This window comes from Varanus komodoensis, unplaced genomic scaffold (genome assembly GCF_004798865.1).
Source record: "Varanus komodoensis strain SLA01 unplaced genomic scaffold, ASM479886v1 scaffold3, whole genome shotgun sequence".
Taxonomy (NCBI): Eukaryota; Metazoa; Chordata; class Lepidosauria; order Squamata; family Varanidae; genus Varanus; species Varanus komodoensis.
In genome coordinates this window covers 33,671,011-33,743,099 of record NW_025335761.1, presented here as the reverse complement: position 1 = coordinate 33,743,099, position 72,089 = coordinate 33,671,011, and the positions used below count along the sequence as shown (strand labels likewise).

The 72,089-nt window shown below is 41.9% G+C and overlaps 1 protein-coding gene across 1 annotated transcript; it reads right to left on the bottom strand.

Moving 5' to 3' along the window:
- Positions 1 to 24,769: 24,769 nt before the first annotated feature.
- TTC6 (tetratricopeptide repeat domain 6) lies at positions 24,770 to 69,586 on the bottom strand. The gene is made up of 13 exons (XM_044435776.1): positions 69,529 to 69,586; positions 67,890 to 68,053; positions 58,847 to 58,981; positions 54,808 to 54,957; positions 52,696 to 52,836; positions 48,013 to 48,126; positions 40,168 to 40,287; positions 39,661 to 39,734; positions 37,819 to 38,029; positions 28,293 to 28,445; positions 28,016 to 28,186; positions 25,607 to 25,832; positions 24,770 to 24,906 (listed from the first exon to the last, which is right to left on the bottom strand). Exons 1-13 carry the CDS (start codon positions 69,584 to 69,586, stop codon positions 24,770 to 24,772), a joined length of 1,854 nt encoding a protein of 617 aa, XP_044291711.1.
- Positions 69,587 to 72,089: the final 2,503 nt, after the last annotated feature.

Here is a 72,089-nt window from a genome sequence, read left to right as displayed (position 1 = left end):
AGGGAGGTTCTAAGCACATTGGGCTGAACACACTTCGATACCTCTCCAGGACTGGGACCTTTATCACTGCAGGGGTCCCAATCACATGGAGGCTTCTGAGCACATTGAGTCGAACATGCTCCACTCACCCTACTCTGGCCTTTCCCTGACTGTGTAGACACCAATATGGGGAAAGGGAGCGCTCCAGCCCAACCTTCTGCGTCGACACTCTTTGGAGAGGAAAGTCTCCTGCTTCCAGGCTGGCTCTCCAGACAGTTCAGAACCCTGGAAGATCTGTGCTCCTGCTCTCCGTGGCTCTGGGAGAGACTCTTCCTCAGGTAGCCCAGGAGCTGAGGGCAGTGATGTGGCAAGGAAGAAGAGCAGTGCGGGAACACACACTGCTTGGGTAGGGCTACTTAGAATCCCTTCCCAGACTTTCATGTGGAAAGTACTAAGTTCTGGGTGCAGGGGGAGGTGGCACTGCATGCACAAGGAATGGGGGGCGGGGGGGATGAGGCAGGGATGTGTGGCCTTGTGGCCCTTCCAGTTTGTTCCTCTGCATGCCCAGCTGAACACTTGCATTATTTTTCCTTTAGATGAGAGGAGTCTGGGCCTCCTCAAACCTGTAGGATTGAGTACAGACTTGATGAGTCTCTTTTTCATAAAATGCCATGCCATGCGCATAGATGGCACTATATTATTAAGAAGAAGAATGCAATGTCATTCAAAAATTTAACTGAGCACCTTTCTTTCATTGGCAGAATTAAAATTTAAGAACTTTTAGCTGGGAAGCGGTAGAGTAAGAGCTCTGTTCTAATGCTTATCAATTAATGTTTGACTATTAAATTAAAGCAGTATCTTTGATGTGGGAGCAAATAAGTGAGGGGATGAAGTTTAATAGGGCTTTCAAAGCAGAGCATAAAGACACAGTAAATCATTGTTTAGATATCAGAAGCACAGTAGTGTTACTAGATGATCACACTGATCCAGGAATGATATGCCCAGCAGAAGGCTTCACTCACACACTCTGCACACCCGCACACTCTTTGGCTTGCAGATACTTGCAGAGAATCCTGTCTAAGGAACTGAATGGGCCAATGTGTGCAGAGCCACATGTGTTGCCAAAAGTGGGATGGAGATTCCATCCCCATCCCACCAGTGCAGAAGCCAGTCATCTCCACGACTGATACACCAGCAGAAGCTTGCTGCCGTGTGAAGGCTGCAGCCAGTGGATCAAGATGCATATCTCCTGTCGCACCAGCTCTAGCTCTCTTTCCATGTATGCTTGTTCTCCGTGTGGGAATACTAAGATTAGGATGCAGACAAAGCTATATACATACCTATCCTGACTGATGTTTCTTTCCAGCTAGCAAATACACTGTGGAGTTAATGGACTCCTTTAAACATTAGCCCAGGCTGCACTGATAGGAACATGGGAAGCTGTGGCATGCTCACTGCAGCCCCCCATAGATTCATTCATTCAGCATTCATTTTTCGATTTATATCCTGCCTTTTTCCTACAAAGGGCTCAAGGCAGCTTACATCATTCTCCTCCTCCATCTTATCCCCACAGCAACAACCTTGTGAGGTAGGTTGGGCTGAGAGTCTGTGACTGGCCCAAAGTCACCCAGTTGGCTCCATGGCTGAGCGGGGACTAGAACCCAGATCGCCTGAGTCCCAGTCCCGTGCTCTTCACCACTACACCACACTGGCTCTTATAGATGGGTGCTTAAGCCATGGGGCATCATGGTGCCTGCCAGTGACCATTCGGGTATTCAAGCTACAGCCAGCAGCTGGTGTGGTTTATCACATCCATACCCAATGAAGCTGGGCTGTTGACATGGTTAACAAACCATCCACAACCATAAAAATGCTAACAAACCACACACAATGGGTCTAAACAGCATAAGCATCATGACTGCCCTCTGCGGCTTGAATGTTCAAAATGGCTGCCAGTACACAATGCAACACACGGCAAACACCCGCAGTCAGAGGACCCATCTGGCACAGATTTGCCTGCCCTTAACTGGCTGCATCCCATCTGGGACCTTCTACTGCAAAGCATGTACTCTGCCCTTCATATACGGCTTTGTATGGGGCAGGCATGCATTTTATTCACGTTTAATATGATCTGACCTACTCTACAGACCAGCATGCAGTTCTTTCATATTTCACATTTTCCAAATTTTGCAGCATGGTTTTCCAGATTTTGTTTTTCACACACAAAAATGTATACTTTAAGGGGAATGGTATTAAAATGGGGGTGCATTTGTGGAAATTGCTTGCAAAGAATGCATATGTTCGGGGAGAATGTGTACATGTTTTTATGCGGACTGTTTTTTAAAGTTTGTGAACTGATGAGGATATGGAATGATACAAACTTGTGCTTGAAAAAAAAAGAACATTATAAATAGTGAAACAGACAGATTCATCCATCCTGAGGTTTTTAAGTTTGCTTGGGTTTGTTTTAGTCAACCTGTAACAATACAGCATCTAAAATTCTTTTCTGACAGAAACGGCTCCTGCTGGGCCAGAGACTTTCCAACAGACATTAACAGTGTTAAGATGCAATGAAATATATCTTCTGTCAAGAGCATCCTAGACGAAGTATACAAGTTAGCTTTTTATAGCAAGGCAGATTGCTTGCTGTCAACGCAAGCTGATTTTCCTGTCATGCTTGTTTTCTTTGTGTGCAACAGACTCTACACTGAAATGCCAAAATAATAATAATCCTACACTCTGAATCAAATTAGATAGGCCAAGAATGAAACCTCATGCTTTAGAGATCAGCAACATGTCAAAGGCCCTTGAGCATTGTGGAGCTGGAGTGGGGAGTGATTTGCTTTGATGACCAAAAAGAACCCAAGCATTATTCCCTCCCCAACATACACCCGATCTGTCAAGGTATTGCTTGATGATCTATTGTACAATAGGAATAGAATAGAATTTATTTATTTATTTATTTTTGCATTTGTATGCCTCCAGACTATTACAGGAGGGATCTCAAAGTGGTTTACAACTGGTAATATAATTTACAAACAATAAAACAATAAATCCAATGATTTATAAAACAACAACAATTTAACAATGGTCATTTAAAACCACATCAAGTGAAAGGACAACCATATATAACAACATATTTAAAGTAATTTAAAATCAATGTTTTCGCCTGGCATTGAAAGGAGAGCAATGTTGGCACCAGGTGAATTTCTCTGAGGGAACTGTTGTGGAGTGGGGGGGGGGGCAGCCACTGAGAAGGTTCTTTTATTTGCCATCCCTCTCACCTCCTTGAGGGATGGCTCTTTTAGAAGCTCTTCCTAACCAGAACTTAATGGGTGGGCAGGTATATATGAGAGAAGATGGTCCTTTAGATAGCAAAGTCCTAAGCTATTTAGGGCTTTATATGTTAAAACAAGGGCCTGGGCTTCAACTGGCAACCAATGTAATTGATACAGAATTGGTGTTATGTGGGATTGTTACTAAGTGTGTGGCCCTCACCTGAATTTGATATAAATGAGATATAGAGCTGAGTATCATCAGCATACTGCTGGCACCTCAGCCCAAGCCTCCTGATGCTCTCTTCCAGTGGTTTCATGTAATGGTTAAGACCCCTGTGGAGCGCCATGGCAGATTGTGGTAGAGCAACTATCTCCCAGCTCCACTTTCTGAATACGGTTGGACAGGAAGGAGTGAAACCACTGCAAAGCAGTGCCCTCAACTCTCATCCCAGCCAACCTGTTCAGAAGCACACCATGCTTGATGGTGTTGAAAGCCACTGAGAGGTCCAGGAAAATCAACAGGGTCACACTCTCACTGTCTCTCCACTGGCAAAAGTCACTGCACAGGGCAACCAAGTCTCTGTCCCAAATCCCAGCCTAAAACCCAGTTGAAATGGACCTAGAAAATCTACTTTATCCAAGGCTGCCTGGAGCTGCCCAGCCACCACCCACTCCAACACCTTGCCCAAAAAGGGGAGGTTCGCTACCAGTTAGTAGTTCGTGACTATCCTGGGTCCAGGTTTGGCTTTTTTAGGACTGACCTTATCACAGCCTCTTTTAAGGGGGCTGAAATCATTCCCTCTCTCAAAGAGCGGTTGACAGCTTCCTGGGACCCAAGTATAGACCCCCTCCATAGATTTTCCAATAAGCCACAATAAGCAAGGGTTGAGCAGGCGAATGGTAGGATGGACAGAGCCAAGTGCCTTGTCTTCCTGACTGAGCCACAGTAACTAAAACTCTTCCATCAGAATGGGAAGAAAGAACAGCACACTGGACACATCCTGAGACTGAGCTAATTTAACAGTAGAGTCCAGCTCATGGCAGATCTGAGCAATTTTTCCCTCAAGGTGCAAAGCAAATTCATCGCAGTGAAAAAGTGCACAGCAAATTCATGGCCGTGAAGTCCTGATCTGCCCCAGATACAGCAGCCTCAGCATGGAGGTTGAAGTCCCCCAGCACCAACATTTTTGTGGTCCTTAGTACCAAATCTGAGACTACCTCCATCAGATCAGGCAGGCAGAGAGTTGGTAAGCAGCAGAGTGGCTGGCACTCCAACAGAATCCCTAATCTGTTTCTGCAGCCCAACACACAGTGCAAACATTCAAGACCCTTCCCTGAGGGGACAGGAAGCCTGGAGAGGGAGATCGAATACTTCTAGACTATAGCCACCCCCTCCCCAGCCCTCCAGGAAATGTTGGTGCTGAACCAAGTACTCAGGTGGGCATCATCTGGCATTAGCAGAGAAGCCGAGTTAGGGTCACCCATGATGCTCATCTCTGTGAAATGGGGGTAATAACCAACTCATTGTTTTGCTGTGAGGCTAAGTAATATTGTGGTGATATTTCCAGAAAGAAATGTGAAATAATCATTCTGTTTCTAGTGTGCTATGTGCACTTTGGCCAATTAAAAAAGCACAAAATGATGTTGCAGGAGTGGAAAACAAGCGTAAACATAGAAACAGAGCGAGTCAGAAGGGGTCTCCTGGGCCATCTAGTCTGACCTCCGGCACCAGCAGGCTCAGCTCACAACATGTGCATGTCCAGCCTATCTTTGAACACCCACACCGATGGGGCCTCAACGACCTCTTGTGGAAGCCCATTCCACACCCTCGGGGTCCTGACTGCCAGGAAGTGCTTCCTGGCATCTAAATGGAACCTTGGCTCCCTGAGCTTTGCTCCATTGGAGCGTGTCCTGCCTTCCTCTGCAGGGGAGAACAGGTCTCTACCCATCTCCATGTAACATCGCCTCACATACCTATATGTCACCAACAGATCCCCTCAGGGTCTCCTCTTCTCCAGACTGAAAAGACCAGTTCCCTCAGTCTCACCTCATACGGCATCCCCTGCAAACCGGCCACCAACCTTGTGGCCCTACGCTGCACTGACTCCAACCTGGCTATATCCTTCCTGTAATGAGGGGCCCAAAACTGAGCACAGTACTCCAGTTGTGGACACAGCAGAGCCGTATAGAGTGGTAGTAATACCTCTCTCAATCTAGAAGCCACACTTTAGTAAAGTTAAGACCCAAACTGAAGGAAGACTACAAAGTATTGTGTAGCACTTACATGCCTTGGGCATTAAAAGGTTTACTTCAGGCTTATCCGTTCACACAAAGTATTCAATGTTCTCTGCCTTTTAGCAAGTTTCTTATGAACTGATAAGAAAGTGCCAATTTTTTAAGTGGCACTTCTCCAGTGCCCTTGTTATCTGTATCACCCCTTGTTCCCACTCTGCAATGTCAGTTTGACCTTAGAAAATGTAGACTCCACAGAAGAAGGTAGCTGGATGTACTAAATGCTGAGAAGCACTGGTGCTTGAAGCCCCCTGTAACTCTGATGTGCTTTCTGACTTCTTTTCCCCTTTGCTCTACAGTTACCTTTACACCTTTCATCTGTGTGCCTTTAGGTATGAATGGTGCTCACACTCCAAGCTTTTGGACAGTTGCCAAGGTGCCGGAGTCCCATTAGGTTCCGCTAACAACAACACCTGCCTTGCCTTCCCAGCCTTGGGATCACACAGTGGCAGCTGTGGAGGATGGCCATTTTAACTTCCCACAATGCCCTTTAACAGTGTTTTAAGGCATTGTGGGAACTTTAAATCGCTATCCATTGCTGCAACTGCCAGATAGGCCTGCAGCCAGAGGCCTAGCAGCAGCAAACAGGATTCATGTCATGACTCTGGAGTCCAACAGTAACCTAACCATAGACTTAGAGAGAGAAGAAGAGTGATGCCAACTGAGGAGGCTCTGGGCCTCAGCACTGGAGCAAAGTTAGAAGTCCTGGATGTGGTGATTCAGAGATATTTGGTAGACAGAATGTCAAGTAGTAGCAAGAAGCTAGGAAAGAGCACAGGCTGAGTGCTTTCTGGATGATGGTGTAGTAGTTCTTGAAAATAGTAGAAAGAAGGGGGCATCATCTTTCCGATCAATTTTCACTGTCAGTTCAATGATTTGGGGTGCATTAGAAGTATGTATGTTGCTTTTAAACAAGCAGTTTACTGTCTGAAATAAACACTTGAAAGCGGATTCTTTGTTTGGTACAGTACCATATTGTATTCTTTCCTTTCCTTTATTTTTCCTTTTTGGATGTCTCAGATTTGAGCAAAACAATCTGTTTTTATCGCTTAAAGTGTCTTTTGACTGATAATGGGTTTACAAGTTTGTGCATATGTGGTTCTTAATCCTAAAATATTTTCTCAAGCGTGTCTAGCACTTCCCTATCTGTTTTGCAAACAATCAGTTTTAAAGTGACTTCTCCAGTCTGTTCTATTTATGTTAACTATTAAACAAATGAATGATTAAAGACTTATTGTTGTATATATCTCCAGCTTCTTACTTATTAATGCTTTTCTGGAAAATCAAGGCATTAGATCAGGTTCAACCAACAACAAATTGAAGTATTACTAAAAGTTTTGAAAAGCAAAAATTAAATATAACGTTTATATTAAAAGTGCAGGGAGAAAATCAATTTTTAAAATGTTAGCATTTACCCATAAGAGCAATTGAGCCATGAAAGTAGCATTTACAATAAATGAGAGCCAGTGTGGTGTGGTGGTTAAGAGCATGGGACTGGGACTCAGAGGATCTGAGTTCTAGTCCCCACTCAGCCATGGAGCCAACTGCGTGACTTTGGGCCAGTCACAGACTCTCAGCCCAACCTACCTCACAGGGTTGTTGTGGGGATAAGATGGAGGAGGAGAGCTGCCTTGAGCCTGTTGTAGGAAAAAGGCAGGATATAAATTGCAAAATAAATAAATAAATAAATAAAATGCATTGATCTGAACTTCGTCTAGATTGCTTCCCCAGATAAGCCCAGCAATAAAGCAAGTTCTTTCAGCTTAACTGGTCTTTTGGCAAAGCTGCTTCCAGCCTTCTTGCTTTTGGCTCTTCTTCTGTTGTCCCTGAAATCTGAGTCCACCACAGCACAGACCATCCAGGCTTCTTTTTCCCAGTGTTCAGCTCTTGAACCCTCTCCCAGCATCACTTACCTATGCTGAAAGCTACCCAACTGATTGGCCTTACAGAAGGGCCGTAGTTCGTCCAGCATGGCTTCTCTACACGAGGAGGTCAATCTGTTGTTTCACTGAGGCTTCTTCTTCTGTTTTTGTCATTGGATGAAAAATGTGTCCTTTGCATGGTTTTCCCCCTCAGGGTTTGCATTTCCCTGCTTGTATATTTTGTTAACCAACCCCAAGGTGGCACTGTGACACAGCTGAAGTAAAGCCTATTTGCAACTTCTCCTGAGGCTTTTGTTCCAGTTTGTCATGATTTAAAGCAGGGGTCCTCAAACTTTTTAAACAGGGGGCCAGTTCACTGTCCCTCAGACTGTTGGTGGGGCAGACTATAGTTCAAAAAATATGAACGAATTTCTATGCACACTGCACATTAAGAATTAATTAAAATTAAAATTAATTTAAAAATTAATTAAAATTTAAGAAGGACGTGATCGCGCTTATGCTGGGAAGACGGGCGCGATTGCAGGTGCACCCGTGCAGGGAAGGCAGGCGTGATTGCACCCATCTCCCTCCATGGAGCACGACTGCGATCGCGCCCGTCTTCCCTGTACGAGCACGACCACAAGCACAGCCATCTCCCCACTGAGTATACCTGTGCCGGCTCAGAGCTTTTGGACTCGCTTGGAGATGGTTTTCTCCAAATGATTGTGGCGGGTCGGATCCGGAAGACATGGGGGAGGTGTGGAGGACATTGATGTTGTGAGAAGGCCCCACAAATTTCCATGTGTGAAAGATCATGCGAGCACAAGAAATCTCTCTTATGAGAAGTAAGAATTGCTTGCTTGCTTGCTTGCTAGCCTTGGAATTAGGCTGAAGATTAGGGGACATTTGACCAAGGGACTGATCCCTAATTTAATGGAATCTTGACTATATATAGTTGCTCCCCTTGCTAGTAGCAAAAGGATGGTCCCCTGAAGGGGTGGGGGGCTCGAGTGCTGAGGTGGCAAAAAGCTTGATTAATTACAGACATTTTAAGATGTGTACTCTGTGTGTTTACCTCCTAACATTCTTGCATCTGTGTCACAGGGACGCATTATATACCTCTTCTCCGTTTTCTTCCAGCTGATACAAACACACACTTTTGGTTCAAGGATGACTTTTCTAAAAGTCCTTCAGAATTTTTTGTAGATGCAAATAAGAGTCTGGAAATATAAACATAAATATTTCCACAGGGCTGTGAAAAATATGAATGGGACAACAAAAATTCCACTGGAGCCCTTAAAATGTGTGTGTGGGAGGGGGAAACAATCTTGTTTTTCTTATGTGGATGCATATTTCCATCTGTTTGTACTTCTGCTTGGCAAATAAATATGCTCCGAGCAACTCAGCACGTAAAAGACATGTAAGACCTTGTGCCATTAGTAGCACCGATTGGACAGAATCCTTCCTGAGGAGGAAATCATCTCTTAAGGATCACTATAAAGGGCACAACGTCCACTCCATGTGATTCAGGCTTGGCGGAGGGAATAAATTGCTATTCAGTTGAGAGCCTGGTGAGACGCTGACATGGGAAATGATGGCTATCATGAAATCAACATATTGTCAAAGATGTCAGAGCCAAATTGATAGCTGTCCCAGTGGCAAATGGAAAAGCACAACAGACCAGAGGTCTGCAGCCCAAGTGTTGGTGGTTAGTTCCAGTTTGTTTGTGGAGCCCAGCCCCTCCCTCCACACAGAGGCACTGGGTGGAATAGAAAATACCCTGGAAGACAGAGATAAGCTGCAGGGTGATCTCGATAGGTTAGAACGCTGGGCAGTGAACAACAGAATGAAATTCAATAAGAAGAAATGTCCAGTCCTCCACTTAGGAACAAGAACCCAAATGCACCTCTATGAGATGGGGAACACTTGGCTCCACAATACTGCAAATGAGAAGGGTTTCAGGGTTGTTGTAGATCACAAGCTAAATATGAGCCAACAATGTGATGCAGCTGCAAAAGGGGTAAATGCTATTTTGGGCTGCATTAACAAGAAGCATCATTTCCAAAGCACCTGTTAGTTCCACTATACTCAGCACTAGTCAGACCTCACCTGGAGTACTATGTCCACTTCTGAGCACCTAAGTTTTAAAAAGATGCAGAAAAGCTAGAAAGGTTGCAGAGGAGAGCAACAAGGATGATTCAGAGACTGGAGGCAGATCCCTATGAGACAAAATTGAGAGAACTAGGCAAGTTCTGCCTCAAGAAAATAAAACTGAGAGGTGATATGATGGCACTCTACAAGTACCTGAAATGCTGCCACAGAGAGGAAGGCAAGATCTCTTCCTGTTCATTCCAGAGTGCAGGACATGGAAGAACAGACTTAAGTTAAAAGAAACCAGATTTAGAGTAGATAGCAGGAAGAATTTCCTTACAGTCAGAGCTGTACAACAACGGAACCTTTTACCTGGGGAAGTTGTAGGCTGTCCCTCACTGGAGACATTCAAAAGTCATCTGGACAGTCATCTGAGTGGAGTGGTGTAACTTAGTGTCCTGCACAAGCAGGGGATGGACCCGATGGCCTTCTGGCCCCTTCCAACTCTGCTATTCTATGATTCTATGATCCTGGGACCTCACCACCCTCTTAGAATGTGATCACGTGCCAGGCTGCTTGAGAAGCAACCCACTGTGTCCTTCAGGGATCACTCCCACCCCGCTGCCTGCGCAAAGGATCGCATTTTGCTGCCCGGGACCAAGGACGGAAAGGCACTTCCCTGACACCCTATTCCAGATATGGAAGCTGACCAGCCCATCTGCTGAAGAAAAGCAAGAGAGCTCTTACAGAAGAACCAGGAAATCAAATGGAAATTCCAACCTAGATTAGGAATACTGAAGGACCAGCAGGACAGCATGCCATCTGACAAGGATAAAAGACAGAGAAAGTGGAAACAACATATACAGAACTATATAGAAGAGGAAACTGCACAGCAGAGGAAAAGAGGATGATGGCCTCCTTTATGTATGAATGGTATGAGGAAGAATCTGCAATATTAGGAAATGAAGTGAAAGCTGCTCTGAAAGCATTTGGAAGGGATAAAGTTCCAAAGGTTTAAAGCAACAACAGCAGCAGCAACCAATCATAAAAGGCTTCCTATTTTAAAACACTTTCACATCAGGCATAAAAATGTAAAACGAGCTTGTTGGATTTCTGCCAGGAAGGAATTCCATAATTACAGTACCACTGCAGAGAAGACCCTGGTGCTGGCACTCATCATATGAGTCCAATTTAGTGAAAGAATAGAGTATAGAGCCTGAAGAAACCATTTCAAATGCTGAGTGGGTACAGGTAGACTTTTGGATCACCCAGCCCCAGACTATGTAGGGCAGTGGGTCCATGCCTGGGTACTCTGGTGATGCTGGGGTACAATTCCCATCACCCAGGATATCAAGTGCACTGGCTGGGAATGATGTGAGGTGTAATCCGACAATGTGGGGGGCCTTGCTTGGAGTCCCTTGTGTTCTTCCTGATAGAAAGAGGATCTGATAGTCTGGCTATGGCTTCCTCTCACCTTGTTGGTGTATACCATTGAGTGAAAGAGGTTACAGAGTAGAAGATAATAAATCCTATTAATGCTTATAGTGTTTCTGTGTGCGTTCTACTTTTTGCTCTTTGTATTATGCACAAACTAATACTTTCGTGGTGATCGTTCCAGGCATTTTTCCACCATATGGCTATTATCCTAGAAGTTTCTTCATCAGCCTACCAAGACAGTAACTGCGTAATTGAAGGATGCCTCTGAGAGGGCAGCTGAGACTTCTTTGAATTAGTAATGTCCAAAGAACTGTTTATGGCACCTGTAATTAAGGGGCTGGTGGGCACGTTTCCATCTAATTAAAGTTTGCTTCGAAATGGACACTCATACAGAGAAAGTTGCCACAAGCATAATGAAAAGGAATTGCCTTCAAACATAAATACCCAAGCTCTGACTTACCTGGAAACTCTATGGAAGTAAAAATAATGAGCAGAAGAAATGTAATCATTCCCAGAAGTCATTAGCCTTGCAATTTACATCTCCTTCATAAAGCCAACCTTGGGCTCTGACCGAGCTAATATGTATTCACTCATCAGGTAGCAACTACCTGTCACTTCCTCCAAAGCCTTTCCTCCCAAATCTTCCGCATGGTTGGAATGTAGGGAGGCAGGCATTTGATTGGCAAATGTTTTAATGAATATTTACCTAATTTTGCACTCCCAAAACAATTCATTAACTGAAAATTATCCTTCAAAATTCACACTTCTCTCAAGTTTCCACTCAAAGTATTTTATGCAGCAATGCGTCTACCAGGGGGAAATGCACACAAAAATGACTCGTGTTAGTGAAAACAGCATTCAAAAAGGTATTGCAATCAGAAAATGGCTTGCAGAAGTGCATGCATGTATTATATATACTAACAAAGGTATTAGGTGAAATGTGTACACATGCACATATGAAATTCATGGAACTTAAAAAAAACCTGCAAGTTTGTTATTCACAGATTCATCCATCCTTAGTCTTGATGCATGCTTATCTAATATGGAAATAACCAATATTCATAACACAAAATTGTCTCTGTAATATTCCCATATTAAGCTAGTCTAAGACTAATCAGAAAGTAGTGTGAAAGTACCAGTACAGGCAAGAAATTCAGTTGTCTGCTGTGCATTGTCTAATATCCTCTTCTTCATATTTCACTTGACCACAGATATTGAACTGCAATACATAAATCTCACACCAGTTGTGAATGTCACACATGCATTTAAAATCACAGCTTTCTTTGAGAAAATACCTGGATGTCTTTGGGGGGAGTAGAGCTTTTCTTCAACTGTCATTTCCATAAATTTACATAGAAAAAGGAGAGTATTAAGATGAGCATGACCTATTCAGCATTGGGGTGAGTCACATATATTGGTCATATTTGCATATTGCAACAGGAAAACAGATAATGTAGAGTTATTATGGAAAATGTCATTTCTAAATATTCTTCTGCTTATCCTTCAAAAATTGGAATTAGTGGAGAGAAGCAAATATAAACAGAGATTACACTTCATGAACTTTCTGTAATTCGTCCCTCCTCTCCCATACTCTTCTGTCTGTACACAGTCAGCTGCAATTCACCTGACAGCAACAGCCCCAGAACTCAGGGGCTTTACTTCTGAGTAGATAGGAGTTAGGCTGAGCTCGGTACTGTGAGCTGGTTGTTTTGTGAACAACTCCCAGTGCATCCAACAAAGGGCTGGCATCAATACAGATTACTCACTCCTTCTCTCCCTCCCTTTGGTCCTGCTTCAGGCATCCCAAGAAAAACCATTGCAGGATCAGTATGTCTTCCCTTCCATTCTACAATCACAAGCTGTTTTCGGGAAACAGGAGTTTTGACAGCTATTAATCTTTCAGATCTCTGGGTTCCTCTTTTAAGCAAAGTTTTAACAGTGAGCTTTTTCCCAAGAGGGGAAAAATGGGATGAGATGCACTTTTGCACTTTCCTGAGCAGCTGGAGTGCTGCTTGGGCACTTATGGGCTGGCTGGCACTGGTGGGTGTCTGGGAAATTTTGGAAAGAGCTGCAAGGGGGTTTTGCTGCTCTTGCCAAGTGGCTTTCTAGCCAATTCTCAGTACTCACAATGGGGTCAGTTGCTCAGGTTTGGATAACAGAATTGTCATCAGGGTACAACAATAAGCCAAGGTTGCCAGGGGGGCTTGTGGTCCACCCTGCAGGAATTATTCCAGGTTTGCATGACATGACAGTCTTGCATGGTCAACAATGCATGATGATTATCATGCCATGCCAATCCAGTGCATGCATGTTAGCCTGTCAGCCAAAAGAAAATGTTCCCTTGCATTCATCCTTCCTTAGTTATCCTTCCTTGGATGTGATCCGTAATAAATGTTGGCCTGACATCAGATGCAATCTGTTTAGAATGCATGGCATAGCCAGAACTTAATACAACTCGATACTGCAATGCACCTTTTAGCTAGTTGGTGCTATTAAGCTTTCAGTAATTAAAAATAGCTTACTGAAAGCTGATAGAAGCTTATAGTTAGCATTGAGTTTCATAATAAATATTGGACAGCATTCAATCGGACATCAGCATTAACATAAATTAGGTTGTACTAGCAGAAGGGATGTCTAGCACAGCTCCGAAAACATTTGTTGGCATGCCAGGATTCCCTGGAAAACTCGTAATGCCAGTTAATGATACCGGCATCGTGCTAGCCTCTTGCAATGGTGCAATGTAATTTATCTTGGTGCCAGTGTCTAACTGGACACTGCCCCATAAAAATAACATTTCAAAGTGAGTGAAAGGACTGTGCTTGTCTGATTTGTACTTCCCATTAAGAAAAATGAAATGTCATACAAATTAGAGAATAAGCAGTAAAAATATGGCTATTCGGGGAACATTGTGTGAGCAATGGGCCCCCTCTCCCTGCCTGCTATGATGTAGGCCCATTTTCAGCTCCCCACAGCTTCTTTATTCTTTCAAGAAAAAATTACTGGAAGTCACAGTCTTTATGTGGACAGTCTTGAGCAGCCTCTTCAAGTGCCCCAGTAGCGTCTTGGAGGGGCTCCCCAACATTCTATTTATTTATTTATTTATATCCCACCTGTTTTCCTTCTAGGGAACAAAGGTGGCTTACACAATTATCCTTCCCTCAGTCTTATCCTCAAAACAGCTGGGAATGTGTGACTGGCCCAAAGTCCCCGGTTACCTCCACGGCTGAGTTGGGAGTAGAGCCCAGACTGGCTGAGTCCCAGGCCTGCGCTCTTAACCACTACACCACACTGGCTCTCAAGCATTCACTGCCCCTGAGGGGATGTGAACTCACAGATTCCAGCTCCACAGCCAGGTCCCTTTCCCACAGGGCCACTTTTTAAAAGAATACTTGTACGTACCAATTTATTTTATATTTAATTTTCTGTGCCAATTTTGCACACATTCTTACATGCTCAGGGTTTTCCTACTGGGACATCTAGCTTTGGCTGGAGCAATGGGGTAGAGTGGGGTGCGGGCAGCAACCAACCAGCAGCAAGTACATTGGACATTGAAAAGCAAGCCAGTGGAAATCCATTGCACCTGCTTTGCTTCCCCGTGACAGCCATTAATTGAAAGCAAAGGGGCAAGCGATCTTTGGGTGAGGAGGGGGTTCGGGCCACTTACACCCCTTTTTCAGCAAGTTGCATCCTTTTCTGTTCCACTGTCCCCCGCAGTGCCGATGGGAGAGGCAAAGTTTCCCCTTTGTCCAAGATCCTTTGGGTTTTGGGAAGGCTTGGAATGGTCCCTTTCCTCAACTTTATTAAAGGAATACTGAGTTTGACAGGGAGCAGTCAAATCTCCAGATCCTTTAATAATTGGAGGCTTGGAGTGAAAATGGTTGTACTTGGGACATTTCTGAGCATATCTCAGCCAAAGTCCCTGTGGACCCCCCATAAAAAGCATGAAAGAACAGAAGGGGGTTGGGTTTGCAGCCTCTTGCTGTGAATGCCTAAGCTTGGTGCTGATTAAGGCAATCCTGTCATCTGTGGAAAGTTGACCTGGGGGACACAGGATGCATCAAAACTCCCTCCAAACATTTGACACTGAAGGCAAAAAAAAAAAAAAAATCACACACACACACACATTTCCCCCTCCTCGGTAAAAGTACAATAATAAATTAACATCTGTTGCCTGTGAAACTGGAAGAAAAGGCAAGATAAAACAGCTGGGAAAAACTTATGTCAAAATTATGAAGAGCTTTCCTAACCAAAGCTTTTATTGTGAGCTCCCCAGTTGCTTATGAGTGTTTTAGACATCCTTTCATGTCTCCCTTGTGATTTCCAGTCATTTGGCCTCTTTTTTTTTTTTTTTTTTTTTTGTCGTTTAGTCTTTTTAGAGGTGGGGTTGCTTGCTTAAGCGAAATGCAGCAAACAGAAGCCCCCACCTTGTAGAAGTGCAGTGGTGCTTCATTCCACCGTATGCCACTATGTCACAACACCACCTAGCAAGGCCTCCAAGTAATAGCACAGAAACTAAAGGCAATGGAAGTTGATCTCCATAAACTTGCTCACACCTCTTTTTACAAGCAAGCACATTAATAGGTATTATAAGATGGTGTCATTTAGGTCAATAAAGCAGGTACTGCTAATTATGAAGGAACTTTTGTGCTGAGAATACAAGAATACTGTTGATATCTGATACATCCCACCAGGCTCAACTGTCCAATGTGAAGTTTCTGTAGTGGAATGTACCAAAAAGATAGGAAAGGAAAAGATGGGTTTGCAGAGAGCCGATCTTAATCCTGCAAAGAATTTGGAAACCAAAGTAGAATCATAAAAGAGTAGAGTTGTACAGGGCCATGAAGGCCACCGGGTCAAAACTCCCTGCTGTTGTGGGACACCTATTTACACCATCCCACTCAGATGGCTGTCCAGTTTCATTTTGAATGTCTCTAGTGTGGGAGAGCCCACCACCTGTCTAGGCAGCTGTTCTACTGTCATATTGCTCTGACTGTGAGGAAGCTTTTCCTGATGTCCAGCCTGAATCTGGGTTGTCACAACTTGAATTGATTATTCTGCATCCTACACTCTGGCTTCAGCAAGAAGAGATCTTGACCTTCCTCTTTGTGACAGCCTTTGAGGTACATTTATTTATTTCTTTTATTTAAAACTTTTACATGCCATCCTTTGCAGCAGCCTCAGGACAGCTTACAAGAATAAAATTTCCAATATGAATAACAATATAAGATTATAAAAAGTATAAAAACATTCCACAATAAAACAATTAACCACAATATATTCTCTCTTAGTTAAAGAAAGAAAAAATAAGAAATAAAGAATAAAGATGTGACTGTATACAAATTAATGATATTATTAAAATGATATTAGTTATTAAAATGATGGTCAAATAAAAAGGTCTTTACCTGGCGCCGGAAAGAGTAGAGGGTCGGCACCAAGTGGACCTCTCTGGGGAGCATGTTCCATAGTCTGGGTGCCACCGCAGAGAAGGCCCTCCTCCGCATGGATACTTTCCATACCTCCCTCAAAGAGGGTTCCCGGAGCAAGGCCTCCCCTGCCGATCTTAAGGGGCATGAGGAAGAGACGTTCCTTCAAGTATGCAGGACCTAAGCCATTTAGGGCTCTATTGGTAAGTACCAGCACCTTGAATTGGGCCTGGACTTCAATTAGGAGCCAGTGAAGCTGGTAGAGGACTGGTGTTATGTGAGAAGGGAGATATATGTGTGTGTGTGTGTGTGTGTGTGTGTGTGTGTGTGTGTGTGTGTGTGTTTAGCCAAGAATGCGCTGAGGGTTTATTGAGGTTTTATGGCACTGGGGTTTTATTGTATTGGGGTTTTATTGTATGGTTTATTTATTGATGTTTTGTGAGCCGCCCCGAGGCTTTATTGCGATGGGGTGGCATAGAAATGTTTTAAATAAATAAATAACTATAATGTCCCCTTCCCCTCAGGCTTCTCTTAAGGCTGAACATACCCACTAGTGGGTTAAAAAACTTTGTCTGCAAAAGCTAAGGCAGCAGAATTCTATGACCAATAGATCCTGTCTGAACAGTTCCAGGAATTTTTGGAGACCCAAATATGAAGTTAGAAAAATGCTGAGCTCAGAGGACCTTCCCCATTCTCCTTAGAGGTGGCCTGGAAAGAACTGTGTCGAGGGACCTTGCAGATGGGGTACGGGGAATGAGGAGGAGGGCAAGGAGGGGAGGATACAGGCACTGCCATGATGCTAAGTATTCTAGCAGTGCCTCAACCACCTTCCCTTCTACTCCACGGCAGATGAAATCAGCCATCTCACATGGTTTGCAGGATGGGAAGAGAATGAAGATGACCCTTACCCTCCTCCTCCTCCTCCTTTCATGCATAGGATGATGAGTGCAGAGGGTTCTGGGCATCCAGGCTGGACTGCACCCTAAATGCCATTCAGTACATGCAATGTGACAGTATAGGAATTTGATCTTAATCCTCAATCCCTCCCTTCCCGGGAGTCCACAACTCTGGGCAAGTGACCAGGCTGACTCCGAAGGCAGCAGAGGGGCTTTGTCAACCAAGAGGTCCCTCCACCAAAGCCTTGCCCACACCCAACGAGCCAATTCAGGGCACTAGCACTGTATCGTGACTAGTCCAGATTTAGAAGACATTTTATTTTTATTTAATTCAAATTTTACTTACTTTTTCTTCCTTGAGTTCCATTCCAGTTTTAAGTTTCACTTGTATTTTTCCCTTCCCAAAAACTGTTTTTGATGGGTAGCTGACCATCACAGCTGAACCTTAATAACAAAGATGGTAGTCATTTGCTAATGCACTATAAAAATCTGGATTTGACTGCATAACCTATTTCTGCTTGACAACAGCAGGATGTCAATAAGAAGTCTAATGGATTGCCAAGGAATAATTCGGATGTCAACAGTATTGGCAGTGATTTACTATCAGCATGCTTGGTTACTCTAACCAAGTGATCAATTTTTTGCCATTATCTATAAATTAGAGGAACTGGGCTGTATCCCATGGCATAATTCTATCAGTGGAAGGGAAACAGTGGATGAAAAGGATTTCCCCTCTTTGCTGCAGCTCCCACATGTGAACATGTACACGCACGCTTGCACACATATCCCCCGCAGAGGAAGGCGGGACGCGCTCCAATGGAGCAAAGCTCAGGGAACCGAGGTTCCATTTAGATGCCAGGAAGCATTTCCTGACAGTCAGGACCCCGAAGGTATGGAATGGGTTTCCATGAGAGGTTGTGGAGGCCCCATCGGTGAGGGTGTTCAAAGATAGGCTGGACATGCACATGGTGGGCATGTCGTGAGCGGAGCCGGCTGGAGCCGGGGGTCAGACTAGATGGCCTGGTAGGACCCTTCTAACTCGCTCTGTTTCTGTGTTTCTATGTTTCATGTCTTTGCTCCAGAGGGTTGAGGGACATCCACTGGGACAATGTTTGATCCAAGCCAATGAAAGCAAATGAAGAAACTTCCTTTTGTTTGCCCTGTATAACATTCTCTAGGATTAAATCAGGGAAGCTATAATACATTTTTCCTAACAACAAAGGTAACATTAGTTTACCACTACAAATCATCAGAAGTTATATTCATAGATATGTTACCATGTTAAGTACCAGTAGTCTAAGTCATAGCAAATTAGTGTGTTTTAAGCATGTGTGGAGTAGACATCCATGCATGGAAAAGGGGAATTCCAGTTTTGCAATTATAAACCTAATCCTAGTGCAGTTAAATGACCCTAAGAATGCTATACATGTTTCTGTATTTCCCACTAGCAGTTTGCCTAAGCAAAACCTATTTAGATCAGATTGTCATCACTTCAGCGGCAATGGTTGGAATCAGGCTGCAATGTATGTATCAACTGTGCACGAATGATGAACTTCCCAGTCCATTTGTGGTCTGTGTCAGTTTGGCATATGTTCACGCATCAGTCCATTCTGTCTTGTTTCTACACGCATGTGAGATCATGCATCCTCTCCATGAAAATGTGCATATAACTACATATTTAAATACATATGTTTGAACTTTTTCTTACACAATGCACATTCATAAATGTATTTTGGCTCCAGGTATGCAATTAAAAAGACATTTTAATCTAAAGTACAACTTTTAACATATTTTGGAACTTTTTGGAGCCAAGAACTGCATTGCAAAATTCAGAAAAGGGCAAAATCTGGCAGACTTACAATCCAATTCACACATTAATCCAGGAGGTATGTTTGTCAGGTCATTCTTACAAGATCAGATTGATGAAGCATCCCGGTTGTACACTGCTCCTTAGGATGTGTAGGAACTGAGAAGGACGACTCCAAACCTGTCTTTTACTTGTAACTATGAATATAGCCACATTTGTTATTTGAGTTTAAATATTCAACTGACCAAGAGTCCACATAATGCCTCTGTGTACCCCTTCAGAACATCTTGTGTGTTTTGGCCTCCAAGATACCCTTATTTCCTAATTGATATGCTAAGCACAACACTGCCTGAGCTTTCCAAAATTCTAATTAACTGCTTGCTATGTCTCCTGCTAATTGAATAAATACTTTGTTTCTTAACAAGATTAAGGGAGGCAGCAAATTTACATTTTTGAACATACTTAACTATCCTATATAAATCTAGAACAATTTAACTCTTCCAGTTTCTCTTGAAAAAATACACCTTCTGACACATTGGATACTTCTTTGTCCAAACCCAGTCAGGCTGGGATTCCTACAGGATTGCTGTATTTGAGAGCAGGGACTTCCATTCAATTGTGCCTATTTTCATCGTGATGGAATCAGCCCAACCTTAGTGAGCTGGATTATGTCAAATTCCTGAATCTTGGACATAGTACTTCATCAAATATTAATGACCTAATAGAATAACTAGTTTGAGCATTTCACTCATTCCGTCCAGAGATGCCAGACTTCCAGGGTTTAAGGGACAGCATACAATGAAACACGAAACACTGGTGCAAAGGGGCTCTCAGTCATCTATGCCAGGCAGTTTCTATAAGGATCTAACTTTGCACCTGTTCAGATGACCCCCAAGAAGTTGTAGAACTGATTCTGGGTCAGGGAGGGGAAGTACTTGTCTACCATCAAGGAGCCTGGGAGGTTTACAACAGTGTTGTAAACCTCCCAGACAGCTTCAGCTTCAGGACGATATAGAATTGAAATAAATCTTCTTTGTCATAGTCTTCTTCTTCTCCTTCTCCATCATCATCATCATCATCATCATCATCACAATCATCTTCATTTCTATACCACCCGATAGCAAAGAGTTTTGCACACCCATTTCCCAAAGACTTACCCCCCAAATGCAATAAACTACATTTTTTCTAATATATAAAATTTGAAAAAGACATCTAAAATATTTTCAGTACAAACTAAACCTGCTCAAAACTGATGTCCCATTGTGAGGTTAAACACCTCTACATACCATTAAGGGGAAATCCTATGCCCCACAGCCTTAATGCATACAACCCTCCAAACTCAGGCTTACATGCATCATATGCTTGTAATAAGGTACAGCAATGATTTTGGAACCAGACAGTAGCTCTAGAAAGCTGTTTTTTCTGGGGAAGAAAGGAAGGAATTGGCCTAAGTCCACAGTCCCAGCCTCCTCCCATCCCCACTCCACAGCACTCCTCATTAATCCCAAGCTTGGTTGCAACCTCAGGGGGGGAAGCAGATGGTGCGGTTCTTTGTGGCCCAGCTGCAAGGTGGGCAGAGGCTCAGACTTCGGAGTCACAGCTCTGACATTGAAAAATGTTGAGAGGCCGTAAGATTGCACCCTAATTTATGTATTTATTCAGTTATTAGATTTCTAACCTGCCCCACTAGCCACACAGCTCCCTGGGTGGGTTGCAAGTAACACTTCCTTGCAACTCCACAGCCCCAGTCCAATTCAGGAATCCACACAGCTCTTCTCAGTATGAAGAAAAAATGCTGAAAGTTTCCCAGATCAATTCTAGTTTGATTGGTAGTCTTCTATATACCAGCCCATTTCCATAACGGAAAATAGTAAAGGGACAGACTGAAAGCAACATCTGGGGAAATACCAGCTGCGTATCAAGGCATGTCCTTTCATTTTGCTTTTCTGTTAATGTTATTCTGCACATGAGGCCGTTCTTTTTGCAAGGAAGTTAGAGAAATGCATTGGAGTAACAAAAAGAACAAAGCTGCTATAACATATCTGGAGATTTTGATTCATGGTTGTTTATTTATTCAATTTCTATCCCACCTGCTTTTTTAAAAAGAACTTAAAGCTTTTTATATCATTCTCCTCCTCCTGTACTCAATCTTATCCTCACAACAGCCACTCTGTTAGTAGACTGGGGCTGAGAGTCTGTGACTGACCCGAGGTCACCCTCTTGACTCCATGATTGAGCAGGGACGAGAATTCAGGTCACCTGAGTCTCAGAGCCGTGCTCTTAACTGCTACACCACACTGGCTCTCTTCTTTTCCCTCCTTTTGGCAGTTGTGTATGTGGGGGAATAAGTTCAATGCAGGCTAATATGAATTCAAATTTAGTCTGTTACTGATTATGTAGGTGCTATGGTGCTTTCAGAACTTTTGTAAGCCGCCCCGAGGCTCTTAGCGAATGGGGCGGCATAGAAATGTTTTAAATAAATAATAAATATATTTGCTTTTATAAAACAATGTATTTTACCTTGAATACTTAAAAAGAAACATTTGTTTCTTTTTATTATATTATATATATAGTACATATAATTCTAAAGTGGAAATAATGGCAGCAACAGCCCATGGTACAAAATATATAGCTATTACCATAGTTTTCAGTGCATGCTATATTTTGTGAGACTATATAAATGAAGGTTCCATACTGCCATCTACTGGTAGTCACTGGAATTGTGCTATCAGGCACATATAATAGCTCTTTTTGCAGATAGAAAGAAATCAGGAATATTTGACTCAAGCTAAGTTTGCTAACATGGTTTCTATGCTTGGAATCCAAGAGTTATGTTTTTCCAAAAGGCTGTGATCCCTGCTTTCTTTTTTTCAATGATGTTATCCACTTAAGTCTTCTAATTTGCCCCACTTTTGGTGTTTGCAGCCAAGAATAAGGAATCAGGACCTGTATATTTTTTTAAACAGCTGTGCAGCCAGATGGCATTGTTAGCTTACAAATTAAATGGAAGCCTCTACAATTGCTTAGGTGTGCAAAAGTCCTACTTCCTGGAAAAGATGTTTACAACTAACATGCAGGATGTTTTTTAATCCCATTAAACCAGGACACTCCATGTATTAAATTGAAACCTCAAGAATTTTCAGACACTCCAGTTAACCACTTGGGTATATAACTATTGTGGGATCACACTGATGTCATATATCTCAGGACTCTAAAACCTTTGTATCCACAGTGGTAAAGCATAATCAAAGAGGGCTTGTGTTTCTTTGCTGGGCCAGTATGAGGAGTAGTTGGTGGTAACTGCACTTCCACCCACGTTGTGCCACAGCATTTTCTTCTTATTGGTTCGTGGTGATTTGAAAAATTGGTTGAGTGTCACATGAGTGAAGGTAACTGAGGTGGAGTTGGCAGTGATATCAGGGCAACAAATCATCTGGACACAAAGTCCTCTGTTTCCTTTGAAACAACTGAGCATGCTCAGTTCCTACTGAGCTATTTTAGGAGGATTCAACTTTTCTGGGTTTTTCTTTTGATTAGATACTTTATTTCTGCAAACATTGGGGGTTCTTCAAGTATACTAATACCTCTTACGTGTATGTGTTGTATTGTTTTAACTATATCAGCAATGAGAGTCATTTTTGAACATGTGAAATAGAAGGAATGATTTCCAACTTGATACAAAACAAACATATCTGTATTTTTGTATGCATTCTTGCTCTTATACAAGGACTGATGCTTTGACATAACTTGTATGTCAGTACATAACTTACAGAAACCTTTCCATGTCACCCCAAATCAATCAGTTTAGGTTAATCTTATGTAACACTTCGCAAAAGGAAAAGGAAAGGAAAGAGAATAAAAGTAGATATATATATTTTATTCTACTTTTATTCTATAAAAGTAGAATAAAAGTAGATATAGGGAATGCATAAAAGACAATGCCTCTGAGAGACCTGGGGCTTGTGGTTATTGTAAAGGCCAATAATCTCAACATGGAGTTATTCATATGCTACAAAACAGGAGAATAACTTTTATACCTACAGTTTTAATATATAAGCTATTTGCAGCTAAAGCTACCATCTTCAAAACTGCTGGCTTCCCTTGAATAGACTTAACCAGAAACTGGAGGAAGGCAGGTTCTTAGGGATTCTTAGTTTATCCTTGCATACTTTCTGAACATTTATTTTTTCATGGGATGAAATGCTGAGCCAACTCCTCTTATTTATTTATTCATTCTAACCAGAGATTTCTCTTACCCTTAGGCCAGCTTGCTATACTGTCATAGCATACAATAAAAACACAATTACATTGAAATCCTCTTCATATCTACCCAGAAGTAAGGTACATAGATGTAAGATAAAATGCAACAATAACACCACAGTACGAATACAACATAAGTAGACCCACTTGCCCCATATTAAACATCTTTGCACAATTGCTGGAATGGATGAGACTTTGTGCTGAAAGTTCTTGAATATCCAGAAACCTGTGGGTTATACTTTTACACTGTGAGATGTAACATATCAATTTATCATATAGTATATAACATGATCCTCCTAGTGAGGATCATGATCCTCCTATAGTATAGAGGTAAAGGTAAAGGTTTCCCCTTGACGTAATGTCCTGTCATGCCTGACTCTAGGGGGCAGTGCTCATCTCCATTTCCTAGCCGAGGGAGCCAGTGTTTGTCCACAGACAGTTTCCATGGTCATGTGGCCAGCATGACTAAACGCCGAAGTGCACAGAACGCTGTTACCTGCCCACCAAAGCGGTACCTTTTTATCTACTTGCATTTGCATGCTTTCGAACTGCAAGGTTGGCAGGAGCTGGGACAGAGCAACAAGAACTCACCCAGTTGTGCAGATTCGAACTGGCGACCTTTCAATCAACCAGCCCAGCAGCACAGCGGTTTAAACCACTGTGCCACCTGCAGTACCTTCCTATGGTATAGTTATATACTATATGATATCAATTTATCATATAGTATATAACACAATCCTTCTAGTGATTTGGTTGACAACTCCCATTATCGTTCTCTAGCATTGCCTTGCCTATGCTGAGGGATCACAGGAGTTGTACATCAAAAGATCTGGAGGGACACAATTTGCCCACCCTGCCTACATGCTGAACTAAGTGTTTTCGTCTACTGGCACTAGCAGTCCCAAACTCTTCTGATCTCTCAAATTCCATTCGGTTTTTGAGGTTTGAATTCTTATATTTATTCCCCTGATGAACAAGCATCTACAATAGGCAGTGTCTACTGTATTACAGCAGTTAAGCATCACTCTGTGCACCACAAGGACATGCAATTCAGCTGAAAGTAATAAAAGAAAATCTAGTATTCAAGAATGAACCAACACAGGTATAGTTTATTGTTCCTGTAGTTCTAGTACAAGTAGAAACCATGTAGATATTTTCTATAATATACTCAAGTGATTAAGGTAGATTGTAAGTAATTAAAACATATATCCTGCTTGGTTTTTATGGGGCTGCATAAAAATAGTTCAAAACAATGCTTGTGTTCATTTGGTTTAATATTCCTTAGTCAGTTATGTTATAATTCACATACGATCAAAAATGGTGACAACAAATACAGGACACTGGTGTAAACTACCTGCAGCAGCAAAATACAAAGACTTTTCATAACAAACTAGAAAAGCCCCTATAACCTAAGTCATCGTATTATTATGCACTGAAATACTTTTTATCCAGTGCTAATAAGTTCTTGGAGACTGATGGCTTTCTTGTAATCAGCAATAGCTTCTTTAATTAAGCCCAGTTTGCCACGAATATCAGCTCTTAGCTTATACATCAGGGCATCATAAGGTTGAATTGACAGGGCTGTAAGAAATAGTATTTTTATTAGGCATCTTTTCAGAGTAAATAATAACTATATACTAAAAACTTACCCAAAGGTTTGGGAAGAATTTGGAGGTAATTACTCAAACATTATTTGTATTATATCAAGTTTGGCCTGACTCATAGCTTCAGGACATTAAATAGCACAGTAAGATCATAACCCCAGTTACTAGAAACTGAAATAAGAGGTCTTGCATTGTTATGTGAATAGCCTCTTGGTTGTGATAGGAGCAGGATAATCTGTAATATGCTTTTGAAACCAATTCAGTAGGGAAATAATAAATCACACTGGCTCCAGTTCAAAGATCTTTGCATATAACATCTATTTGCTACACAGAAGTCTCTCCCCCCATTGAACTATTGAGCAGTGTTGATGACCTATTTGCAAGCAGGTTAAAGAGGCCACTTACATTAGAAATACTCGCTGACATTCATTTGCCCACCTGCCAATAGTGTTTTGATATTTCAGAGCTGACCAGCTATGCATGCTTGAAACACTGCGCATGCACACTTACATGTTGCATGACTTCACAGTCCCCACCCAATGCAGCACCCCTGTGTCTCCACAGACTGCCCTTCGGGTTTATACTATTAGCAAATCTATTTCAGGGTTTGCTGTGCCTATAGAAATAGAGCCAAGTAGGTAAGTGACAGTATGTATATTGAACTTCAAGTCTAGTACCTTTTGAAATGTCCTCCTCAGCTTGCTCATATTGCTGTAATGTGCTGTAGAGGTTTGCCTTGTTAAAATATATTGCTGCAGAGAATGGAGAAAGGCAAACTGCTTTCTCAAAATCTTCTTTTGCATCTTCAAAATTTTTTAACAGTGTATTTGTAATAGCTCGATTCAGGAATGCAGATTCATTTTTTGGATCAAGTCTCAGTGCCTGGGAATAATACTTATTTGCCTATAAGATTAATGGAATGAAATGTATACAGTTTTAAAGTTACTAATTTCCTTTTTAAAACACCTAGTAACTTGGGAGATACATGAACAATGACAATGTCTGATCTCCAAGAGTATTACTACAGTAAGCAAATTATTTCAAAAGAAGAGTTGGTTCTTTTCCAGAAGTATAAACTACTGACTGGGAACTTTTCTACTGAAGGCTGTAAATCACTGTATCTACTTTCAGTTTTGTCCTAGAACTGAAATCCGAGCTCACACAGAGTTTTTCCTTTCCTGCTATACAACCTCTAGGTGGAGCTGTGCTATAGCAGAATAGCACAAAAATACACAAGAAACAGCACTTTTAGAAATAAAACTCAGAAATTTTTCAGAAATTTTCACCATTCCAAAATAACTTTATAACTTTAAAATAACTTTAAATAATTCTAGAAATGTGCTCTGAAAAAAACAAAAGGATCACAGTGCTGTCTAAAGCATCTGTAAACAACCCCAGAAGTGCATGTAGAAAATGTTCTCACTCACTCATTTCCTGAGAATTCAGATACATGTAATTCCCAAGCAATTGCATTCCTGTTTATGCTCTGTTGTTCTGGGTTTTTCCCCCAAGTGTTGATTAAATGCACTTTTTTGCAATTCCATTTTGATTCTAGAACAGTCATTAGTTGTGAACTGACTGTAGTGCTAGCGTCTCACCGGGAACAATGGAACAGTTTTCAACATTGCCCATAATTGCTTGTTCCATCTCTCTAGTTCCAAGCAGTACACTCTACCCTGTCATTGCTCTAACTAAAAATGGAGAGAAAAGCAGTGGTGAAAATGGCAAAAGTTTTCCTCCTCAGCTATAAACATATCTAAATTTCCAGAAAAATGTACACTGTGGGATGGGGGAAGTTTATCATTTCCATTTGAAGCTTTTAAAGTTATAAACAATGTTGTGTTTGAATACAGCTGAACAGAAAAGGACTTTGAAAAAGCAAACGGAAGCAATGATAGTGGCTCATGGAGCAAACTGCTTTTCTCTCCAAAGGGCTGGCATTGGAGAGTGGTGTAATGACTAGGTAATATACAATTGCCACTGAATAGGGTCAACCTTAATATAAATGTTCTCTCTCAGTATCATATATTATCTACAAATACAGATGTGTTTGGTTACTAAGTTACAGGATGATCCAGGAGTTATTTAATTCATATTGAATTTATAATAAGAACAGTACAGGGCTGCAATTTTTATTTGTATGTATGTTATCTGCCGTCAAGTCATCTCTGACTTATGATGACCCTATGAATGATAGCCCTCCAAAATGTACTGTCCAAGTTCAAGGTTGTGGCTTCCTTTACAGAGTCAATCCATCTCATATTTGGTCTTTCCTTTCGTCTTCTGTCTTCAACTTTCCCTAAAATGATTGTCTTTTCCAGTGTGTCTTGCCTTCTCATGATTTGTCCAAAGTATGACAGCCTCGGTGTTGTCATTTTTGCTTCTAGGGAAGGCTCTGGCTTGATTTGATCAAGGATCCACTTTTTTGTCTTTCTGTCAGTCCAGGGTATATGCAAAGCTCTCCTCCAGCACCATGTTTTGAATGCATTAATTTTCTTCCTGTCAACTTTCTTCACTGTCCAGCTTTCATACCCAGATAATATGAAAATAGTTATTCTCCAACCACTCAAACCCTCTCCGTCCAGTCTTTCTCATCTAACAATAGAAAATGCTTGCATTTTCCCCAGACTGTCTTCCATCAGATACACAGGAGTGGTGGCTCTATTACTCATCACAAACTTCCTCATTCTCTCTCTAGCACTGCAACACTTACTTCTTTCCTTGCAATTGCTGCTTCCTGAGTAACTTTCTATGCACGGTAGTAGGGAATATATCAATGCTACAATACTAATTCTTTTGTGTTAATTTTAATAGAAAACTACTGTGGCTCTTACACTGATTTTCTTTCCTGAAATGGCTTCCACTTGAAAATGTCCTCACTGCCCTCTACCCAAAGACTTGTACAGAGAGATCTTTCTGTGCATCCTAGAAGAGTAACACTTACCTTTAAGCATCAAGATTAACACATCTTATTAAAGAATGTGGTCTGTGTTTTTAGAATAGCAAATGAGCCTAGTTGAAATCATAGTTACATCCAAAGAAAAATTTTCAATAAATACTTTGTGAGCATAGAATCAAATACAGACCTGAGAAAATTGCCTGTTTAACAGGTAGATATTTGCTGCATTGAAATATGCCAAAGCATAGTTGGGATCAATGGTAATAGCCTGCTGATAGTCTTTCATGGCACAATTTAAAAATCCCATAAACTGGTTAATGACACCTCGATTTGTAAGCAATTCTGCATTGGTAGTTATCTGAAATATAGTAATAGAAATACATTTACAAGAACAAAATGCATAAAGAAAATACTGATAGAAGCAAAATGTATATCAGGATAGCAACAATAGCTTAAATATTTACCTTCAGAGCAGCATTTGTATCTTGAAAGGCAGCAAAATTATCACCCATCTGAAGACAGACTATAGCTCTCCCATCATAAGCTAAATGACATTTTGGATCAATCAGAATGGCTACTGTAAACTGGGTCCAAGCTTTCTGAAACTTTGCAAGAGCCTAAAATAATTAAGCATACTCATTAATGAGATGAGATATAGGTTTCCTTCCTTCTGTAAAGATTTGCACAGAGAAAAGGTGTTGAACTCAAGGATCGTTGGCCAAATCTAGCTCTCCAGAATTATTCAGATGGTCATCCTCCTTTTCACAGAATCCACTTCCTTTCCCCCACCACTGAGATTGTTGCACTGTCTATTCTCATTAAAGTATTAAAATGTCTCTCCTAAAGTTTAGTTGCTGACAGTAAATTCTTAAAGCTAAAATATACTAGTCATTTTGGCCATATGGCTTTTACCTCTGACCCCACTCGCTTTTGCCTTCAGCAACCCACCACCACTAGAATGTATCTCTTGAGTACCACCCCAAAATTGAATTTGTCTCTCAAGAGGAAAGAGATGTAACAGCCCTGTAACTAGCTACAAGGAAAACAACATGGAAACTATTATTTTCTAATGAGGTGTTCCAGAAATCATCCTAAACTTTTGCCAAGAGATTATTCTAGGTATGCTTAAAACATCATGAATTGACATTCAAATGCCTGATATCCATATCTGAGCCTGCAGATATCTGTGTTTATGGGTAAAAATAGCCAAATCCAGCATTCTTCTGCAATCCTAAATTTACACAATAGAAAAACAATCTGATGATGTGCCCTTGACAACATTTCCTAAAATGACAGAAGAAAGGATTATTGAGAAGGAAATATGAGTCCAAAGAAGACAAGAGGATGAGTTAATGCCAACAAACCTTGAGCTAACTGGGACATGATTTTGCTATATTCATATTTTAGTGAAATAAAATACACCAACAGAAAAAATAGAAACATTCACAGAATTATCTGCAAGAGAGTAGGTCAAGGTGAAACCTACACAATACATGTCTATGCATATAAAACCCCTAGTAACTTTAATGAAGTTTACTTCCATAGTCTAAATGGAGATCATAGTCTAAATTATTCCAATCACTCTCTTTTCTCCCACTCTTAACTGACCATTCTCCAGAGTGAGAGATTCCTACCCAATCTAATCCTTACAACTTTTACAGATGTTCCCCAGCAACATTGGTAAAGAATGGAAAGGGGTGTCAATCTTTATTTAAACCACAACTCCATCCTCTTTTTTATTTTTACAAGTCTTTGTGGCTCTGCTAGTAATAAAGAAACTCAACTTGTCTTGGCACCTCTCCTAATTCTATCATTGTTCATGGCATTTTCTTGAAGGGATACATCACATGTATGTCAGGTATCAACTATATGCCAAAACTTATGTAATCTTATACAGGGGCCCTGTATAAATATGAATTAGTGGAAAAGTATTAGAAATGTTGTAGGAAGTCAGTAATATTAGTTCTTAGTTTAAAGTTTTAATTCAAACCTTTATAATGGAATCACTATCATGTAAAACATAATTGCTATAGAGCAACATATATGATTTATATCTCATATATCACTGTTTTCATTCACTTGATCCATTTTTTCTTGCATTCACAGAAAGGATCTTTGATCCAGTGGAGACACCTACTCATGGAGGAGGAGCGAAAGTGATTTCTTCCATAACCTCTGTAACCCATCATGAAATCTCTAACACTGTTCTGCAGGGTCTTCTAATCTTCTGCAGCAGGTTTTCTTGGGTGGGGGAGAAGGAATAGTGAAAATTGCCTCTCCTGGAGATTCAAGATGGCGTTGGAATGAGATGGCTGTGATTAATGGAGCTTCTGTTATCACGCCAGTATTGCTCAGCAGTAAGTTGTGGGAGACTCATCTAAGCCCTGTCGGGGCGAAGACAGATTGCCTGATATTCTTTTGGTTGATGTGGGATGGCAATCCCATATCCACTGGGAGAAATACAGGCATTTCTCAACCGGACAACACAGGGTTTTTTTAGCCCCTGCAAGTTCTCGACATCTGATGGATTAATTAGCTTATTTTAGCCAGATAAACATCGAACGGCTGGTAAGCATTCTTATTTCTTTTTGCAATACTACCCGTGGAAAAGCTGCATTTGTTTATAATTGGCTTCAGAAAAAAAGAAAAAAAAGCCCTCTTGAAGTCTTTAAGCAGCGACTGAAAGGGGGAGAAAGGAAGACTTTTATCTGAGTTGAAGCCGAAGAAAAAGATTTTTCTTCTAATCTCTCTAAGGGTGAAAAATTAAGATAAATAACTACTGTGGAATTAAATGATAGGACGGTAAAATGTAGAGCGATCATTTTGGATAATTGCTTGGACTTCTGCCAAGACTAACTGGACATCTGCCAGGATAATTTTTGCATTGTGTGGTGTTTTTCTCTCTGCTGTGATGACTTTCTGGTGAGCATTTTTACTTTCTTTTTGCAATTTTACTTGTGGAAAAACGATATCTGTTGTTATTTGGCATAAAGAAGAAGGGAAAGCCCCCTTTGAAGAAGTAAAATAACATCTATTGGGGAATTAAGCTGGCGGCCATTTTCGGCTAGCTTCCATTCTTTCTGGGACTTCTGCCAGAAGACAATGATGACATTGTTTCCTTTTTTTTAAAATAGCCTTTTGCTGCCACCCGGTGGCTATTGGAATTATTGCAAGTCATTTCCATTTTCTTCTTCTTCTTCTTCTTCTTTTTTTTACTGATTTATTCAATTTATATTTTTTCTCCCCTCCCTTTTTTTTCAGTATATTGAAATTTCTTTGGTGAACAACCTTCATTATGGGGAAAACTCAGCCCTCTTCAGCACCCTCCTCAGTTGGTCAAAGTCCAATTCATCAGCCTAAGACAGAAGATGTTGCAAAAAGTTTAAGAGAGTTGCAAACGACGATTTTGGCAATACAGGCGGCTTTAACAACTGTGTCAACATGGTTGGAAAGCTTATCAAATGAGCAAAAAGAACGACTTGATAAATTGGATAAATCTATTAAAGAGGTGACAACTCAACTATCTGATGTTTGACTTAAAGTGGAACAGAATACACAAAAAATGCAACAAGTATGTGAAAAATTGGAGACAGTAGATAAAGAAATATATTTAATTAAGCAAACAAATAAGTCAACATGGGACTCAACAGCTGCATTAGAGATGGAGAAGGCATCTTACTAAGATTTCAGAATATACCTGAAGAGAAAAATGAAGACCTACAAGAACTTATAACTGACATGTTGGCAGAGCTTTTAGAAATAAAAAATGAGGTCATAGGTATGGGAATTGACCTTGTTTTTAGGGTCAACTCCACATATACCAGAAAAAATAAACTTCCGAGAGAAGTTCATGTCAAATTTGCTCTAAGGTCCATAAGAGACATTGTTTTGAAGGCCATACGGGAGAAGCCGTTAAAGAGAGATGATTGTCAGGAGGTGATGGTCCTGAAACAGATACCATGGAGGATTAGAGAGGGACGGAAGAAATATCTATTCCTTACTACCAAACTGATCAAGAAAAAGATTATTGTTAGGTGGCTAATACCAGAAGGAATATTTTTCACATGGAACTCTGTAAGATATAAATTGGATTCAATTTTTAAAGCACAAGAGTTCTATGAGGAATTCAGAGCCATATTGGAAGAGGAAGATCCTGTCGTCTCTAAAGAAGAGAAAAAGGTCCCGAAGCAATGGAAACAACAGCGTACCATTCTGAAGAAGGAGAAATACTGAGGGTTGATTCACAACAAGAAGTACAAACTTTGGACTCAAAGGGGAAAAAAAGGTAGAACTGTAAAGGCAAAGAATAAGTAGATAATTTTATTTAAATATGGCTCTTAAAAAGGAAGGGAAAATTGAATTGTTCTCCTTAAATGTTAATGGACTAAATGGACCATCTAAGAGAAGAAAGATTTTTGCTCAACTTCAAAGTTAGATATAATCTGTCTACAGGAAACACATATTAAGAAACAATGTGTTAAACTTCTGGAATGCTTAAAACTGGGGAAATTGTTCGTATCTTCTGCATTGCAAAAGAAAAGAGATTTAGCACTATATGTTAAAAGAAAAATTGGACCCCAAATATATTCTTGCTGACGAGGATTGTAGGATCTTGATGGTAGAAATTACAATTAAACTTAAAAAGGTGCTCTTAGTGGCAATATACAGACCAAATGACCATCAGGAAACTTTTTACCAAAAATTACACACGCTACTTTTGCAAGTGGACTACCAGACTATGTGTGTAATGGGTGATTTTAATGCAATTGTGGATAAGCGAATCAATTACAAGAGTGAAAGAAAAGAAAAAAAGGGTAGGAGGATGTTTCCAAAGTCTTGTTCCAGCATGCTTGAAGAATTCAGATTGATAGATGCCTGGAGGCATAAAAACCCAACTTTGCCAATTATTCTTTTTACTCAAGCAGACATAGGTCATGGTCTAGAATTGATATGGTTTGGATAACTCCAGACTTAGTTCCAGATTTAATAGAAGCTGAAATGGAGACAAATGTCTGGGCAGATCATAACCTTGTATCTATATCACTGAAAGGAGCTGCAAGGACGCCCAGATGGAGCTTAGATAAAGCATTACTAAAAGATAAAAATTTAGAGAAGAGATAAGCAAAGAAATGCAAATATTCTTTCAAATAAACAAAGCAGAAGAAACTTCTTTACAGAGATTTGTCTGGGATATAGCTAAAGCCTATGTTAGGGGACTGATAATAACTTACTCAGCAAAAATAAAGAAAAAGCGAACAACATTAGTAGAAGAACTGAGGAAATGGGAACAAGAACTGCAGGAGGATCCAACAAAAAGAAATCTTAGGGTCCAAATGAATACTTTAAAGCATAAATTGAATCTCTTGGATATAAATGAAATTACTAAGCAAATGAAATTAGCCAAACAGAGTTTTTTTGAAAATGCTAATAAACCGGGGAGATGGCTAGCATATAAAGTAAAAAAGGAAAGAGAGAAGAGACTGATTTTGAAACTGAAAGACAGAGAAGGATGACTACAGGTACAAAATACACAAATCAAGAAAGTAGCTGAAGACTTTTTCGCAAGGTTATACCGGAAGGAGGAGATTCTGATCGAGAAGGCAAAAGAAAACATTTGAAAGGGAGACTTACCAAAACTACCAGAAAAGTATCACAAATTATTGAATCAAGAAGTAACAACTATGGAAATAACAGACACAATTATGCGACAAAAGAACAATAAAACCCCTGGTCCAGATGGGCTACCAGCTGAATTTTATAAATCTTTTGAGGGAGTTTTTGCTATATTTTTTAAAGATATATGTAATGGAGCACTGTTAAATGCTAAAATACCAGATACTTGAACAGAGGCAAATATCACATTAATACTGAAAGAAGATATGGACTTAACACAGATTCAAAATTATCGACCTATATCATTACTAAATGTGGATTATAAAATTTTTGCCTCTATACTGGCAGAAAGGTTGAAGAAGTTTTTAATAGACTTTATTCATCCAGACCAAAATGCTTTCCTGCCTAAAAGACAAACGAAGAACAATCTGAGGACTATCTTGGATATTTTTTTATTTTTATTTATTTATTAAAACATTTTTATATCCTAGAAAACTATGAGACACACATGGAAAAATCAATGGCTCTGCTGTTTTTAGATGCCCAGAAAGCCTTTGATAATGTTAATTGGCAATTCATGAAGCAACAGATGGCTCAAATGGAGTTTGGGGGAAAATTCATGAATGTGATATCAAGTATCTATCAAAGACAATCAGCCAGGATTTTAATTAATGGAGAACTTACAAGGGCGATAGAGATACAAAAGGGTACAAGGCAAGGATGCCCGTTGTCACCCCTATTGTTCATTCTGACTTTAGAGGTTTTGAATAGAATTGTTAGGGATGACGAGAACATTAAGGGTACTAAAATTAGAGACAAAAATTATAAATTGCAAGCATTCACAGATGATTTGGTCTTCATAACAGAGGAACCTTTTGTAACAATCCCTAAACTTTTACAAAGGATTTAAGAATATGGTGAGGTTACAGGGATGAAAATAAAGAAAGAAAAAAATGAAACTTTTAGTTAAAAATCTTATGCAAGATCAGAAAAAAAAGACTCCAAGAACAAGTGGATTTGCAGATTGTTAAAAAGGTTAAATACTTGGGAATCTATCTTACAGCTAAATGCACAACTTTGAAAGAAGACAATTATGATAAATTATTGAAGGGTATTAAAGGTGATCTGGAAAAATGGGCCAATTTACAACTGTCTTTGATGGGAAGAATAGCACTTGTTAAAATGAACATACTACCAAAACTTTTGTTTTTGTTCCAAATGATTCCTGTAAAAAATGATGAAAATTTTTTTGAGGATTTAAATTTTCAAATTTTGAGATTTATTTGGAGAAAAAAGAAATCAAGGATTAAATTAAAAATGCTTCAAGAAACCAAATAGAATGGGGGTTTTGGTCTTCCTGATTGGATGTTGTATTATCAAGCGTCTATTTTAACTTGGCTAAAAGAATGGATAACTTTGCGAAATAAGAGAATTTTGTATCTTGAAGGTCATAATTTGCAAATGGGTTGGCATGCTTACATGTGGTACGAGAAGGTTAAGTCTCATGGGACTTTTTTAAGTCACTTTATTAGAAGATCATTAATGTCAGTGTGGGAAAAGTTAAAGTCAAAATTGTATAATAAATTACCAAGATGACTTTCACCAATGGAAGCCTTTGTGTATCCAAATGTATTAAACTTTGAAAGGATCATAAGATATGATGATATTATGGACAAGGATGGAGGCCTGAAACTAGATCAAGAAGTACAAGAACAGGGACTCAACATCTCTTGGTGGTATAAGGCGCAGATGCAATCAAGATATGCTAAAGATTGTAAAATATGGGGGTTTTATAAAGACCCAACAGCCTTTGATCAAGTGATGTGAAAAACAGATGAGAAAATGATCAAAAGAATTTATGAGTTCTTGCTTGACAGGAAGATGGAAGGGGAACAGGTTAAGGAAACTATGATAACAAGGGCACAAAATTTTGGATATAATATTGAATTAGAAAAGTGGCAAAAGCTATGGGAGAGAAATATCAAGGTAACTTTAGCAACTTCGTATAAAGAAAATTTATATAAAATGTTTTATAGATGGTATTTGTCGCCAAGTCAATTAGCTAAGATGTTTCCAAATATGTCAAACAGATGTTGGAAATGTAAACATGATGTGGGTACTTTTTACCATATGTGGTGGACCTGTGAATATGTGAAAAAGTATTGGATTAAAAGACATAAATGGCTTGAGGAAATGCTACAAAAACCCTTAGCTTTTAAACCTGAAATTTTCTTATTGGGCATTATACCGGAAAATATTAGCAAACAAGAAATGTATTTGATGGTACATTTAATCACAGCGGTGAGGATTGCGCTTGCTCAATACTGGAAGAGTGAGGAACTACCCACAGAGGAACTGATTTGATAAAAGATTCTGGACTGTGCAGAAATGGACAGATTGACTCTATTACTGAAGGAGAAAGAAGATACTGACTTCTATCAAACTTGGGACCTTTTTATGATTGGCTGGAGAAATGGGACTTGGCTTAGATTTAAAGATGTTCTTAAACTTTTATAGATTGATCTGAACTTGATTATAGAATGTTAAAAAGATATGTTATAGGGGGCTGACCCAGTACATCCGATGTATTTGATGATTGATGTTTTTAGTTTTTTAGTTTAAATTTTTTTTAATAAAAATCTTTATTAACAAAAATGCCTCTCCTCTTGCCTCTCCTAGGACCATCCCATGAGCAAACACCTCTGCATCTACGCCCATATACATAAGCAGCAGCTCTACATATTTTGGATATTTTAAAAAATCTCTAGCAATTCCAGAGACAGACACATGCCTAATTACACCATACTGTATCCCATGCCGCCCACATGCCAGCAGTACCGAGTGTTAACAAAATGGTGAGCTAGTACAGTGGTACCTTGGCTCACGAACTTAATCCGTTCCAGGACTCTGGTCGTGACCCAAAATGGTTGTGAGCCAAGTTCAATTTCCCCATACGGTTCAATGTAAATAAGGTTAATCCATTCTGTAACTATTTTTTAATCAGTAAAATGTGAAACAAAGTGACAAAGAACAAAGATCAAGGCCATCTCCCCACCCTGAGCATGAGCGTGGCCATCTCCCCCCTCCCTGCACAAGCATGATTGTGCCCATCAATCCTGCACACGCCTGTCATTCCAGCACACTTGGGGGGGGGGGGGGAGACAGCGCGATCACAGGTACACTGGGGGGGGGAGAGACGGGCGCAAATGGGGTGTGCTGGGGGAGGGAGAAATGGGCATGAACACAGGCGCATGGGGGGGGAGACAGGCGCGATCATGCTGGGGGGGAGAGATGGCTGAGATCGCAGTTGCACTCCTTCAGGAAAGGTGGGTGCAATCACGAGCGCGCTCCTGCAGGAAAGACAGACGTGATCTCGGCCATCTCCCCCCCACCACCGGCACGATCACAGCCATCTCCGCACTCTGGGGGGTGGGTTGGGGAGATGACCGTGATCATGGTCGCCACCCAATGTACAGTTCGCAACCTGAGTTAAAATTTTTATGAAATTTTGTGTTCGCAACCCGATTTGGTCGTGAACCAAAGCGTTCATGAGCCAAGGTACCACTGTGCTTGTTCAAGCAACCTGAAATGTGCAGGAACATTCATTTCCAAAATAGGTCAGTTCAGCAGAACTCATAGAAAGGAGTTCTCATTGGAAATTAGCATTTTCACTTGTTTCCAGGGTTCCTTTACAGAGCACTGCCTCTTCATTCTGCAGTGAGTTCCACTGATACAACACAACAAATGAGAGCCCAAAATTCCACTGGATATTGTCCAGTGCCATCTTAGTAAATCAGGAGCAGTCATAATAATGATCCACACCACTGTAAGTCTGTATGCTTTTTTCTACTGAGCCACTCTTCCCTATGAATTGAATAGAGAAACAAGTACTGTTTTCATTACTATCCTTATCTGAGATCCCAGGAAGCTAGAGTACAACCATGGAAAGACTCACAGTCTCACTATATGCACAAGTTAATTTGTCAATGTTTAGAACTTTAAGCCTTCTTAACTCAGACCCATCAGGCATCAATGCTATTCAAATTTTCAGTGCCAGGTTCAGACTGCCCTCTGTTCCCAGGTATTTAATAGCATATGAGGTCAGTTATCTTTAACAGGTCTAATTTTTATTGCAACTATTTTTAGCTGTTTAATTTGCTTTTAAGTTTTGTAGCCTGAAATTTAAGGCTATATTTTATTATTTTGTAAATGTTGTTTATGATTCTGTGAACTGTTGTGAACTTCCCAGGGAGCTTTTGTTACTGGGCAGTAGAGAATTAAGGTAACTACTACTCCATGAAAAAATTGCAGAGAGAATTCTTGATTCACTTCCTATTTTCAGCAGGATTTTGTAACAACACAGTCAAAATCCATTACCTGCAAATTGTATCCTAAGCAAAGTCTGGCCTTTATACATGTTGGATCAAGATGTATTGCTTTCAAGAAATCTTTCAGGGCTTGTTTGGTGGCTTCCTGATGACCAAATTCCATGTATGAATTCGCTCGTCCAATATAGCCATCCAAAAAAAAGGGATCTAATTTAAGAAGCTTGGAATATGAATGCACGGCTTCTTCATACTTCTTAAGCCTAAAATCAATATACATTAGAAGATTGATTTATTAGCAGTATTTGAAGCTGTATAATTTAAGTATACATATTTTAATAAGGAAACAAGCAATGATAACGAGAGAGAGAGAGAGAGAGAGAGAGAGAGAGAGAGAGAGAGAGAGAGAACTGCCAGTTTCTAAATATCCCCCTTATCTCTGATACATGCTCCCATGCCTTGTTTTGACAAGGCTCACAGCATTTAATTATATAGCTCTCAAAATTCACTTCTTAGGTTGCAGATTGAATAAGCCAAGTGAGGTAGGTGACTCAGATGCAAACTACATTTTTCTGTTTCATCCAAATGAGTAAACTATGGTTTGTAATTCTCTGCCCTATAAACTGCTCTAGAAGATTTCCTACGTTGGTTTCCAATACTAGTTTTCCAGACAAGCATAAAACCAGTTTGCTGGTTCAACTGAACTTTCAAAACATACATGAGTTTCAGGAAAATCTTGTTTATTTTTTAAGTGAGGGTGTTACAAGGCATTTGAAAGAAAACATTCTAGACTGATGCATGTGTGTGTGTTGCATAAACGTGTTAACTACTTTAGACAGATTACTGTTGCGTCATCATCTTCACAGTACAAGATATACAGATTTAAAAGGTATATGTTATTGCACCATCTGCTCATGCAAGCATAACTCTTACTTTAACAATGAAATCTCCACAGCAGAAAATTTCTCATTTTGCCCAATGAAATTTTCTGTACAGCTTACAAGGAGTTTCTATGATACACATCAGGATCTCAGGTATGCCCTCAGTGAACTGAGTGCAAGATTGCTAATAAATCCTGTTGAACTGATATTTTCTACTCTGCATTGCTAAGATAGGAACAGGAAGCATAAAAGACAGTTTGAGAATGAGCTTTAAAAACAGAACAAAACAAAACCAGAGGCTAAAGCATAAGTTGCCTATCCAACAGCTACTAGGAATCTAGTGGAAGTGTTCTTACAAGCGTTGATGTTAAAAGAAGCAACAAAAAGATGCATAAACATCATAAATATTTTGATATTACTAATACCAAGCATTAAGTAATTGGGCCATACATAGGCTTATAGAAATTTAAATCACTCCATTTGCCAAAGTACTATTATGCAACTGTATATCAAGTCTATTGATTTTCAGGTCTCTGAACAGGTCTAACAAGCTCTCTATGGAATGCTGTTTCCTAGCAACCACTTGAAAGTGAGCAAAAAGACAATGAACCATTGCACAATTAAAGTGGATAAGAGGAAAATGTATGGCACCTGAAAAATATGAAATCCCTTTTCTTTATACCAAGGCCAGATCTATCATCCTACAGAATGAAGCACCCTGTTTCATATAGTATCAGAAGAACAGAATAAATGAAGACAAGCTGGCATTTGAATTCTGGTCCACCAATACTTTTTCATATGTTGGCCATAACTGGTGATAGATGAGGAGTTCCCATTTTGGGCTCACTTCAGGCAGTAAAATATATAGGGTTGTCACTGTTTTGTTTTGTTTTGTTTTAGTTTTGTTTTTGCTGAATTCCTTCCAATTCTATCCCTAAGCTCTCCTGTAATTTTTACTGTAAATAGTGACACAAATATATTTCAAATTCATTCTGGTCAGTATTTAGTATTACCTATGATAACAGAGTCCAATAACTTGAAGTAGTTGTCTATCTTTTGGTTTACTCTGTGCCACCTCTTTAAAGTCCTAAAAATAGAGAAAGATAACACATTGTAATGCACCCTACATATATGCCTATGAAGCAATTAATTTATTTTATTTATTCAACTGATATGCCTCCCCACTAGCATAGGCTCTCTCAGTACTTGGGAATCCTGGGTGGCTGACCATTACAGAAACAAACTGTTTTTCTAAAGACTGAAGTCCAAGCAAAGTCTTTTCCAGTGCCCAGCTTTAGCTCTCGTTATGTTAGAGAGAAACCCAGTTTGCCTCAAAAAGCAATAGAAACAGTCCAAAGTAGCCCAATTCAACTTAGGCTTCTACCAAATCTGATATGCATGCCTAGTATCCAGCAAAGGAACTTATAAAACAACATTTTTCAAGCTGTTGCAGTCTATAGTACAAAAGACAAGAAATCTATTATTTTGTAAGTACCATACGGGAGAGGGGAATTCTATACCTCTAGTGCATTATCATGCTGGTCCAATTCTATATAGAGTAGTGCACGGTTGATCAACACTTTCAGGAAAGTGTCATTGCTAGTTTCTAGAAGGAGAACAATCCCATAATCTTTCAATGCCTATAAAAAACAGTGGACATAAGTGTTGAAAAGTAAAAAAAACCATGACATACATGTATTAGTTTAGGGAATTATTGCCTTTACAAAGGAATTCCCATCTTCCTTATCTTTAAAGGCTCTAGAAATTTGTTTTCTATTATATAACTGTACTAGGTATTATACATTGAGAGAAAGAGAGAGAGCGCAGCTCCCCCCCCCCCACCACAATTTCAGGAAAAAACAGAAAATAATTGCAAGTTTTTGTTAGAACATTGATTTAAATGCACTAAAGTTAATATAAATATATGCTGTACATATTGGCGTAATAAGATTCAGGTTGGAAATTTATATTATGTGAATTCAAGAATCAAGTCATTCTTTCTTCCTATTTTAACTCTGATAGCCAGGATTGCAAAGTAGTGAATCTTTACTATAATAATACAGGTTAAAGGAGTGCCTTGACTTTCCCTTTTAAGGAGATGAAGTTATAGTCAAAATGTGGCAGTTCTTTACTTCAGTCATGAAAAGATTGATCTGCTCTAACAAAAATTATTTCAGACCACTTCTTGCTTTTTTACAACTCTGACATCAACTGCGATGGTTACCTATATGTGAAAGTTATATTTGCTCTGTACTCTTAATCTTTCAAATTTGAGAAAGTTATTAAAAATAGAATTTCTTTCAACCAACAGATGTAGGTTCCAAAATGCTGCTAAGCCATCAGGTGGAACTGCATTAGTCTGTAGATATTGACATTCTGTTCCAGTATTTTGTACAACATAAGGCTGTAACTTTAAGAAATCCAGACTGACATCCTATGTAAAAGTAAGCCCGAAGATGCCTTCCTCAACTGCAAAGGGAAAAAGGCCAAAGCGAGTGATGATGCAATGAGATCATTAGCATCTGGTCACTTATTCCATGTTTGAGTCAGCTACACTAGCTTGAGTAACTCATGGTTAGATTAGATGGAAATCAGAAGCTAAACATGAATATACCACAGGCTAATAGGAAAGTACCAAAACAAGGAAATCTACCTCATTCAGGCTTGATGGATTTCCTGTTTACTTTCCATCTGATGACCTGAAGTGGGTTAAGTCAGGGTGGGGTTCAGATTTCTGTCTCTTAAGATAAACCACATTTTGCATATCTTATTTAATAATTAATTAAATATGTGCAAATAAATGCCCCAAATCCTCATGGCTCTAGCACGTACACAAAACAGCCACATGGTTTTCAGGTGCTAGTTTGTGCAAATCAGAGGTTAAAATGCAAACATTGCAAGTTCATCCTACAGAGAGATGGCAGTGGGCTGGTTTAGCATGCACCACAGCATGTCAGTGCCAGCACAACAGTTAGGGTTGGGGTTGAGCTTCAGGTTAGGGTTTGGAAAACGTGAGTCCCTGTGCATGACCAGAGGCCCAGAACTTATCTCCACTGGGTAAGGTAAGTGAGCAGTCAGCAAGAATATCCTGAATTCTGCCTTCTGAAATTATTTCTGAATGTGTAAGAGCCATACTGGCATATTAAGGGTTAAACTTCTGGAAAATCTGGTTTCATGTACATTTTCAGGTAAATCACCTAGATTAGGCAAGTACAAAGAACTATCAAGAAGTATACCCTGGGTGCTGCCTTTGTGCATGTTGTCTCAATGTAAAGTGATTACACTTGGGTGTTTGGGTCGGGATAAAGACTACCTGGGTCCCTGTGCATGTTCAAGGGCCTAGAAAAGCAGGTTGCTTACCTGTAACTGATGTTCTTCGAGTGGCCATCTGTGCATTCACATATATGGGGGTGCTGCGCCTGCGCAGTGCCTAGGTCGGAAAGATTGAAAGCTAACAGTTTTTGGCAGGAAAACTCCGCTCCCCTCCCCCTCGGTAGCATATATATAGAGTGGAGTGTCCGCCATTTTCTCCAGTCTCTGGAGACTGAACGTTCGCCACCTCACGGAGAAAGATGGTATAACAAACTATCAGGTACCGTCGTATCCCCTTCCAGTACCGATGCCATAAAAATATGAGGTACCGAAGCAGTATTATACGGTAATGATGACGAAACCACTCACCGACACCGAGTGGGGCCGGCGGGTGGGTTGTGTGAATGCACAGATGGCCACTCGAAGAACATCAGTTACAGGTAAGCAACCTGCTTTTCTTCGTCGTGGCCTCTGTGCATCACACATATGGGTGAGTAGCAAGCTTACCAGAAACGGTGGTGGGCGGTGTTGCTATTGAAGAACGGCAGAAAGAACAGCCCTCCCGAAGGAACAGTCTCTTCTGGCATGCATGTCAAGGTGATAGTGCTTCGCGAAAGTACAAGGCATAGCCCAAGTTGCTGCTTTACAGACATCCTGGATCGTGACACCCACAGCAAACAAGGAGGAAGCCGACACCGCTCTAGTAGAATGGCCCCTTGGAACAACAAGTAAGTCCATCTTTGAGAGTTGGTACACCAATGAAATGGTTTGAACAATCCGTTTCGACAGCCTCTGAGATGAAACAGGTGATCCTTGGTCCCGCTCAGAGTACTTTACAAAAAGCCTATTGGAGCGTCGAAGAAACTCCATACGCGATCTATAAAAGGCTAAGCATTGTCGAACATCCAAGGTATGCAAGGACCCCTCGATCGGGTTTGACGGCGATGGAAAGAAAGCAGGTAGCACAATTTCTTGGTTCAGGTGAAACGGTGTGACAACTTTAGGTAAAAAAGTTGGATCCATCCTTAGGACCACCTTTTCCTTATGAAAGTTTAAGTAAGGTGGATCAATTCGAAGAGCACAAAGCTCACTGGCTCTACGAGCTAAAGTAACAGCAACAAGGAAGGCCGTTTCCCACGAAACGAGACACATATTGACAGTGACTAAGGGCTCAAACGGTAGTTTCGTAAGCGCCTGAAGGACAACCGAGAAGCTCCATGTCGGCATAACCGGCCGAATAGACGGATGGAGATTCTGCAGTCCTTTAAGAAATTTTCGAATAACACCGAAAACACGGTGTACCGAAAACACGAAAATTTGCGAAAACACCGACAATCCTTGTACTGTACCTCTATAATGTGACATTGCAGCTACATAAACCTTAATTGAGGAAGGTTTCAGTCCCGAGCAATGCAGGTGCAACAGAAACTGAAGAATATTCTCAACTGACGCCGTAACCGGGTTAAATGAGCTAGATTCCACAAAGGATGAAAAACGGTGCCACTTTGCTGCGTAGAACTTTCGAGTTGACGGCCTTAGTGCAGACTCGAGAATCCTTACAACGTCCGGATCAAGGGAGCTCAGTCCCAACAACATTCCCGTCGGTACCGAGTCAGTGAGGGGGTCAGACTGGTCATGAGTTGAGGTACCGACTGATCTAGTAGTTCTCTGTCCCAAAACAGTCTCTTGGATCAATGAATCCTCCACGCAGTGAGGCTCAACGACAACAAGTCCGGGTGACGGACAGCGCCGTTTTGCTGAGTTAGTAGATCTTGTATGCTTGGAAGAAAAAGGAAATTGCCGTCCGAGATCTGAAGGAGAGTGAAGAACCATGCTTGATTGGGCCACCAAGGTGCTATGAGTATTCCTGTGGCGGCGGCGTGCACTATCTTCGAGATGACTTTGGTCAGTACAGGAATAGGTGGGAATGCGTAAAACCTGATGTGTCCATGGGATCATAAGGGCATCCCCCATCGATCCTGGTCCTATTCCCGCCCTGGAGCAGAATTTTTTGCACACCTTGTTTCTGTGGGTAGCAAATAGGTCTATGTCCAAATGTCCCCACAGTTGGAACAATTGAATGCAGACTTGGTGATTCAGTTCCCATTCATGGGTGATCAACATGTGTCTGCTCAGGGTGTCTGCCTCTTCCTTGTCGGTCCCGGCCAGATGAACCGCCAAAAGGGTTATACCTCTCGGGATACACCACTCCCAAATGTCCATGGATAGGCAGGCTAGAGCGATGGACTTTGTTCCGCCCTGTTTGTTGATATAGAATACCACCACTATGCTGTTGGACGTGATTTGTACCACTTGGTGGTGAAGAGCTACTTCGAAGGACCGGAGTGCCTTGAAAATCGCTAGTAGCTCGAGGTAATTTATGTGGCTCAACAATTGTTGGCAGTTCCACATGCCCTGGGATCGAAGGCCCGCACATACCGCACCCCACCCGACCAGCGAAGCATCGGTGTATAGAGTCATCGTCGGGTGAGGGGTGATGAAGGGGGTCCCCACGTTTAAATTGGCCGGGGATATCCACCAAGTCAATGTTCGTAAAACAGCGCGGGGCATATGAAGTAGTTTGCCGGGTGAATCTCTTTGTGGACGAAAGTTCTTGTTGAACCAGAGTTGAAGAAGAAGGAACTTCAACCTGGCATGTGAGACAATGGCGACTGTGGTGGCCATGTGACCCAAAAGTCTTGTACTAAGAGCGCTATCACTATGCGTCTTTGTCGAATCTGAGAGATGCAGACGCGGAGGCTGTCCTGACGAGCTTGAGGGAGGAACGCCCTTGCAAACATGGAATTGAGGCGAGCTCTGATGAAGTCTATCACCTGTGTAGGGACAAGAGATGATTTTTCACTGTTAATGCAGAGTCCAAGATTGTCTAACAGTATGCAAGTAGCCTGAACAGCTGACAGTAGGGTTTCACGTGTCTGTGATACTATAAGCTAGTCATCCAGCTAAGGGTAGACTTGGATGCCCTGAAGACGAAGGTGAGCACAGGCTGGTGCCATACATTTTGTGAAGACCCTCGGAGCTATGGCCAAGCCAAACGGAAGGACATTAAACTCGTAAATGTCAGTTCCGACGGTGAAACGCAAAGATGCCTATGACTTGGATGAATCGAAATATGGAAACAGGCATCTTTTAAGTCACGGGAGGCGAACCAATCCTCTCTCCTCAGCAGTGGAAGGATATTTTGAAGGGTAGTCATCCGAAAGTTCTTTGGTTTGATAAACTTGTTGATATTCGGAGGTCCAAGATCGGACGAAGACCACCGTCCTGCTTCGGGACCGTAAAATATCTGGAATAGAATCTGTGAAGCCCTTCAGAGCTAGAGATCTGTCGAATCGCCCCTTTACAAAGCAGTTGTTGCACTTCATTCACTAGCACTGCGGAGCATGGTGTAAATCGAATTGGGCTCGACGGAGGAACGGTATCAAATTCTATTCTGTATCCAAGCTGAATGATTGACAGGACCCACTAATCAGATGTAATGGACTCCCAAATGGGGAGTCAGCCTTGCAGCCGTTCCCCAAAGGGGAGGATATGCAGGTGGGTATGCAGGTGGAGGAGAGGTTCACCTGTCCCATCAGCGTTGACACTTCTCAGTATCGAAACATTGACGGTTTTGCGGGAAACGCTGATGAGGTTGTTGCCTTCTGTGTTGCGGCCTTTGTTGGTACTGTCGCTGCGGCGGCTGGTAGCAGAAGGATGGACGTGACCATGACCACTTACATTTGAGCTGTCTGGGCAGTTCCATATGTCTAGCCATCATCCGGGATTCATGGATGGACTTTAGTTTGTGGTCGGTGCGGGAGTGAAAAAGCCCGGAGCCGTCAAAGGGCATTTCTTCTATTCGCCGCTTCATTTCATCAGGGAAGTTGCAGTTTCACAACCGATGGTGCTGTCGAACCCGAACCAGTGCCTCTTCTTATAAGGTGGTTTGGCCACCTTATCTTTCCTCGCCTTCTTATGGGCCAAAGACTGATCTGATCCCCCGTGCTTCCTCTTTTCCCGTTGTTTATGCAGGGGAGAAAGAGGTTGTTGAGCCCCGGAGGGGGAATTTCCATCATCCGATGGGTGCGGCTGAGACATATGCGGCGTGGGCGAAGGGCGTTGCCCAGACATGTCCGAGGCAGAGGCTGGGCATTGAACTGCCACAGACGAGGCTGTGGCCTTGCACTTAGCAGATGGAGCATGCGCTGGCTCAGGCTTTACTGCAGCCTGATCTGATTGCATCAGCGCTTGATCCCATAGGAGCTTCCGCAGTCGGTTCTCACTATTTTTTCGCGCTTGCTTATTAAAAGCAAGGCAATGGCGGCATTTATCAAGCCTATGCCCCTCACCGAGGCAAAGGAGGCATAAGTCATGTGGGTCCACCAGAGACATTTTGGACCCACATTCTGCACATTTGTGGAAAGCCGCTTGCTGCGCCATCGCAGAAACAGAAGAAATAGAATATAGGAAAGAGGGAAGAGTAATATATTTTTGGTTTGTTTTTTTTTTTAATAGGAACGAAGAAAAAGAGAGAAAAAAAGAGATATAAACTGCAACGAGGGAACAATAACTTGGAATAAGAGCAAAAGGACAAACGGTAAGTAACGAACAATACTGAGTCAAGCAAGAGACGAACAGGCATGAGGCACAGTGAATGGTGGTCACAAAAGACTGGAGAAAATGGCAGACACTCCGCTCTATATATATGCTACCGAGGGGGAGGGGAGTGGAGTTTTCCAGCCAAAAACCATTAGCTTTCAATCTTTCCGGCCTAGGCACTGCACAGGCACAGCACCCCCATGTGTGTGATGCACAGAGGCCACGATGAAGAACTAGTCTTGACTGGGCAGAAAGAATGAGCTGTCAATAAGAATACCCTGACTTCTGCCTTTCAAAATTATTTCTGAATGTTTAAGGACTATACTTGTATGTTAAAATGGGTATATGCTTCAGATTAGGGCTAGCATTAGAAAATCTGGGTCCCTGTTGTAAGATCTGGGATGTAGGCAGCAGGTGCCCATGGCTGGAGAATCAAGACCAGGGGTGATGGAAGTTGATGGGGATTTTGGTACTATACAGTAGGGCCAGAGGCAAAGTGAAGTCAGGAACAAGCAAGGGATACCATCAAGGAATAGCAAAACCAGAAGCAAAGAGAGTCAGAAACAAATGAACATGAGTTAACTCAGGTAGGCCTGCCAGGTCCAGAGATACCAGCAAGGTAAGGGAAGAAACAAAGGCAAGGTCTGGAACAGGCAAGGACCAGATTCCAACAAGACACAGCAGAACCAGAGGCAAAGGCAAGATGAGATCAGATGCCAGCAAGGTAATGCAGGAACAGAAGCAAAACAAGAGAAGACAAGGATCAGAAACCTGATAAGGCAGCATCAGACCAGAGGCAAGGGCAAAGGCAGGAGCAGTCAGGGGACAAAGCATAGGAAAGGGCAGGGCACAAGAGCAGGATCACAGAGCAACTACCACAAAGGCCCATGTTAATAGCAAAAGTGAGCAATGCAGGGAAGCCTTTTATAGAAGCTTTTGGAGCTTTGAATTGTGTGATGTCAAGTCTCCAACTCTTGCAAGCACCTGCAAATCTGATCGTATTTGCAGAGTGAACTGTGCTGCTCTTTAGCATCATGTCGCCAGGGGAAGGCTGTGTCAAGGCTTTGGATCCTGACATGAGTGCATGTTCACAGGCCTGAAAATAGCCAAGCTTTTTGCACAAAGTGAGCGATCAACTAGAACATCCTGATTATAGCTACTGTGCACATTGGCTACATGTATAGGGATTATACCCAAGTGCTTGGGTTCAGATTAAACTTCTGATTAGGGTTAGAAAATCCTGGCTTCTTGTGTATCTCCATGGGTTTGGAAAAAGTTTCAAATGGGCAGAAAGAGTGAGTGGGCAACAAAAATACCCTGAATGCTGCCTGTGTGCATATTAACTGGATGTATAGTGACTGTACCTGAGTGTCAGCATTTAGGTTAAACTTCAGATTAGGTTTAGAGGTAAACAATATTATATGATTGCAAATTCTATAAAAAATACATACATTTTTCCAGTCCTTTAGTTTGTGGAAGGAAATTGCCCTATTGTAATATGCCAAAACACATGCATTGTCCAGGTCTATAGCTGTAGTTAAATCTTCAACAGCCTGTTTATAAGTCTATAGGGGAAAATTGGCATAGTATTAGCATTAACTGAAAACATCACATGAACTACAAAGAAGTAAACAACTAAGTATCACATTCCCTGTGTTGGCAGGAGTGCTATTCATCTTTGTTGCAGCAGCAGCCTGGGAACACTTCAACACTCAAAGTCATAGAATCATAGACAAGTAGAGTTCAAAGGGGCCAGAGGGCCACTGGGTTCAACCCCCTGATCAGTGCAGGACTCCAAGTTAAACTTTTCCTTATTTCTAGCCAGAATTTTGCTTCCTGAAATTTGAGCCCATTATTCTGTGTCCTGTACTCTGCAATGATTGAGAAGACATTGTGGCCGTACTCTTTTTGAAAGCTTTTGTAGGGTGCTTGTAGAGTAGAGTGCTTGTAGAGTGCTATCATAACTTTCCTCATTCCTCCCCTTTTCAGGCTAAACATGCTCAGTTCTTTCAATCTCTTCTCACAGGAGTTATTTCTAATCATGGAATCATCCTTGTTGCCCTCCTCTGAACCCTTTCCAGCTTGTCTGCATGTTTCTTAAAGTGTAGTGCCCAGAACTGGACACCATATTTCAGATAAAGCCTAACCAGTGCTGATTAAAGAACTAGCCCTTCACAGGATTTGGAAATGACACCTCTATTAATGCAGCCTAAAATGGCATTTGCTCTTTTTGTAGCCACATCTTACTGTTGACTCACACTCAGCTTGTGATCTACAACAATTCCAAGTTCCTTCTAACTTGCAGTATTGTTGATGCAAGTGTTCCCTATTTTGTAATGGTGCATCTGATTCCTTTTTTTAGGTGAAGAACTTGGCATTTGTCCCTATTGAATTTCATTCTGTTGTTTTTTAGCCCACTGTTCCAACCTATCAAGATCACCTTGAATCTTCTTTCTGTCTTCCAGAGTATTAGGTACCCTTCCCACTTTTGCATCATCTGAAAAATTGATCATTGTTCCCTGTACTTCCTCATCCAAATCATTAATTAAAATGTTGAAGAGCACTGGGCACAGGACTGAACCCTGTAGTGCCCTGTTTGTTACTTTTCCTTTGTTTGATACAGTGCCATTGATGAGCGCTCTTTGAATTTGATTCTGTAGCCAACTGTGGATCCACCTGATTGTTGTTCCACAAGCTCATTTGTTAATCAGGATATCATGAGGCACTTTGTCCAAAGCTTTGCTGAAGTCAAGATAGATTATGTCCACAGCATTTCCACAATCCATCAGGGAGGTTACCAATTTTTTTAAAAAAAATCTGATTAGTCTGGCAGAATTTGTTCTTGAGACATCCATGTTGGCTTCTAGTAATCAATGCATCGCTTTCAATCACTGCTTTAAAATATGCTCCAGAATTTTCCCAGGGACTGATATCAGACTGACTGGAATATAGTTCCCAGGTTCTTCTTTTTTTCCTTTCTTGAAGACAGAGACATTTGACCTTCTCCAGTCATCTGGCACTTCCCCGTCCTCCATGATTTCTCAAAGATAAGAGAAAGTGGTTCTGAGAGTTCTTCCACCAGCTCCTTTATGACTCTAGGATGGAGTTCATTGGGTCCTGGAAAAACCAACCCAATTAGATGATCCTTTACTCTTTTGCCTATCGAGCTTCCATCTTGCTCCTTCAGCTTATACTTTCCCTTCATCAGGAAGGTCATAGATCCTCTTCTGGGAGAAAAGTGAGCTGAAGTAGGCATTCAGCACTTCTGCCTTTTCTTTATCATCTATTATCATTTTGCCATCCATACTAAGTAGTTGAACCATAATTTCTTCCCTCTATTTTTAATTCTGGGTATATCTGAAGAAGGCTTTTTTTTTTTTTTGTGCTATTAGCATCCCTCACTAAAAACATCCCAGTTCATTCTGAGCTTTAGCCTTCCTGATGTCATCCCTGCAGTGCTGTGCTATCTTCTTGTATTCTTCCTTTTTTAGCTTGGCCTTCCTTCCACATCCTATACATGTTCTTTTTAATTTTCAGATCATTTCTAAGCTTTTTGTGAGGTCACATGGGCTTCCATGGTTGTCTTTTACCCTTTTCCTTGTTGGAATTGTTTGTAATTGTGCCTTTAGAATTTTCTTTTTTTTAAAAAAATCTCACCCATCTTGGATTCATTTTCTTACTAGAGTTGCTTGCCATATAACTTTATTTATCACTGTTTTGACTTTATTAAAACTAGTTATACCATTGTTCCCAATAGACTTATTCTCAATGAGGAACACTACTGCATTGCTGCTATTTGCTGCTTCTCCAGTGTTGCTTGAAGAAATGGTAAAGATTTTTCCAGTAAAAGAAAAAAATTATCCTTTTTCACCTTGTATCTATCACGGTAAACCACCAACATCCTAGAAAATATGACAGTGAATCACAAGCCCTTAAGTTCACACACACACACAAAAGGAGAAAAAATAACAACAAAAATAGAAGTCATTTCTGCATTCTCCACATCCCAAAAAGAAGTCTAGGCTGAATACTTCAGTTCAGCATTCATTTGGCTGTATATACACTCACAACACACACAGTTCCAGTATCTGTCTGTGCCTTAGAGCAGTGGTTCTCACACCTTTTTGGTCATGGAACATTCTTAAGACACTTTTTTCCCATGGAACCCTAACTCTATCCCTGATTTTAATAAGCATTGTGAACCCACAATGTTCTTCCTTCTTTCTTCTGCTGCTATTGCCTGAGTGCTTTGCATAACATAGCAGGTTTGGAAATAAAGAGAAAACATTTTAAATATAATGAATGAATAAAGCGATTATATGATAATATCCTGAAATGAATTCTTTCAATTATTCCCAACACTACTCAATAAAGTTCTAGGAATCAAACGATATTATGCATTTCCTTGTTTGCTGCTTGGACTCACAAGCAAATAGTTGGCCTTGTGCGGTTTCATTTCAAAATCTGCTTTAAATTTGATTTTTTGAAATTTCTTGCGGAACCCTAGACTTCTGCTGAACATAGTTTGGGAGCTGGGCACATAACCAAGGAGACTGACTTGGCTCCAGTGCTAGCTCCAAGTTTCTAAAGACTCTTGGGCAAGACACCCTCAATGGATCCCCTTCCTCACTGAGTCTATCTTCTCAGGACCACTGTCACCAGCCACTAGTGCTTCTGAACTTTCTCAGCACTGGTACTGCTTTACTTGCTTGATAGGCAAAAAGTCACTGAGAAAGTAGGCAGTGGAGCCCTTCTGTTTCTCCTTTCAACATCACCATTTCCTAGTCCAAAGTGAAAGGCAGGTAAGCAAGCAGGGCACAATGATGAAGTGAAAAAGAAAAACTAGATGGCACTCTCAGCAGGTGCCTACCCTTGATAGAGTTTCTGATTGGTTCCCTTTCTACTTAAGCAGTCAGGAGGGAAGACCTCTCCCTGCCATGTATTTGGGCTCTACAGAATTTCTCTAGGAAGGATTCCTCCAGTGGGGACATAACAGCACTCAAGCCTATTTTTTTTCTATTAGGCAGTATAAAAATGAACTAATTAAACAAAGAAACAAACAAATAAATAATATGGGCAACTCAGCATGAGACCTCTTCAAGGTTATTGGGCAGAAAAATCAACTAAAAACCCTCCAATTGCTTGCCACAATTAATTTGCTATCACTTAGTTAGTCCTTTATATAATAACCAATTCACAAGCTTTCTCTTGATTATCCAACAGAAATGAAAATCTCAGTATCAGAAATGAGAAACTCTAGGAGGAATGCAAGAATGGGGAAATGGAACTGGCTGGTACTATGATGCTCCCTCCACTTAGAAATTTGGCTGCCCCCATCTAACAAGAGAAGCCTGGTACAGAACTAAGTCCTTTGGTACGTCCACTTCCTCCAGTGCCAGAAGTCAGGGCTGTTCCTTTGGGCGTGTTCCATGCAAGCCAGGTGTATTTTCCAAAATGGGGCTCCACATAGACACACAGCCCCTATGGATGATACATAGAGACCACAAAAAAAGAACCTTCCCTTATTTCCAATCCTTGCTGAGATAAGACAGTGATCCCTTAAGCAACTGCCTTAAGCATGGACAGTAGTATCTTTTGGGGGGGGGGGGGGTGACAAGTGCAGGGCAAGTGTTTGGTGAGCCACTAGAAATGGGCTATCAGGCTGTACTTTTTGCACCCCAGTACACCCTAAAACACAACTTATAAATATTTTAAATATATAATGGCTGTAATTATTACACACCTGGGATTAAGTTCCTTTGAACAATGTGGCACTTACTTCTGAGTAAGCAAATACAGAAATGCACTGAAAAGTTCAAGCATCCCAGTGTTCTTTTTTGTAGGCAGCATCTCACCTATATTATCTCATCCTGCTTTCAGTAATTCATTGTGTGTTTTGTGCCTACTTCCAAACTATGCATGTGAGGTTTTTTTTCCTACTGGTGGTAATTATTTTAAAACTATATTCCTAAAACTTACATTCAATGGAGTCTGTTTCAACACTGGTCTATAAATCGATGCAGCTCAACTTTCCATATAAGTAAACAGTGCTGGACTCCAAGCATCCATTTCACCTGTAATAACATGGCATATGCTTCACCCCCAAAACTTAAGGTGGCAGTAGGAATACTTACCCTATTATAAAATTTCAGTGCTCCTCTGTAAAGATAGGCTCTCACACTCTTAGGCTCAATTTTGAGTGCTTCAGTACAATTCATTATTGCTTTAGAGTATCTTCCTTTGCTCCCAAAGTAAGCAGCACGACTTAAATATGCCTTTACAGAAGAAAACAAACACATCCCAGAACAACACTAGGGGGGAAAACTCCAAAGGCTTATGTGTACATCTTATTGGTTTGCACATGGAACAGATGGGTAAAATGTTCACCATTTTCAAGCTCTGGCTTATGTGTAATGATTAGCAAATATGAGCAGAATCAGCCATATTAATAATGAATATATAACACATGCACAGACTAAAAGCATGCCTATCAGAATCATTAATTATACAGTAAATGCAAATTAGTTTATCATTTGTACCTTGGAAAGTATTTTCATTTCCTTCAGTAGTGCATTTGTTGCTTCTGTGATTACTTAAAAGATTACAGTATCACAGACCCCCACTAGATAACTGTGATGAGAAGTGACATAATTCTTTGTCCCATGCCATGTATCCCTGTACTATCTAATCATTTTATTTCAGTTTTATCATAATTTTCAAGCTCCCCCACAACACAACCTCCTGTGAAAGTGCTCAACAATTCCCTCTATAAGCCAGGAAAATCACACAAGCTGCCTTGAGTGTTTTGCAAAAGGGAAAAAAAAAATTAGATATATAAATAAATACTCTCATCATTTCTTAGTGTTTCACTTGGACTTAAGTGATATTTCTATTTATGCTATAAATTTTCTTTCCCCTATGTAGTCACATTTATTTAGTCAGGTATCTTTAAAGAGCATTCCATTTCAGAGTCATTCTTGCACACTGAGCTTTACCCCACAATATTATACCATGTGCTAATAGGATTTTAAAATAGAATGAAGAGAGTTTGGAAGAGTTTATTTCCATTGATCTTGCAGAAAGGCTCCAACAGCCTGTGCCTAGACATATTTACTTGAAAGTAAATCTTATTGTGGACATTTTGCCTAAGTGTGGAAATGTGAAACAAATGAAAAGCACAAGCAGAACTACATTATTATACATGGATTTTCCTGCAGGTAAGGAGGCTTGCCTGAACTTGTGTAATATTGGAGTTGGCTGAGTCTGGGTCCTAATCTAAAAACCCCCTTTTATGTATGTATGTGTTTATTACAGTTCTATACAACCAATAGCCAAAGCTCTCTGGGTGGCTCCCTATCCCACCTGGATAGGATTGTAAGGAAGAATTAAAACTTGCTGGCTCCTTTGAAGCTGTTATTTGCACTGGGAGTAATCCCCCAATGGAGTCACTGGGGGATTTCTGCCCAATACAAATAGCAGCTTCATTGGAGCAATTTTAAGGAATTTGCAATGAAGTCAAAACATGAATTAAGCACCAGTAGTCTATTCATTATCTGTCTGTAAGTCTTCCCTAGCCATTGGATAGCTTGTTATAATGTCACAAAAGCATGTGAACATAGGAACCGGTACAAAGGGCTGAAATGAGGCAGGAAGTGCTTCTGAATAACTTAGATATGTGAACAAAAGGGCGCCTGGGGAACATCACATACAAGAAGGGATGAGAGAGGATAATGAAGAACTGGGCAAGAGATGTTAAAGAGGCCAGATATCACCCTGCCTATTAATACCAAGACACAATGTTCTGGAGGAAAAACCCTCACACAGGGCACAAGGATGATACTATAAGCTGATAGAAGGAGACAGGATGGATTTCTTAAAGTGATCTCTAACCCACTGACTGTGCATGGTTTGCTTTATTTCCTGGTATCTTTTGCTGTTACAGAAAGCATTGTTAATTAAAGTACTTAAGATACATATCCATATCCTGATGGGAAGATGTGTGATTAAATGAGGAAAGTTTAATTTACGAAAAATTAACTAATTTTTTGCAGAAGCTGAAACTTGTCCACTGTTGCCACTTAATGGAGTACTTCAAGATCATTTAAGTTGAATTTCAATAACTCTACAAACCTTTTTGTTGTTGTTGTTGTTGTTGTGAGCCACCCAGAGGCTTTGTTGCGATGGGGGCGGCATAGAAATGTTTTAAATAAATAAATAATAAATAAACCTAAATCATACATGCTTACCTGAAAATGTGCTGGTGAAACAGCAAGGGTTTTGTTAAAATCTAATATACATTTAGCTTGTTGGAGTTGCATTCTGCACAGCCCACGCTGGTAATATGCATCCGCATAACGTGGACATAGCCTGACTGCAGAAGTAAAAGCATCACAGGCCTAAAAAGATGAACCAGTAAGTTTTAATGAATACTGAATGGCTACAATATCAACATTTCCTGTAGTTTTTCATATTTCTTTACTTATTTTAGATTACCGCCAAGCATGACTATAAACATGGTGTATTAAAGGAACACAGACAGTGGGTGTGTTCACACATAACGCCAAGCCATGCTGGAAATTGCTTGCTGTTGTGAATTCAGGAAGCACAGTGAAGTCCAGTCCATTTGGTTACACAAGTCACCATGCACTGGGGAGAGCACTGGGAGGGAAGACAGGGAGTGCCTCCAGCAGCAGTGCCCATCAGGGCACTCATATGTGGTGCTCCTTCTGGTTGCTGCCCTGTGCTAGAGCAGTGCATGGACAGCACACTGGGCCTCACCAAGGCATGAGTATCCCAAGGAGCCCATGTTTCCCACCCTCTGCCTCATTCTCATCTCATCCCCAACAATGCAGGCGTCTCTCCACAAGCTCTGCCACTCTCCCATCAGAGCATATGCCAACACGGGCACTGATGCCTGCATTGCTGCCCTCCATGTGTCAGCTGTCAGGGTAGGCAGCCCTGGTGGCATGGGCAAATTGGGCACGTGGCACATGGCAGGGGAAGTGCTGGGCACATGTGCAGTGAGGAAGGAAAGGTATAGGTGGGTGTGCTTGACATGGACATGGACTGTAGCAGTGGCAGTGGGTGCTGCTCTGTTTCTCCTACAGAACCACAGTTCTACTCTAAGTGGCTCTGCAAAGTAGCAGAAAAAGGGAAAAAATGGCAGCTGGGTGAGGCCATGCCCAGAGGAGGCTGTGGGCCAGTGGAGGAGATACAGCCAGGGCAGGCAGGAGTGAGCACCCTGGGAACGATTCTCATGGATCAGGGCTGATGGAGCATGTGCTGCCATTTGGAGGCCTGTGGAAACTACTCGTGCGTAGTTACCACACAACTGTGTGAACTCAGGACAGAAGATGAAAAACAATGCTACATGGAAATTGTGTGGCTTCATTTTAAACTGTGTGTGAACATAGTCAATGTGAGATAAATTGTTCTACTCTTTAACAAAACCACAATACTAATGATAAGAAGGGAAAAGAAATGTTTTTACATTATCTGCATCTCTGCAAAGTGCAGAAAAAACAGGTAGTTTTTAATCACCTTTCCTTGGAGGAATCAGGGGTGGGGAAGAACATATCATTACATATCTGGGGTCAGTCTAAATTATCCTTGCAGAATTCCTTGTAATTTAGTGCCTCTGATTACAGAATAATTCAGAGTAGTACAGCAATGAAACCAACTTCTGAGGGAGGTTGTGGGCTCTCCCACACTGCAGGCATTCAAGATGCAACTGGACAGCCATCTGCCAGGGATGCTTTAATGTGAAGTTCTGCACTGAGCAGGAAAATTAATTCAATGGCCTTATAGGACCCTTCCAACTCTACTGTTCTATGCTTTTATGAAGTACCTTGAGTGCAGGTATAAACCTGAAGAGTGCTGCCCACTATCAGTCATATTTGCCATGATAAACAAACTGTCAATGATTCATTGAATGCATTATCTGGCCAGGGCAGCTTATTATCTGGCCAGGGCGGCTTATTTTATACTGTACTGTTGTATTTTAATTTTATATTTATATTTTAATTTATATTATAATTATTTTAATTTATTGATGTGAGCCGCCCCGAGGCTTCGGCGAATGGGGCGGCATAAAAATGTTTTAATAAATAAATAAATAATAAAAAAATATTCTTTTTGGCATTAGCTGAAGACTTTTTTATTTTCCCAATAGTTTAACACTAATGGTTAACATCCGACCATTTGATTTTATCATTAATGGTTGGATGCAGTGTGTTTTGTGTGTTTTGTTTTTTGTAAGCCATCCAGACTTTAGTATTTCATGGCATATAAAAACTTTAAACAAATAAGTAAATAAATAATTAGGAATGACTGGCATATGGAAATAGGCCATGAGAAGCTCTATTGATGGTAGAAACTTGTCTTTGGTCCAAGCAGCTACAGTACATACAGGTGGACTACATTCAACTGTGTATAGTGACTCCTTGCTTCTGGATGTCATGGGAATCACCACAGCTTATAGGCATGTTACAGCAATGGTGGTAAATGCTAATGCAATCAAATACCAGGGTTTTTTTAAACTTAGCTTTATGCCACAATAAAAATATTTCATACCTTCACATTGTTGAATATATTGTGTACATCAAGCGGTAGCAAAATCAATTACATCCATTTCAATTCCAGGTTGTAACGCAACGAAATGCGGAAAATCAACTGGGGCTGTACACTTTGAAAAGGCACTATATTCCTATCTTCACTCATGTCCTGTTTGCAGGTTCCTGTGAGTAGCTGTTTGATCACTATGTGAACAAAATGCTAGTCTAGATGGACTCATGCTATGATGCAACATGTATCTTTTTAAGTTCTTATGGAGATATAAAAAAACAGGTGACTTTCATTCACATGTGGTGGCATTGTGGTTTGATTAATGATTATTAGAAGATTTATAGTATAAGAGAAATTACAGGATGGGAGTAATAGCCACAGTAAGTACATTAATGGACTGTATTAAAGATCAGGTCACCAGAGATTTTGTTGTAATAATGAACTGCCACAAGGATTATGTTGGCATCAGGTGGATGAACAACTTGTATACCATCAATTGCACTATGGAGAAAGATAATCTGGACTAGCAAATCGATGAAAAACATAGCAAATTCTAACTGTTATGGTAGGATAAAGTGGACTCCTGCAACCTTTAGCAGTTTGAGGTAGTTTATTCATTACTGGAACTGGCACAGACCAGGCACTCTTCTGACTTTAAATTGGTTGAGCATGTGTTGAACTGAATGTATCTATTGCTATTTGAAAGCTATCATCTGTAGTGGACAGCTGCCCAGGATTAGCCACTCCCACAGCCAACTGGGCTAACAATTTCACCCAGTAGCACCCTGGTCCCAGAACCCTGGACCAGTCACTGGATTCAACACGCGGCAACCCAAGCATTGGGGAAAAATATGGATTTATTAAAAGGCTAAAAGATAGGGGTGGAGGCTACTAAAACAGCAAAAAGAGACACCAAGGAATAAAAAGAGGGAAGGGAAAGAGGAGGGGATTTAGAGTACAGCAAACAATACAAGCTTCCCAGCTCCCAGGTTTTGTTGGCCTCCTCTGACATAAAACAACAAAGTTCAACCTAGTCTTAGTAATACATGCAAATACTATACTAGCCATAGGCACAGGTAGCACAGCATTATTCAGCACAGAGTGGCAACAAGAGCAGAACCTCTCCTCAAAGAGGAACCCCAAGCCTCTTCAGCTCATAGATTTACTTCTCCCCCACCCAAACTGAGTCGGGTGATCCAAGGGGTGATGTTCCTTGATTCCTTCCAGGTGAAGACCATCTGCCTTTATTGTCACAATCTCCGGTCCTTGGGTGTAAATTTTCTTGTCCTTGGGCATGACTTGCAGTATCTCTCCCTCCAACATATCAAAATCCCAGCCAGCCCTCCCCATGACTTTATCTGCCAGTGTCCTAGTGAGCAAACACCTGGCAATTGTAACAACTTTCCCCTCTATCAGTTAACTCTTCCCTACCAGGAGGGATCCTAAGCCAGTTCATGTTATATCACCACCACCACCTTGCGTTTATATCCTGCTTTTCTTCTTCTAGTAAGGAAGCCAAGGTGGCTTACGAGGGTCTCCTCTCCTTTCTGTCTTCACAATATCAATCCTGTGAGGTAAGTTAGGCTTAGAGGTAGTGATTGGGCCATGGCTCAGTGGGACTAGAACCCAGATCTCCTGAGTTCCAAGTCCAGTTACAAAAAAAGAAGCAAATAAAAACTTTCATTCACAATGCTTAAAACAGACCAACCAACCAACACATACCTCTAATAAACAGATTTGCTCCATATAGCATTGACCCATAAAGAAATATATTTCTGCAGTCTCAAATGTACTAGGTGGCGCTCTCATAGTACTAGTCAGCAGTTTCAAGGCTTGCTTGAAGCTGGCCACAGCATCCTGTAATGAAAAGTAAATGTAAAACATTGTAAACTTCTGTTAGCAATCCTAGTCTTGATGATGATCCTACACTGTCTGCTTCGCACATAGGTTTATACACCAAACTGTGCTTCCTGCTATACTTAAATAGTCCATTAAATCCTTCCCACTCTTTCTGCCTTCCTCATACAATCATCCCTTTCTTTCACACACATTTCTTTAAATTGGAGGTGTCAGTTATTGGGTCTAGGGCCTTCTGAATGCAAACTATATGTTCTACCATTGAGCAATGATTCTTCCAGTATGTAAGAGTCTATCTTGCCTTAGCTACCAAACCCAACCTGATCGCCTGTAACCAAAGAAAAGCTCCTGAAAAAACTAAGTGTGCAGCTGAGCACAATGTTAACTACTTGGGTAAACTACAAGTTAATTTTAATGTATTTATTTAACATATTTATTGGTCATCATTCAAGGCAGGAACCTACCCAAGGCAGCATACCATAACACCCATCATAAAAACAGTATCTCCCGCTAAAATCAGCAACATGCATTCTAAAAAAAACCAAAAGAAATAACAGTATAAAAGTTACAACAAACCACTCAATGACAATTGTTTTAAAAGAAACCCTGGAAAGAGGGAGGTATGGGATAGAGTAAATGTGGTTCCACAGGGGAGGGTCAGTTATACCTGATTCAGGAACCACATATGCAGGTATCCCATTCTGTTCTGTCACCTTATCAGGATTTCCCCCTTTAAACTGTTTGAAATATCTGTTTTGCAAGGCTGTATACTGTCCCCCTGCCTATTTAACTTATATGCAGAGCATATCATGAGAAAGGCAGGGCTAGATGAATCGCAAGTTGGAATTAAGATTGCCGGGAGAAATATCAACAACCTCAGATATGCAGACAATACCACTCCAATGGCAGAAAGTGAAGAGGAACTAAAGAGCCTCTTGATGTGGGTGAAAGAGGAGAGTGCAAAAGTTGGCTTGAAACTCAACTTTAAGAAAACTAAGATCATGACATCTGGTACTATCACTTCCTGACAAATATATGGGGAAGAAATGGAGGTAGTGACAGATTTTATTTTCCTGGGCTTCAAGATCACTGCAGACGGGGACTGCAGCCAAGAAATTAAAAGACGCTTGCTCCTTGGGAGGAAAGCTATGGCAAATCTAGACAGCATACTAAAAAGCAGACATATCACCCTGCTGACAAAAGTGCGTATAATCAAGGCTATGGTTTTCCCAGTTGCAATGTATGGCTGTGAAAGCTGGACCATAAGGAAGGCTGAGCACCAAAGAATTGAGGCCTTTGAACTGTGGTGCTGGAGAAGACTCCTGTGAGTCCCTAGGACCACAAGGTGATCAAACCAATCAGTCCTAGAGGAGATCAACCCCGACTGCTCTTTAAAAGGCCAGATCCTGAAGATGAAACTCAAATACTTTGGCCACCTAATGAGAAGGAAGGACTCAATGGAGAAGAGCCTAATGCTGGGAACAATTGACGGCAAAAGCAGAAGGGAGCGGCAGAGAATAAGGTGGCTAGATGGAGTCACTGAAGCAGTTGGCGTGCGCTTAAGCGGAATCTGGAGGATGGTGGAGGACAGGAAGGCCTGCAGGAATGTTGTCCATGAGGTCGCGATGAGTCAGACACAACTTTGCAACTAACACAACACAACACAACATATGCTCTCCTTAACATAGAGGGCAACACCTCCTCCAGCACATCTTTCCCTGGCTTTCCTATACAGTGTATATCCAGAAATGACCACATCCCATTGCTCATCTCTGTTCCACCAGGTTTTCCTAATTCCCACTACATCTAGCTTCTTCTTTATCACCAGCTTTATTCCAGTTCTCCCATTTTTCCCTAAGGCTTCTAGCATCTGCATAGAAACACCTAAGCACAATGTTCCCCTTCCAGCCACATGCAACTATTGTTCTGGCACTTTGCCCTCTCCAACTGATTATCATGGTTTACCATAATCTTGTTATCTACTTCCTCCACTTCTACATTTGGGCCATCTAGAACTTCCTCCCCTTCATCCACTACAGATGATTTGACCCAAACCAGATGCTTCCCAGCTCCTGTTGGCTTTCCTCCAGGGTTCAATTTAAAAACTGCTTTGCCACCCTTTTTTGTTACATGCCAGCAGTCTGGTTCTACGGGTTCAAGTGGCGCCCGTCCCTACTCTACAGGTTTGTCTTGTCCCAAAATGTTACCCAGTGCCTAATAAATGTGAAGCCCTCCTCTCTACACCACTGTCTCATCTATACATTGAGAATACTCAGCTGCGCCTGTCTAGCTGTCCCTGTGCTTTCGGAGAAAGCCACCTTGAAGATCCTGGATTTCAACCTTCTATCAAGCAAAAGCAGGTTGCTTACCTATAACTGATGTTCTTCGAGTGGCCATCTGTGCAGTCACACATATGGGTACTGCGCCTGCACAGTGCCTGCAGCCAGAAGATTGTCAGCTAATGGTTTTTGGCAGGAAGCTCCACTCCCCCTCCCCCGCTGTGGCCTATAAAGAGTGGAGCATCCGCCATTTTGTTCAGTCTTTGCAACAGAACGTATGCCACTTTATGGAAAAAAAACTTTTTTTTTTTTTGAAGTCAGTACCATGAAAAAAAGGCATGGTCGGTACCAAAAGATGCATCCACTCACTGACACCGAGCGGGACCGGCGGGTGGGTTGTGTGACTGCACAGATGGCCACTCGAAGAACATCACTTACAGGTAAGCAACCTGCTTTTCTTTGTCGTGGCCTCTGTGCATCACACATATAGGTAGATTAACAAGCTTACCATAAAGGAGGAGGGAAGGTGTCCTCAGTGAAGAACGGAGAAGAGAACAGCTCTGCCGAAGGAGCAATCCCGTCGGGCTCGAACATCGAGACGGTAGTGCCTGGCGAAGATGCAAGGGTTCATCCAAGTAGCGGCTTGGCAGACGTCATCAATCGGGACCCCGGATGCAAATGTAGACGAGGTTGCAACAGCTCTAGCAGAATGGCCTCGAGGAACTGAAGGCAGTTCGAGCTTGGCTAATTGATAGCATAAAACTATAGTGTGGAATATCCACTTAGAAAGTCTCTGTGGAGTGACTGGATCGCCCTGATCCCTAGCAGAATATTTGATGAATAGTTTATTGGATCGTCGAATAGACTCCGTTCGCGATCGGTAGAAGGATAAGCAATGCCGAACATTGAGTGAATGCAAAGATCTTTCCAATGGAGTCGATGGTGACGGAAAAAAGACAGGCAGCACAATGTCTTGTCCCATATGGAAAGGTGTAGACACTTTAGGCAAGAAAGATAGGTTGAGGCGTAAAACGACATTCTCCCTGTGAAAGTTTAAATAAGGAGGGTCTATGCGAAGAGCACAAAGTTCACTGGCCCTCCGGGCTGAAGTGACAGCCACAAGAAACGCCATCTTCCAAGAGACCAATCACAGATCCACCGTCGCTAAAGGTTCAAAGGGGGCCTTCATAAGGGCCTGCAGAACTACAGAAAGGCTCCATGTGGGCATCACCAGTCTAATTGATGGGTTAAGATTATATAGTCCCTTCAAAAATCTTTTGAGGATAGGATGAGAAAACAGAGGTGATCCGTCGACTAAGCCACGGTAGTAGGCTATTGCGGCTGTATACACTTTAATGGACAACGGCTTCAATCCGGAATGGTGCAATTCCAAGAGGAACTGAAGAATTTGTTGTATGGATGAGAGGAATGGAGAGAACGAACGAGACTCGGCAAAGATGGAAAAATGCTTCCATTTAGCCTCATAGGACTTTTTTGTGGATGGCTTTAAGGCAGAGTCGATGATATGCTGAATATCAGGGTGCAAAAACGTCGGATTCGACGGGTCTTGTCTCGAACCGGATGGTGCAGAGAGACCAGAGAAAGGGGAAGCACCCGAGTGATTGGATTCGACAACTGGATCCGAGGTGGTGGAAGTCATCGCTGGTACCGATGGATTAGTAGAAGCTGTTGGATTCGTAACTCTCAAAATCGTCATCGGCACTGATAGAAGGTCAATCATCGAATTCGCCACGCTGTTAGATTCAATGAGAGCAAGTCCGGGTGGCGAAGTGTGCCGTCCACTTGTGTTATAAGATATGGGAGCGATGGTAGATGAAGAAATTCCCCGCAAGAGATGTCGAGTAGTTTCGCAAACCACGCTTGACGTGGCCACCAAGGGGCAACTAGTATCCCCAATGCCCGGTCGTGCACGATCTTTGCTATGACCTTCATCAGAAGAGGGATCAGAGGGAAGGCGCAGAAGTTCATATTGTTCCAAGGGATCATGAATGCATCCCCCAGGGATGTGTGTCCAATTCCCGCTCTCGAGCAGTAAGCCTCGCACACGCTGTTCTGTTGGGTGGCGAATAAGTCCACGTCGGGAAACCCCTAGCGCCGGAAAAGGTGGTTTCGTGCACGAGGATCCAATTCCCACTCGTGAGAGGTGAACATATGCCTGCTGAGAAGATCCGCCTGCACGTTGTCCACACCAGCTAGATGAACAGCCATCAGCGTGATGTGTCTCCGGATGCACCAGTCCCAAATTTTCATAAAAAGCCTGGCTAGGGTCGGTGACTTTGTTCCCCCTTGCTTGTTCGGATAAAAGACGGTAGCTATATTGTCCAAAGTTATCGGAACAATCTGATGATGAAGGATGTCCTCAAAAGAGCGCAGGGCCTTGAAAACTGCTAGTAGTTCTAGGAAGTTGATATGATTCGTGGATTCTTGACGATTCCACGTACCCTGGGTAGATAGGCCGGAGCATATCGCTCCCCATCCTAGGAGAGACGCGTTGGTGCCAAGGGTTATCGTAGGAGGTTGCGCCCTGAAGGGGACTCCTATCGTAAGATTAGTCAGTTCCAACCACCAAAGCAGAGAGTGAAGCATGGAAGATGGGATCCAAATCAGCCTCGACTGCAGATCTCTTTGAGGATGGTACACCTTGTTGAAAAAGAGTTGCAGTGGACGAAGCCAAAGCCTGGCATGTGGAACTACGGCAACTGAGGAAGCCATATGCCCCAGGATCCTCTGAATAGACTTCGCCGGGACCGTTCCATCTCGTCGGATCCGATAGATGTGGCGAGCAAGAGTCTGTTGTCTGTCCTGAGGGAGGAAGGCTTTTTCCAACGTCAAATCCAAGCGGGCTCCAATGAAGGTGAGCATCTGTGTCGGAAGAAGAGAAGATTTCTCAGTATCAATACGTAGGCCGAAGCTATTGAGCAAGGCACAAGTTGTATGGATGGCCGCAAGGAGTCCTTCTCTGGACTGCGACACTAACAGCCAGTTGTCGAGGTACGGGTAAATTTGTATGCCTTGGAGGCGTAGAAAAGCACAGACAGGAGCCATGCACTTGGTAAAAACCCGCGGAGCCGTAGCCAGTCCAAAAGGCAAAACTGTAAACTCATAAAGTTGGGTTGCAACCACAAAACGAAGGAAACACCTGTAACTTGGGTGAATTGAAATATGGAAGTAGGCGTCCTTCAAGTCCAATGAGGCGAACCAATCCTCTCTCCTTAGCAACGGCAAAATGTTTTGAAGAGTAGTCATACGAAACTTTTTCAGTACAATGAACTTATTCAAGTTCTGTAAGTCCAAATTCGGACGTAGACCACCATCCCGCTTTGGGACCGTAAAGTATCTGGAATAGAATCTGTGGAGTCCATCAGATGGGAATACTTAACGAATCGCTCCTTTACGAAGAAGTTGATGTATTTTGTCGAGCAGTACCGGTGAACATGAAGTGAACCGGATCAGACTCAGTGGAGGAACGATGTCAAATTCTATTCGATAGCCGTGATGAACGATGGACAATACCCACGGATCAGATGTGATGGACTCCCAAATGGGGAGTCGGCTTCGGAGCCGATCCCCAGATGAGAGGGGGTGGGTATTGGTGGAGTGTGAGGAATGGTTTGCCAGTCCCGTCAACGTTGCCTCCGATCGTCGAAACAGCGGCGGCCTCATTGGAAGCGTCGCTGGGGCTGCGGATGGCGGCGCTGCTGTTGCTGTTGCTGGCGGTGTTGTGGCTGTTGCCTTGGCTGATATGATTGCCTGTAGGATGGACGATTCCAGGACCACTTACGTCTGGCGTGGGACTGTATCTCCATCCTGCGTGCTGTCATCCTTGATTCATGCAGCTTCTTGAGCTTGTGGTCGGTGCGAGAATGGAAAAGCCCGGATCCATCGAAAGGCATTTCCTCTATCCGCCGCTTGGTTTCTTCCGGAAAATTGCAATTCCGAAGCCATGCATGCCTTCAGAGAGAAACGGCACCGACCAAGGCCCGTGAGTCAGTATCCATGTGGTGCCTTGCCCTGGATAACTGCTGCACTGCGACCTGCATGGCTTCCTTAATCAGGACCTTTGCGAGGTCACCCTGGTGGTCTGGGAGGGTCGAGGCGACGTTGTGCAGGTGCTGCATAATGAAGGATTGATAACCTCGCCAATGTTGCCTCGTAATTTGATATGCGGAGCCCCAGGCCTGAAGCAGTGTAGACTTGTCTAGCCAGGGAGTCTATTTTTCGGCCCTCCTTGTCCCTCGGTGCCGTGTGCCCTCTCACCTCTCTGCCCTGCGAGGATTCGACGACCGCAGAGCTCGGTTTGGGATGTCGGAGGAGGAAGGGGATGTCCTCCTCCCGAACCCTGTACATAGACTCATATCTCCTGGATGTTGGTTGAGGGTGTGATGGCAGGTCCCAGGGCTGCGTCATCGCCTGCCGCAAGGTGGTTATGAGTGGCAGGTTGATAGATGTCGACTGCTCCCTGCAGACGACATCGTAGAACTTGTCCGTCATTGGTCCCGGGCGCTGGGCGGCGTCGATGTCAAGGGACTGGACAAGTCTAGACATCAGCTCCGCAAAGGAGACGTGGGACTCATTAGGCGACGCAGGACCCTGGGATGTCACAGAGACATCCGGGGAGGTTGAGTCGGTCTCCGAGTCGGCCGAATTGGCACCGTAGTAGTGTGGGGCCGAAGATGACGACTCCGCTGGGGAGAAGGAGCAGCTGCTTCCATCCTGTGGGGATCGAGGTGACGCCCGCCTCGGGTCCAATGAGCGTGGTTGATCATGGGATGGAGGAGAGGATCGTGCCCTGGGAGCAGGGTAGTACCCTACGGAGAGCAGATCATCTCAAGTATGGTAGTAGGGGCGACGCCAGCTCTCCGGACGTTGCTCTACAGAGCGGCTCCTCCGGCTCCCCGGTGGGGACAGTCCAACGTCCGCTTCCATAGTGACCACGGGCATGGGTGTTGGTGACCTCACCCTAGGAGGGAAGTCTTGGATTTCCCCGTTGGATATTGAACCCCGTAGAGTTGGAAGGGATGCAGGCAGGAGGTCCACCACGCAGCAGGGAGACCCTTGAGGGGTAACCCGCATAGCCTCCTGGAGGACCGGTTCGGGCAGAGTCGGTACCGTAAGCACCACCAGTACCGAGGGGCCCATCGGTTCCAAGTCCCAATGTCGGGGACGGTCCGGACGGTCCGAATTCCTGGGTTTCTTGGGAGGCTTGGAGGCTTTCTCCTTCCTGGCCTTTTTATGGCCTGCCGACTTCTCGGATTCGGCATGCTTCCACTTCTCGTGCTTCTCTTTAGGTGAAGCAGAGGGAGCCACCGAAGCAGATGCACCTTCATCCGAAGGCCGTGAGGGTAGGGCCACAGAAGCGGAGCCAGGTTTTGGGACAGCAATAAGCGGGTCCGATTGCATTAGGGCCTGATCCCAAAGGAGTCTCCGGAGGCGATTTTCACGATTCTCCCTGCCTGCTTGGAGAAGGCCAGGCAATGCGCGCATTTATCCGTCCTATGCCCCTCGCCCAGGCAGAGGAGGCATAGGTCATGCAGGTCAGTTGGTGCCATTTTTGACCCGCAGTCCGCGCATTTGCGGAAAGCCACTCGCTGCACCATCGCAGAAGAAGGAGAAGAGATACAGTGCAGAGGATAAGTATATATTTTTCTTTTTGTTTTTTTTTTAGATAGATCGAAAGAAGAAATAACAAGAGAAAAAACTACGCGGAACAATGAACTGGGAGCAAGGAGAAGAAACTGGGAAAAAGAAGGACAATCGAGAGCAAGGTAACAGTCGAAGCGAAAGTCGAAAGCGGCACGAGGCACAGCAAATGGCAGTCGCAAAGACTGAAAAAAATGGTGGATGCTCCGCTCTTTATAGGCCACAGCGGGGAGGGGAGCGGAGCTTCCCACCAAAAACCATTAGCTGACAATCTTCCGGCCACAGGCACTGCGGAGGTGCAGTACCCATATGTGTGATGCACAGAGGCCACGACGAAGAACATAAATTTGGCTTCCAAAACCTCATGACTACATTTCCCCACGTCATTGGTACCATGATCACAGACTCCACCTCTGCATTTACTACAAGGTTATCTTGTGATATCCATAACCTGAATTGCCAGGCAGGCAATTCACCGAGCAGTCCTCATGTCTATCGCAAACCCAGCTTCCTATGTTCCTGATTACTGAATCTCCCACAACCAGACGTCCCCCAATCCCTGGAGGGGTATCCTATGCGTGAGAGGATACACGCTTGCCTTCTAAGGAAAAGTCCTTCTAAGGGATCATTTCCCTCTTCCTCAGAATGATGCCCTCCTTCTCCAAGACCCCCTTTCTCCATGACCACAGAGGAGCTGCTACCCAGGAGTCAGGACTCTGCTAGTTGGTCCCGGGGGTCAAACAAATGGGTGATCCTGTACTTCTTGAAACATGTTTCATCAGATATACAGGTGAAGAAGCAAAGATCTACTTATCTAAAAGGAAGACAGATTAGCTAGGGCAGCACTTCCTATTAATAAGCAAGAGAGAAAAACAAAAGCATTCAGGTGTTGGGTTCAGCTTCACCAACTTTTCCTCAGGGTTATAAGTTTCCTTCAGAATTCCACAATGTAAGAGTATTTCTTTAACCTTGTGCTTTTTGGCTTTCATTTGGATTTTTCCAAGCAGAACAAACATGGAAGAAGATTCAGGTTGCTTTTTGGTAACTGCAAGGGCACACTCAACAGCTTTCTTATGATTCTGGCAAAATGAGTGAACAAGTGCTTCTTGAACAAGAGAACACTCAAGGGGTCCTGTAAAATATTTAAAGATGAATACATTATGAGCCAAACTATTTATATTTGTGCATAGAAATACAAAAATAAAATGTTAAATAAATAGTTATAAGTATACAATTTTAAAATGATAGATGTCAACAAGACTTATTTAAGTCCTTTTTCTCGTAGTCTTTTAGACTGTAACAAAGCCTTATAAAAAGTCAGACCACTGGTCCATAAAGCTCAGTTTTGACTGGCAGTGACTCTCCACGATTGCTGAGAAGTGTCTTTTTCAGCCCTATCTGTTATCAGGGACTGAACATGGGCAATTTTACATACAATAGATGTACTGATGGGCTATAGCCCTTCTTCAGCCTTAGAGAAGCTTCAAAGAGCCAGTGGAAGATTATAGGCCCAAACTAAATACAGGCAAACCTCAAAAAAATCTTTTCTAATCCAAGTCCAGTTCAAAGATAAAACACCATAAGATGTCTTGAAGATCTCCTTCAATAGTTAGTGAATGTGCAGCAGACTGAGGAGGGAGAGAAGTCATCTGGTCAAAAGTGTTTCCACTTTTATTGTATTTCTATTAAAACCGCAGCAATTATTTCTTAACATGTATTTATCTATATAAATTAGCAATGCAATTTTTATGCACATCTGTTTTCTTTTTCCTTTTTTATTAAATGGACCACCAACTTCTAAAAATACCTTAATAGGTAAGATTTATCTGAGGAGCATGAACTTTCTAAAACTGAACAGTAATTGGAACAGTAGCATTGTCTGTCTCTTTTTATATTTACTGAATGATATAAAACATTATTATAGTTTTTCTCCCTGCACTTGTAGTATCTCATAGTGATTTAACTATTTAAATGTTTTTTAAAGTCTGTGGCTGCAATCCTGTATGCACTTACCTGGAAGTATGTCCCACTGAATACAGTGCAGCTTACTTTTGAGTGGACACGCCTAAATTTCCATGACAACAAGCTGATATACCATTCAGTTGGGAGTAAGACCCACTGTTTTATTATAATGAATAGTAACTTTGTATGCAAAGTAGCAATAGACACATGGCCCAAGACCCCACCATGTGTTTAGTACTGCCAATCTTGTGACATACATATTAAAAGTAAATTCTACTGAATAGTAACTTTAATAGTAACTTTGTAGCTTTAATCTATGATCATAGGCCTGGATCCAAAGAAATCACTAGTTTTGCATGCTAAAGGATACTTTGGATTTGTTTTTCTTAAGCAACAGTTGATTGCAGAGGGTTCCAATCACATCTGAACTTCCAAATGAAAATAGTGATTAAGTAAGCTGTTCAAAGACAAATGTTGAACATACTGTAGGGCAGCCTCATGTAGCTCTTTGGACCTTGGTCATATTTTCACAGGGCATTGAGAGAGAGAGAGAGAGAGAGAGAGAGAGAGAAAGAGAGAGAGAGAGAGAGAGAGAGAGAGAGAGAGAGAGAGAGAGAGAGAGAGAGAGAGAGACACACACTGTACCTTCTTCCATTTCTGCCACTTGGTATATGCAGAAACTAGCAAGTTCATAATTCTTCATTTCCAGTAAATATTGTCCCCTGTAATAAAGTATTTTGTATTTTTAACAAAAAATACTTCCTTGCAAATTCAATGAAGCTAGTTAAATACTTTAAATGATCAAACCTTAATAACAGACATTAACAGAAGACTTCTAAGTGTGGGAAGAGAGCAATATGGCAGATAGTCCAGCAGTTCCAAGCATCACTGGATCATGCCAACCAGCCTGGACAGCAGAGAAATCCTACCTTTTTTTCTTCTCTGAAGGTTCTTTTTTCTCTTTGTATTAGTTCCTGGTTGGTTTCAGCAGGATGGAAAATACCAATACTAGTTCAAGTCCAGTGTATATATCCTTGAGTATCTCAAAAGAATGAAATAACTGGAATCAAAGCTATCTCTTCCCCATCCCAGAATACTCTGTTTTAGGACCTGCTACTGACAAAAGCAGTAGATTTACTCCCATAAAACTTTCTGTGAGCATACCAAGGCTGCCAGGGGAGATGTGACCCCTTGATCACAGAACTCTTTTCTGCTGATAGAAAGACATTCCCAGTTCATTGGATTTCTCTCCAAACAGTGGATGTGGGGGTTAAGATTGCTGTTTAAATAATTATGCCAGTATACATGCTGAAAAATCTCTCCATAAAACTGAAGTTAATACTTGAACATTCACAACTCTGAAGGGTTCCTGTTATAAGCAGCTCTCATGCCCCCTTTCCTGCTCCAGCATACTCAGATTAAAGTTTAGAAGAAGAGTTCCTTTATTAAAACTAAACTGCTTACAAAACAGTATAAATCAAATACTTTTCTTCTTGAGAGGTAGGCAAAACATCTGCCTGTGAAAAGGATTAAATTCAAACTGAAATTTCTCCTTCTTCCATCTCTTTCAGCAACGCTTCTGGCCCCATGCACAGGGTGGCTCTTGCTGCTTGAAGCCTGGATGGTGGGAAAGCCAGACACATCACAACTGATCCCTCACTTAGCCTGTCATCTCCTGACTGGGTGAAAGAACTCCTTCTCCACTGCCTTGCCCCAAGCCCACAAATGTCTCCTTTTCCAAGGCAGGCTGGTTCTCATGCTCTGCGTTAGATTCTTCACTAGGTAACCTTGAAACTGCAAGTCATCTGCCTACCTTTGCCTTTCTGCCTCTTCCTCAGAATTGAATGAATCTATCTCAGAAGACTGAGGTGGAAAAGCTGGGCTCCTCTCTACAGTTACTGACAAAGGCTCTGTGCAGGCACAGAATCGATAAATGATATATAGAATCTAAAAAGAATAGCATTATTTCTATGGCACTTGAGAACCGAGCACATAACTGAAAGGAAAACTAATTCTCTTTGGAGGTCCACAGTCTTTTAGCCTAGCCAGATTGTTGGTAAAAAATATGTAGAAAAAAGCAGGTTGCTTACCTGTAACTGATGTTCTTCGAGTGGCCATCTGTGCAGTCACACATATGGGTACTGCGCCTGCGCAGTGCCTGTGGCCGGAAGATCGATAGCTAACGGTTTTTGGCGGGAAGCTCCGCTCCCCTCCTCATTGTGGCCTATAAAGAGCAGAGCGTCCACCATTTTGTTCAGTCTTTGCGACCGAACGTACGATATCTTAATAATTTTATTTTATTTTTTGTATTTTTTGTCGGTACCGTAAAAAACGGGGGATGGTTGGTACCGAAGATGCCTTTCTCATCAACACCGAGCTGTCGATGCGTCCACTCACCAACACCGAGCGGGGCTGGTGGGTGGGTTGTGTGACTGCACAGATGGCCACTTGAAGAACATCAGTTACAGGTAAGCAACTTGCTTTTCTTCGTTGTGGCCTCTGTGCATCACACATATGGGTAAATTAACAAGCTTACCATCAAGGAGGAGGGAAGGTGTCCTCAGTGAAGAACAGAGGAGAGTACAGCTCTACTGAAGCAGTCCCGTCGAGCTCGAACATCAAGACGGTAGTGCCTGGCGAAGGTGCAAGGGTTCACCCAAGTAGTGGCTCGGCAGACGTCATTGATCGGGACCCCCGTTGTGAATGCAGACGAGGTTGCAACAGCTCTAGTAGAATGGCCGCAGGGAATTGAAGGCAGTTCGAGCTTAGCTAACTGACAGCACAAGACAATAGTGTGGACTATCCACTTAGAAAGTCTTTGTGGAGTGACTGGATCGCCCTGATCCCTAGTAGAATATTTGATGAATAGCCTATTGGATCGTCAAATAGACTCCATCCGCGATCTGTAGAAGGCTAAGCGACGGCGAACATCAAGTGAGTGCAACGATCTTTCCAAAAGGGTTGACGGTGACGGGATAAAAGGCAGGCAGCAAAATGTCTTGTCCTGTATGGAAAGGTGTAGACACTTTGGGTAAAAAAGATGGGTCGAGGCGTAAAACGACCTTCTCTCTGTGAAAGTTTAGATAAGGAGGGTCTATGCGAAGAGCGCAAAGTTCACTGGCTCTCCGGGCTGAAGTAACAGCTACAAGAAACGCCGTCTTCCAAGAAACCAATTGCAGATCCACCGTTGCTAAAGGTTCAAAGGG

Coding starts and splice junctions, on each gene's coding strand:
- TTC6 (XM_044435776.1), bottom strand. CDS start 69,586: ATGAAGAATTATGAACTTGCTAGTTTCTGCATATACCAAGTGGCAGAA. Junction 58,982..67,889: donor TGAAAGCCAAAAAGCACAAG/GTTAAAGAAATA, acceptor TTTTCATTACAG/GATGCTGTGGCCAGCTTCAA. Junction 48,127..52,695: donor CACTGAAATTTTATAATAGG/GTAAGTATTCCT, acceptor TTTCCCCTATAG/ACTTATAAACAGGCTGTTGA.